The sequence below is a fragment of the Coloeus monedula genome (assembly GCF_965178545.1).
Source record: "Coloeus monedula genome assembly, chromosome: 3".
Taxonomy (NCBI): domain Eukaryota; kingdom Metazoa; phylum Chordata; class Aves; order Passeriformes; family Corvidae; genus Coloeus; species Coloeus monedula.
The window spans coordinates 69,571,565-69,643,653 of record NC_138783.1 but is presented as its reverse complement, the minus strand read 5'-3'; the positions used below and the strand labels follow the sequence as shown (position 1 = coordinate 69,643,653).

At 39.1% G+C, this 72,089-nt stretch overlaps 1 protein-coding gene across 2 annotated transcripts; it reads left to right on the top strand.

The window, feature by feature from the left end:
- The first annotated feature begins 36,321 nt into the window (after positions 1 to 36,321).
- EDNRB (endothelin receptor type B) lies at positions 36,322 to 54,068 on the top strand. 2 transcript variants are annotated; one of them, XM_082278424.1, is made up of 9 exons: positions 36,322 to 36,519; positions 36,767 to 37,240; positions 46,688 to 46,800; positions 46,967 to 47,171; positions 47,517 to 47,666; positions 48,569 to 48,702; positions 49,260 to 49,368; positions 50,878 to 51,023; positions 52,561 to 54,068. In XM_082278424.1, exons 2-8 carry the CDS (start codon positions 36,812 to 36,814, stop codon positions 51,007 to 51,009), a joined length of 1,272 nt encoding a protein of 423 aa, XP_082134550.1. In that variant the 5' UTR covers positions 36,322 to 36,519; positions 36,767 to 36,811; the 3' UTR covers positions 51,010 to 51,023; positions 52,561 to 54,068. The 2 variants fall into 2 exon arrangements, with proteins under 2 accessions (XP_082134550.1, XP_082134549.1); XM_082278423.1 differs by having other exon boundaries at positions 50,878 to 54,068.
- Positions 54,069 to 72,089: the final 18,021 nt, after the last annotated feature.

Sequence of the window (72,089 nt, the reverse complement as noted above, 5' to 3'; positions counted from 1 at the left end):
TCAGAAACAAGAAAACAAGTTTGCCAGAAATTTCTTCTTCTGATAGATAATAAATGTGTTGATCCTTGTTATTGCATTGTCTTTTTGCCTTATAAATGTATTAAGACATGAAGTCTAACAAGTTCTGCATAGCTTTATGAAAGCTGCTGAGAACACATGGCTTAACATTGCAAAAACATACAAAATTAAGAGCGTTAATAGCAGCATGCTTTATATTAAATCCAACACACAAGACATATTTCCCACTGAAATGTACTTTTGAAAAGGAAATTTCTTATGAAACTTGGCATAAACCAACATAAAAGTAGTAAGACTGAGAGATGTCCTTTATTGGGATAGCACAGAAATTCTATATACAAACAAATAAAATGGTAATTAGCAAGGAAAGAAAGTCAGACTTGCTGGGCTTCAGTCTAGTAACTGCTCCTCCAGGAGTGGACTCTGTAGAGATGGATTTGGAACGTATTCTAGCATTCCCTAAAGAGATCGAAATTCATGAGTTAGTTAAACAACCAAGCCAAAGCTGATCGTATAGCCTGTCAAAAACTTTGTCTGAGAAGATAGTAGTGTTCTGATAGTAGATCATTTTTAGAGGAAGCTTAGACTCCCCCAACCCTTAAACTGGAAAGAGGAGGCAAAATAAAAGCTCACATTGCCCCTGATAGTGGTGGCTATTTAGGTAGTATGGAATAAGGTCAGATTCGTACATATAGGCAGACCATATATCTTTGCATTCTAACCATGACAAGCCTGGCAGACTTAAGAGCTAAACCAAGACACACTAATAATAGAGGTTTCTGTGGAAGCTGTAATCAGAGGTTGAAAATCCAGAACTGAGACCTAAGCCAAGAAACATATGATCAGATCAGTGTTCTTAAGAGGATTTTGATGAAATATTATAAAGAGAGTGGTATAAGGAATATGAGAATTACTGTGCAGCAGTCCATACCAATTCTTTTAAATGGTTTTGACATTTGCTTACTCCTCAGTCTGTTGCAGGTTAAATTGCATGTGGAAGCCATCCTACTCAGTTTAATAATATTTAACAGAAATTGCAGGTGTATAGCTTCAGAGAATGATCCAGGTCACCTAACACACCGGTCCAAATTTCCTACAATAGTTATTGGAGATTTTAAAGTACATGTGAAGACCAGCACAAAGGAAAGCTCTTTTCCCAATAGAGGCATTTCTTTTGCCTGAACACAGGCACTTCCTCCATTGCCTCAATTTCAATTAAACCTCTGCTACTGTCAGAGAGCTGAAATATTCAATGTAAGAGCCTCATTCGCATAACAGCAGCCCATCAGAGGACTGTAATTTCTATTTTTTTGCAGTGTGATGAATATGTTTGGAACTGCACCTAGGGAGAGAAACATTGCCCATGTTGTAAGCCAGTGCCCAAAATACCAAGGAACAAAGAAACATCAATAAGGACACTCTCTCCTCTTAGCACTAGGCTCCCAAAAGACAACATATATTTACTGAAGTGACATAATCCTGCTTCAAGAAAGGGTCACCTGCTATACCTTACGGCCTGATAATCAGGACACGCTCCAGCATTTTGGAGATGAGGATTTAGTACCCCGCTCAGACTAAATCAAGTCAAATGTTATCTAATTCCTTTATTACTGTTCAGACTTCTTAATTATTACACACCATTTCTGAAAAACAGTGCTAGCATTTTAGAACATTTTTAGAGTTCAGTTGCCTGTATACCTAATCCTGGATCACAATCCATTTGTTGGCAGTGTTTAAAGGACATTCCTCAAGAACTTTTAAGCAGTCACCATTGACTTCCTTTAAGCACCCTAGAAATATTCCATCTTAGTAGGGAGGCACCTAATCAAAGTCGTCATATTAAGCATTAAGCAGTCTTTGAAAACTGTTGACTATAGCTGAAATGGAAATCAGGTGACTGTGTACTCCATCTCTACCTAAACCAACTAGATACCATCTACAGATGTTTTGCATTCAAGTGGCTTTCACAATTTGAAGGGTTAAGGGATTTTTTTCCCTGTGAAACATCTGGCCTTTGAATACATATTATTATTCCTGTTTGGAAATGAACTATTAAAATGAAAGATATATTTATCCACAGGAAAAATACATCCAAACTAGTAACAAAGAGTACACATCTGCTGCTGTCCCACAGTGTCTTGTTAGATAGCTGAATCTGTTTATGTAAGTGTCCTCTGTCACTCCTGGACCTTCCTGAGTAGAAGTCTATTAAACTTAAATTTTAATAGTTTCTTGAACATTTAAATTTTAAGTAAACGTTTAAATGTTGGTGGCTCATTGGGACCTGTCCTTTCATCTCAGACTTCTGTCATGTCTTGATAATTGACTCCACACTTGTTTATACAGGTTCTTCTTCCTGTGTTTTGACATTTTCTAACCCACTACTAAACCTGCAAGTAATTCAGGAAAACATATCAATTCTCCTGTCACTTTTTTTCTGTGCTGACGTTATTTTGGCATTTCCTTTTCCATAGTCTCTTGCCAGAGTGTTCAGTCAGTCTATGGCCTTTACTTGTACCCCCGACCACTGCACCTTCATTCAAGTGCTGACAAATCAAGGACAAACAAGGAAAAAATTTTTCAATTCAGATTTTTTCATTAGTATTGCCTTTGTAACAGCAAGGAGTTTGAGGGACATATTTCTATAGTTCACATTTTTATCAATTCCTTCAGCCACTAAATAATCTAAGTTCTTATCAGGTAACTTGGCAGAAGTACTATCTTGAAACACTTCCAGAATGAAAGGCAAAGTAAAAGATTGTGCAAGCTTAATTCATCACATAACAAAAAAATATAATCAATCATACTTCTGGACCACATTTCATCAGCTTCCTCAATTCTGAGGGAATGAGAGCTTTAGGGAAGTAAAAAATTCCAGTCATGCTAAACAAATATCTGAAAAAAAAGGAAAAAAAAAAATTTTAAGTTTTCTTAGAGAATTCACATACATCATTTTATGGCCTGTAAAGTGCTTCATACTTTGTACAATGTCTGGCAAAAAACTCAGAGCACCAGATTCTCTTACTAATAGGTATAGCAATGATGATAAAAACTCCTGAAGGAGAGTTTTATATTGTGCAAGCTCTAACCAAGAAGTGTCAGGACTGAAAAAACCATGGGCTGTGCCAGCCAGATGTCTGTGGAGATAATTAACTGCAGAGTCCACAGCTTTGGCTAGCCTGGGCACAATGTCATGCAAGACTGCTTCCAGGACTTAAGCTACCAGCTTTCTTTTGAACTAGGCTGTCAGGGAGAACTACAAACACATTCAGAACTAAAGCTGAAATCCCTGTGTGATCCCATGTGGTCTAGACATACCTCAAATGGTCAGCAGCACTGAAGTTTCCACTTATATTTATTTTTTTTAGCTTCAGGCATGTATAATTTTAAGTTTTCCATGTATTTCATAACAGGGCCTCTGCGATAGGAGAAGGGATAATGGTTTTAAACTGAAGGATGGTCAATTTAGATTAGATATAAGAAAGATGTTTTTTAACAGTTAAAAAAGAGAGTGATGAAACACTGGGACAAGTTGCCCAGAGAGGTGGTAGATTCCTCATCCCTGGAAACATTCAAGGTCAAGGTTGGACGGGGCAAGATGTGATTTCAAATTAGACACATATTTCATAGCCTGTCATAAAAACACTCACATATCTTTTAAAAGACTAAATCTGAGATTCCTACACCTGTTTTTCTCTTCTGCTAAGATACCTATTGGTTTTAAATTTTTTATTTCCTCCTTCCCTTTCCTACTAAGTGATTCAGTTTTTCCAGTGACATTCCTATCATTTTTCTGCTGAACTGCAGCTAAATACTCAGTAGTTTAAAACATAGGTATCTAAGTATATAGGTATTAGTAGTAATGCACTATGGTAATTGCACTTTTCACACTGAGGTCTTAAACTGAGTTTAGGAACACAGTGATATCTAGGCTGAATAAAGAACCAGCATTTGGTAAAGACTCTTCCCTTAATGAGTGTTTCAAAGTCTCCTAGCTCCCTTCAGGAGCCTTTGGGAATCTTCTCTACTAGATTCTAGATACAATCTAGATTTTTTACTAGATTTGCTAAAATCAGTCTCTGAAATACTTAGTACAGAATTCAGCATTTCATTATCATATAATATTGATTGCATAGTGTTGCAATACAATGTAATATAATTAAAATTAAATCATACAACATAATATAGCTTTTGCCTGAAAATTCTCTAATAGGTCAGAAGGTACTATATTGGTAATAATCAATGTCCTCTATTTCCTAGGTAAAAAGTATTCTAGCTGGTAGTTTCCAGTGCAGAATGTAAACTATCACTTCAAAGAATCAGAATGGTCAAGGTTAGAAAGGAACTCTGGTCCAAACCCCCATCACCTGCGCCAGCTGTATCCATCTGGATGGCAGCGACCAAGAGTTGTCCTTGCTGAAGAGTGTTTGCATGGAGCTGGTTCACCTTCACTTCCTAGGATTGGGCTGAGATCTTTGAGACATGAATCCATCCCAGTTAAAAGACCTGAGAGAACCACCTGCTTCATGATAACTTCCTTCAAGTCAATGCCTGGTGTGCGAAAACTACATAACTTCAGCCATGCTTGCATCAGTGAGATGACTACAAATATATATACAAATATATAAACATATGACCACATACAAATAAATGTATTTGAAGACTGTATGTGTGGTTTTAGATGAGTAACACATATTCAGCACTAATGATTGTTTCCTTCATGTTAACCATCAATGGTTTCCCTGAAAATGGGCCTAAAAAGATGATGAAATAAGAGGATGGTGGGAAAGGTCCATCTGTGCCTTACGCTACCTTCCTAACAGTATAATTTTTGTCTCTTTATACTTACAATCTTAAAATTCTGATTTTTTTTTCTTTCACTTTAGAAACCTAGCAAAGGATATTGAAAAAATTCCAAGACATCTCTAGCCTCTTCTCTGTCAAGTCATATGTCTCTAATGTTCCTCTTGGAATACAATATATATAAGCGTACTGGCTAGCAAAAACTTTAGCACTGAACCTGACACATCACAAATCAAAATGAGAAACTCTTTGCACGTTGAAACATTTGTGAGGACCAAAAAAAGCCAAAAGACTCTGCACGTCTTTGCATGATGTGCACCAGAAACATTATCCTTTCACAGACAATTTAAGCAATGAAGCCTTTAGTTGGGGGCTCAAGCTTCATTGGATGAAGGGAAATGTAAAGATAGATATAAATATCAAAGGAAGTTAGCAGTTCTTTTAAGTTTATACATTCATAAAGTATAAGAAATGATCCCCCAACTTTGAAGTGTGGACTAGGATACAGATAATTTAAAATAACTAAATAATAGTTCTGGCAGAAATGAGAACAAATAAATGGACTGTGATTTGTTGCTCTATTAATACAAGTATGAAATCAAAGCAGACTAAAAAAATGATTTTTCTTTTTTTCTGTTGCTACTTTATGAAGAGTAATAATTCAGTCATTCTGCTCAGACAAATGTTTTAAAGTACCCACAATGGAAAAGAGTGAGGATCTCACTAGATATTCAATATAGCATATCCCCAACACATATTATTCCTCCTTTGAAAAAATTGCTAATCAGAGATTAAGGAATTCCCTGTACTTCATGGAAAGCCAGTGACCAGAAGAGAAAAATAATGTGCTGCAGCTCTTGAATTAATGATTTTTGATGTCAAGTAAAAAAATTATTTTAATAGTTTAGTCATTCAGTAGTCTCTGTGCAGAATGCTAATAGAACTCTTAAATACACTTCAACTGGATTTCATAACAAATGAGGGGTTGTTTTGTCTGTGCATTTAGTCTGGGAAGGTGAGGGAATTACCTGGCTTCTCCTTTACTTAATTTGCTTATATTATTCCACAAGAATAGAAGAGTCTAGAGACATTTATGCCAACTCTGAATTCTAAAAGACATGTATAATGAAAAGATCAAATTATCTATGTCTTTGTCAATCTCTTAGAAAACACACAGTGCAATGAAGATAATTTTTATTCTTAACTCTAGAACTGGTACACATCTGGCCTGTGTCTGAACTAGAGAATTAAAAAAAAAAAAAAAAAAAATCATACTGTAGCCAATACTAACTCAGCTGCTCCAGCAGAGAGAAATTCTGGCAGCTTCTGTTGTTCCCACCAGCACATCTGCTAATCCTTCATTTTATGAAGAAATAAGAAGCCCAGTCAAGCTGAGCACCAAACAACTGCTGTAATCCGTATAAGACCAGAACGATCTTTGTAAAGAAAAATATTATTGCATAGAAATTGGATCTTTAACCCTTTTTTTTAATGAAACTGATAGAATGGTCTCTTTTTTTTTTTTTTTTTTATTAAGTACACTTGAACAGGATCCTTCTCAGCTTACTCTATCTAGGTGGACAGCAAGTGTTAGACATGAAGAAAGCTCCCTCTATCACCAGTAAACATCAAAAGGACAATTTTTGCAAGTAGTCTTGGACAAATCTTCTGCAAATAACTTTTCCACTGACTATAAAGAAGCCTAGATTCTCACTTCAGATTAGATGTCTAATTTCAGTGAGGTTTAAAGTAGGCAAGGTAAGTCAAATCACCTATATGTTTATAAGACCAATACACAACATACCTAATACATGTATTATATACTTACTGGTATATCTAGTCTTTGTACATGTCCATTTTTGTAAATACATGGGGGAACATGGGAAGATGAGTGTGCACATGTGAACTCAAATTACAGAATGTGTACATCCTAACTGCTTTACAGATTTCATATAGGTATACTGGAGAACATAAAAATATATTCCTGGGTGCTTCAATAGAAGCATGCTCTTAAAAAAACCCATCCTCTTATATAATGAATAATCCAAAGCTTTTAGGCAAGAGTTTGCCAGAGTATAACAAAGAATATTTCCTTTCTGATCTCTCAGTTGTATAGTTACACATGTACTTAGGAGTATTTAATAATTCGGCACTCAATGTTGACACCAGCCAGAGCATGAAATAGAAATAATGCCCCACAAGAGTAAGAAAAAATGTGAGATTTCAACCCAGAAGCAACGAAATAAAGTCTTATTTATGCCTGGTGCCCAGTGAAATAATCTATATTCCTAGAACAATTTTCTTCTTGCCTACACACGCTCCCTAATTGGTGTAATCTGTGTTCTCCAAACTCTTCTTGCTAAACTCAAATCCATAGACTCAATTTTCTTTGGAATCACTGACCAATTTTCAGAATATTTTCTATAGCAATATAAATGGAAGAAACTGCATAAAGAGGATGCAAGGAAAAAGTAAAATGAGGAGTCACTGCCACGATGCAATCAAATTTCCAGACATGTCATTAAAATGAGGAACTAATTACCAAATCCTGGAGTCAGATTTTACACTTGGATACATGTACATAACTCCCACGGGTTTCATTAGGACCTATTCTTATGTACCAGAGAACACAGTTTGGCATAAAATCTGTAATCATATCACATTAAAAAACTTGTTCTTCAGGTGCAGCCAGAAGTTCAACAAGTTAGTCATGCAAATCACACCATGTAAATATTTGGATTCATTACTTTTTATTTTATAAACCATTTCAGACTAAGCTCTGAGTCCTATTACACTACTTGTTTTATCAGGGACTGTTTCTAGCAAATTGCCAAGTCAAAACAGAACATGGAGCAGAACCACAGAAGAATCATGAGGCAAAATGCAGGAAATAATATGTACTGAGACGAGTCATTGAAAAGCAGCGTGACAAGACACTAAGAATTCTAATAATTAATTTCCTGTTCTGCTCCAGCAGCTAATAATAGAAAGAAGCTAAGAAGTGCTTAGCAATACTGTTACAAATACTCTATACAACACAGTATTTATTCTTTATCAAGAACACCTTGACTAACTCTCAGTAAAGATATACACAGAAGGTATAATTGATGCTGTATGGTGGGAGAAGATTTACAGCTGTTTGTGCAGCCCTTAGCATCATACAATTGGTATGAACATGTCTGTGGGTAGGACTGTGTTACATATTCAAGCATGCAAAATGAGGTGAATATCACATTGCACCTGTGAACTATGAATCTAATCTCACATTATAGACACAGTGTTCAATTTAATTGCCTAAACATAAAAGGGTGGTATCTTCTCTAACATCCAAGGGCAGCTAAGATCGCACATAGAGCTGAGAGATATGAGACAGGACTTACATGGCATTTAGACCCTTGAAGTAACAGCAAAAGGACAAGTAGAATATTCTAGACAAGGCCTTGGCCAATACACAGACATAATATACTTCCATGAACAGAAGCGTCAAGTGCTATTTAACATTCCAAGGATGCTAAAATATCTGTACACATCTGATGCATGTGGCTGGAGACTGATGGGAGATCTGTGATTTTCCACAAAAGCAGCTGGAGACCACATGGGAGACTTACCTTGGGCAGTCTGAAATGGCACCAAATACAGATATTTAAGCAACTGCATTGTGTCAGATGTAGTCTGGAGAGCTACTGGATGCATCCTTGAGTAGGCATCCTGATGGAAATTCATTTAGCTAAAGGTAGCTATGACATTTGAGACTCCTTCAGGTATTTTATAAACCTTCACAAGTCAGGCAAGGTATGTGAGGACATCTGAGAGACTTAATGCTCCTCTGAAGCAGCAGTTTGATACTTCTCTGAGTCTAAAATTACATTAGTCACCTATCAGCAAGTAACCACCTCTTATGTTAGATGCGCTGAAAGCCTCAATACTGCCTTTATGGATGTCACAGATTATTGTGGGAAGTTGCATTGTATGTGGATTTTTTTAATGTAGGCACATATATTTGAGCAACTGAACCTGGAGTTGAAATTAAACCAATTCACTAACTAATGTCAGAGTTTCCAGTGCATCTGAATTGTTGATAGAAGGCTGGACAGGAGTATCACCACTGCAATGCTATGAAACTTGGAAGGTAGGGAAATCAGCCCACTCTACTTTATAATCATGGAAAGTAGTACTGAAAAAAAGTAGCTTTAAAGGACACAGAAACACTCTTGAGCCCTTGTTGAATTAAGTACAAGTTGAAAAATGCAAATGTAAAAATTATTTTTATTTATGTCATATCATGAATAATCTTTATCCCTCATTCATTCTATCTAATATGTTCATTAGACTATGCAGCTTAAAGCAAAGAAATTTAAGAATGGGAAACTGAAATTTAATATTCTTAGGTAGGAACCTTAATATAGTGCAAAAGCATAGATTTGTTCTTATATTTCTGCCCTGAAAACCAGACAAATCCTTACATGACAGACAAATAAATGTTTGGTCTATTGCAAATAACTAGTTTACATAATTTTGTATACTGTTGTATACTCACGTAACACAGCCAAAACCTTGAAAGATTCAGCTATCTTACCTCTGTGCTTCTGCTAAATAAACATAAATGGCTTAATTAACATTCAGGCCTTTAAGCAAGATGATTTTAATTTGGAATCATTTTTCACCTGAAACACATCTAACATTATTACTCTTTATTATTTTTTATTTTTTTTCTTTTTCACTTTTACAAGCTTTAGATTGAATACCATAGAATCAATCACCAGAAGGGCAGATTATGCACTCTCTTGTCCCAGAATGCTTCCAAAAAAGAACTAGGAAAGGCAATGCATTTACATTAATGATAAATTTATACAGCTGAGAAGTGAATCAAACTCAGTGTATGTAAAATGAGTAGGACACAGATCTAAGAAGCCTACACTTCCAAAAGAACCACCTTGAGTCTGTCAAGACATGTGACAGTCAGAATAAAAGGATCATGGTGAAAATGATTCCAAAGTGATTTTGAGTCCTATGTACATTTAAATAAGTGGAGCTCTGTTAAAGGTTCCAGCCAAATCCAGTGCTCAGCCACACAGAGGAGCAGATGTTTATGTGTCAACCATGCAGAGAACCAGATGTTTTCATGTAAACCTGGAAAAGGACTTAGGTTAATAAGAGCATGATGAATGGGGCTACTTAGGGTGTAATAATTTTGCTGCATGGGACAAGAGTATACAGCCAGCAGCAATCAGTGTGAAATTAGTGGTTATGCAAAAGAGTAAATAAGAATAATTCACTGTATTTTATTGAGTTCACCATCAGAAGATCCTGAGAATTGCTATCTTTTGCCATTCTTTCCTCACAATGCAACTCCTGAATCGCAGCCTGCCACAACACCATTAGGTAACAAGGAACTGAGGGTGCATTTTACACGTCCTGGAGTGCACAAGTGTCTGTCAAGGACTTCTGAGCTGCGGGGATTCCTGGGGAATATGTGAGGACCTCTGACACATGGGAAGTCAAGCATGGCACCTCCACACAGGGAGCAACACCTGAAGACAACTATCTCCTAAACTGCAACTATGTCTTACACTGAGATGCTTGCTTAGTTCACACTAAACAGAAGCACAAAGTTAGCCTTGTGGCCAAGATCCAGGGGTTCTTGAGAAGTTATGTTCTTGGCAATGTAAACCACACTTGCATCATATTTGAGACTGTGGTAGCTATGTCATGGAAATAGAGACTGCAAAACACGGAAGTGTGCTCTGAAACAGAAATCCAAATGGAGAAGTTACAAATGTAAACTAAAATACAAAATGGTCGGGGAAAAAAAAAACAAAAACAAAACATAGAGATTTTTCTTTGCCTCCATTCAAGATTCTTGTCTCTAGCAGGTGAAGGGCCCACTAGAAAAAAACAGTCTGACTCATCAGATGCCCTTTGAGAAACAGCCAGAAAAAATACAGATGGGTGATAATGTAGAGTTAATGTATCCACAGATAAAATTCAGCCCAAACACAATTTGGAAAGGAAGAAAACTGAAATATGAATATGATTTCTTAGTCAGGCTGACTTAATCATCCATGCCTTAATCATCCAACCCACAAAACATAGTAACTTCCTGTAGAAGCCTTTACAGAGAATAAGTTTTTTAAAATTTCCTGAGGTACTTTTTTCAGTGGATAATATGAAATACAAATGTTCTGAACCAATGCATCTCACAGGTATCATGACGATCCTCCGATCAGGATTAATGATTCAGCATTAAAGTGATTCTGAGGTAGGCAGAAATTCTGTAACTATTTTGCATGATGTCAATCTGCCCTGGAAGATTTTTTTTTATAATTTCTGTCTTCCTGTATGTAGTTACAGATGTGAAAAGAGCCAATCTGTGTGATGATGAGGGAGGGCAGTGGCAGTTCTTCTAGACAATCTCTCCTTCTCTCAGAACACTGCAGAGATTCATATTGCAGAGCCATGATAAACTGTGGGAATACAATGAAAAACTGGCAGTCTCCTACAGTTGCTTCAGAACTCAGAGCAACTATACAGCTAAGTGACCTCTGCTTCTGCTAGGTCACCAAGAGGTAAATAACAAGAGAAAGGCAGTAAATGAAGCATTATTGTGCAGACTCTGCCTGTACTGTATCAGTTCTGTAGAAAAATAAAGGTTTCCTGTGTTCTCTTCCTCCATGGTCTCAATTGCATGATTAAGCGCAGCGCTACGCTATGCGTGGTGTGAGTTAATTTGCCCCAGGCTGAGTACTGGGAGATTCAGGGAAACAAAAAAGCTCCCAGAATGATGTGGTTTACTCATTGAGAGCTTGGGTAAACTTCTTTATCTCTATGGCCTGGAACATATGGGCTGAGCAAGCCTCAAGCCTGTGCCTTGAACTGAGAAGCAGGAAGAGGGAAGCCTGGTCCTGCAGATTACCTATCCCTTTTCAAGCCACTTGTGCCTCCCCTATCCTTCTCCCCACACTTTACTCAGGCCATAATTTGCAGCACCATCTCTCAGTGGCTGCATTTACAGAACCTGGTCTTGCTCACAAAGAGCTAGTTGTATGCCTTGTGGTGATATTCTCAAGGAAATGCTTAACCCTTCTCTAGCAAAAAGAAGGCTTAGAAAATTGTACTGTTTTGGTAAACTTAAAATAAAGCAGCCATATGAAACACAGAAATAAAAAAATAAAAATTTTGGTTTATGCCTGTGATTTCTAGTCATTCTCACGGATCCTAATTTACAGTTTTTAAATGTTTGATACGCAGCATACGATGTTAAAGTCATTTTTGTTCCAGCAGAAAGGTGGTTGAATTGTCAATCAAAATATGCAGCAGGGTCAATGTCTCTGCTGACTTGAAACCAGAGTTGAGCACGATCCTAGAAGCCTTTGTTCTTTCCAGTAATCCTTGCACACATGAATAGCCCCAGTGAAGCAGTCAGGATTGCCCACTTCAGATGAGACAGGTATAACTGGCCCATTATCTTCCACATTCTGAATCTCACATTAAAAACTTGTTTATGCATGGCTTGGCCACATTCACTGTTGAAATTCTTAATTTAAAGTAATGGATCTTCTGGGTATTTGGGTCAGAATTGCACATTATATTGAAGCTGAAATCTTCTCCAGCCGGGTTTTGACATGCAGAGATTAACTCCTTTCATCATCCACTTAGCCCTTCTTCCTGCAAGGATCCAGACTGCAATTTATCTTTTACTTCTCTACTACTAATGAAATATCATATGTTTAATGGGAAAAAAGCAATACATGATTTCCCAGACTCAGGACCATATTTGAAATAGCCGTAGCTTTGAGCTGCAACCCTGCTTTGTTTGCAACCCTTGCTAATATGCAGCATATTGGAACATGTTTCTCATAAAAGCTGCACTTACAGGCAGAATTATGTTATTGGCCACCAATATCATCTTTAGCAGCTACTTTCAGTCAGTTGTCTACTAGATATTATGGACACAGTGACAAAGTTGATATGGTGACAAATCAGGGAACAGGAAAGGCAAGACTGATGCATAAATGGTTGAAACTGTAAAGATACATGTGTTTACAAGATTAAAGAGGGAGAAAGATGAAGAAAGAGACCACAATAGATAGGGTATCTGGAAAATATGTAGAATATCTGTTAAATATCTGAGTCTGAAAAAACTTTTCACAACAAGCTTATCTGACATAAGGAGAATTAAGAATGAATTTCATTACATCTGGCTTTCAACAAAGTATCTGTAACCACATCAACCCTGGCCTGGGTGGCCAGGCTGCTTTGGTGGTCACTTATTTTCCCATCAGAGACATTCAAGTTTATCTCAGATTAAAGTTCTACCATAATGAAATTATATGATCTGCAGCAGCAATCTATTCTCATTCAGACTACTGATATATCACCCTGAGCATTCTGACAAGACAGAGGAGGTCTTGAAAAACAGGCCAAAAAATGCTGTGGATGTTTATGTACATCATACCATTCAACTATTTCACAATGCTGAGATATTTCTATTTATATTTTCATCAGAGATAAGAGGTATTTATATTTTCCTCCAAGAACTGTTGATTAAATAATACTTGTCAACTAAACTTTAAATTTGCACTGTTTTCTAGGAACAATATTATAATTACCTTTTTAAATGTTGAATTAGACTTTCTTGTAAGATGCCAGAAAAACCACAATCTGACAACTGAAGCTTTTCTAAGGATAGTTGTAATCTAACTAGAGTCTCAGGGTCTAAAGTTGATTTGATTTTAGTTACTAGTGGAGACAGCCACCAGAAAAATACAACTTTTCTGCATTTCATCTGGAGATACTGGCTCATATTCAAGCCCTCACTTGAACAACTTGTTTGGGGGAAGAGCTGGGCATGCCATCCAGCCAGGAATTATGTGACTAGCACCAATGTCAGAAATATATCCTTGTGTCTGCCAGCATACAGACACAGAAGGAGCTGAGCCTGTAGTCGCATCCTCTTCTTCTTGCTTTGATTGCAGCTCTCACACAGCATCAGTCTCATGCAGGTATCATTCATGCTTACACCTTTCCTGAGTACATATGGCTCTCTTACGTGGCAAGTTCAGTTTGGCCCCACACTTAGTCTTTCTTTACAGTCCCCTCTACTTTGAGAAATATTTCAATGTAATACATTCCCAGCTGGTAGATTCACTCCATCCAGCTGCCAGAAGAATAGCTCTCCATATCTCAACAGAGTCCTACAACTTGGTTGTTTCACAGGGGACTATACAAGCATCACACAAAAGCCATATTTCAGAGTATAAAGTTCTTAATATATAAATCTATGGTTCTCAATTAGCAGTGACACTGTCTCAAGGAAAATACTCCAAATGCAGGGAAGAAAAACCTTTATGAGGGAAATCTGACTGCATTTCTTAGACCATGCACACCCAAGTCATTGCCCTGGCAAAACAAACAAGGTCTTCATTTTCTAAATAATGGGTGCACGCATTTATCGCTGTGTCAGAGATGCCAAGGCCAACTGAACGTCTAAGGCATTCCTCAGCTGAGATGACAAAGGCCCTCCACTGCGCAATTCACGCTGCTGGGGCTCAGTGAAACCTTTTATGTCACATGTCAGACAGACATACTCAAATGTATTTGCTCTGCATGACGTTGGTGACATTCCTTCTTGATAACAATGGACTTTCTCATTTAGGCTGGATCAGTTAGAGTTATGTGAACAGGAAGGATATGAAGCCCATACCATATGCAGTTTACTATGTGATATACACACACAATCTTTGCTTAAAAGTGTTTTCAAACATTTCTTGTATCAGGGTGTTCATTGCCATTTTAGTCTCAAAGGGACATTTCTGCTGTCTTAATAACCGCCAGTAATTAGCAGGTGAAGACAATTTAATCAATACTAAAATACCATGAATATATGAGGGCATTTATGATTTTATTTCATATCACCAGGAATTCTGTTCTAAGCAAGAACAAACACCCTTTCCCTTTATCTCCAGCCCATCACTAAGGAAGAGAGCACTCCCTCTGGTATGCTGTAATAGCCCCATGCCATGTCAGATATGCAAAGCAATCATAAATCCACTTTAGCTTGTTAGTTTACTGCTGTTTTCTATCACCAGACAAGCACAAAGCAACTGGAATGTGTCAGTGAATCTGGCCCTAAATCACACTTCTTTTTTTCTTTTTCAAGTGGTATTTTTAAACTGTGCCAAGTAATAACATTCCAAGACACCCAGGGAAGAGAGTTACAGAACATTCACTGACTTTATAGCATGTAGATGGAATGATTCTCCTGATTCAAGCAGCCAGTTCTCCAGGCTGCTTGGCACAGTTTGAGCAAAGCAATATAAGCCCAGCTCAGCTGAGTAGTTAAATGGAGTTTACTAGAGTAGTATGTACAAGTATAATGTTCCTGGAAGAAATGTACAGGAATTCAATCATTCAGGTTTTTTTGCTTTGTTTTGTAAATATATTTTGGATCATTTAGAAATTGTAGTGGAAGAAAATTTTCTAAAAGTTTTTCTAGGAGGAATAGGTTTCTTCCCTTTCTTACTTTCCTTTTATTTTGAAGAAAGTAAATGAAGCATTTACTGCTGCTTTATCAAGAGGAAAACCAGAAGTAAGTAAGAAACAGTCAGGAAGATAAAATTTCACTATTAACCCAAAGTTATAAGTCAGATCTGAAGCAGGGTTTACAGGATACAAAAAATCCACATAGAAGATGTAAAAGCTGATGAACGTAAGAGACTTTCTTTCTTTAGCAAGACATGGAAACACATAAAAGTCTCTTTAACCTCACATTCCTGACTATGTCTGGTTCCATAGTCAGACTAAATGAAATAGTAATTGCTCATCCATTACATTTGACAAGGATGCTGCTGTTACTCAAAAAAAAAAAAAAAAAAAAAAAAAAATTGCTTCTTTTGTGTACCATTCTATTCCAAAGAAAACTTTGAGAGTACACAAATGGCTCCTGAGACATTATGATGGTATGAGTGCTCCTGTGACCAGGGAATGACTTATAAACACATGACTCTTAAAACTATGGCCCTTATATTGTTTTGCTTAATGTGAAGGGAAAGAGCAAGAATCTAATTCTGTTTTTCCTAAATCATGCATAACAGCTTTAGTTGCTTTAAATAAATAAGTGGATCAAATTACCTACACATATATAAAAAAAAATTCTCAAGAAATCAAATGCAACATGCCAACATATAGTCAGCAGCAAGTCAAGTAATCTAGGGCACAAGAGAGACTATTTATACTGGGAGACAGCTACTATATTTGTCACTTAACTCTCCAGCCCAGCAGGACTTCAAATAGAACCAGCAATTGAAGCTAGTTAGGCAATCAAAGGTAATGTAGAGGCAAATGAGGCCATAAAGGGGCCCTGCTCATAAAAACTTTTGAGAATTACAGATTTCTTTTGTGTATATTCTGTTCTTCTTCCACAGAAAATTTATTTCATAGGTATTTTACAGTGATAACTTAGCACCATACGCTTTCTCAGAGTAGTCTGAAAGAGAGGGAACTAGAGATTGGTATAATGCAATGGCCTGATTTCACAAAGCTCTGAGGATATGGTCAGCTTTTTCCCTGTAAGCCTGCATGTTTTCCTGATTGTTATGAAGCTAATTAAGTGCTGTCAAGAATTTCAGCCCTTGGTGTTATAACCGTGGCTGTGTTTAATATAAGCATCTTAAAAGCAGCATGGGAACATGCTTTGCTTTCAGAGTATCCCATGTTCATATGCCTGCCACGTGGGTGAAGAGCCCACCTATGCGTGCCCTGGCCCTGAGCATGCTACCACACAGCAAATGATGATGCCCGGAGGCTAAACCTATACTAGATCATAAAACAGCTGGGACTGGTGCTCAAGTCAGGTGGCACAATTGCCTTTGTGTGTGAAGCTCTTCTGAGGGTTTATTGCAGGAGAAGTTGTAATGTGTGATGTGTAAAATCCAGCCACTGGAGGTGTCTTGTTTGCAAGTTAGAAAATAAAACGCCTACTGAGAAAAGGAGGAAGGAAGTCCTAGAAATCATACATGACGCAGTATCTCAGTTCCCATTCAGTACAACAATTATTTGCATTCTCAGACAACTTTCTGATTAAATGTACATTACCATATTTCACCTGTAACAGTGGTGTTGGCATTTGGGAAGCAGCCATAGGATAACATGTTCACAGTACTATTGAGGTGGAAAGGGACCTTGGCAGGTCTCTAGTCCAAGCTGCTGCTCAGTGCAGGGCTAGTTCTCAAGTCAGATCAGATTGCTCAGGGCTGGGGGTTTGACAACCTGACAGAGACAGCACAGCCTCTCTGGGCAACCTGCTACACTGCTTGACAATCTCAAGGTATCTGGGTGGTGGTTTATTTTTGCTTTGTACCACTTTGTAGTTCTTCTGTTCCAACGCACCACTGTAGTTTCTTGTTCACCTGCCATGCATCTCCTTAAAGAACCAGTCTCTGTCTCCTGATGAGTGCCCTGTACAAGGGCACTGCTGTTAGATCCCCCTACAACTATCCCCTATCGAGGCTGAACAAGCCCACATCCCTCAGGCTTTTCCCAAAGTGCAAGTGTGCTGGTCCTCCTGAGCATTCTGGTGGCCTTCCACTGGGCGATTCTCAAGGTCTGAACATTTAACATCTTCTGGACTTGTGGCTGAGGACAGAATTTGGGTGGGAACCCTCCTTTTAAGGGTTATTTGATTCAGTACACATTCGTAATGCAGTTCCTCCAAGAGTTCTCACTTAAACCTGGCATCGCAAACACTGCAGAGCTTTCAGATGTTCCTCTTTGGACTCTCACTTCACAAATGAACATGTCTCTATGATAATCATATGTAAAACTATACTCCATATTATGTTCCTTCACTCCCCTGGGGCTTTCACCCTTCTCTGCCTCTCTCCCTTTTTTCTCTTTCTCATTCCTTCCTCCTCTACACGTCACATCTTCCTTAATATGGAAAAAATCCCATTCCAGCTACCTCACAAGTCTGTAAAGCTGCAAAACACACAAAAGGAAAAACAACTTAGGTCCAGCTTTGTTTTCTCTGATGGGTCTAGTCTTGTTTGGAATAATAATATTAATAATAGTTACAGTAGTGTATAATTGCAATAATAGTAATAATAATAGTGTAGTGCATCTTAAAGCAAGACTTGCCAAACTGTGAGACAATTTGAAATGAAAAATACAAAACAAAACAGAAAAAAAACCCCAAACCCAAGCAATCACAGTCAGTTCTGACAGGTACAAAACTTCTTTTCTGTGACCATTTTCAAGCTGTTATCCCAGCATTTAGTTAGCATTTAAAAGGAATAATTACCCTAAGCTGACAGGCTAAAAAAAATTCTAATATATCTGAAATCTTCTGAACTATAATAATGAACTTAAAAACCTATTTAAACCAGAAATATGACATTTCTTTTGAAAAGCGCTGGTTAAAAAAGTTCAGTGTTTGGCAACTGGTTGCCCTCTGCTTTGGAAGGGAGTTATAATTTCCTCACAAAAACTTCCCAGCTTTAGGCAGGGAAAACACATTTTGGAATTGGCATGCCAGTTTTGTATTTCAGTCATTGTTAAAATGGGCTGTAAGCTAGGCAGCAAAGCAGAGAATGAATCAAGGCACCTACTGTGTCATTGTGCCAGCATGAACTCAGAGTGCTGCTCTTCCAAGATTAAATCTTTCCTTCTGCTACTTGTACTCCTATGAAAAAAAGTGATCTGTAAAAAAGATGCTTCTACTCTGTGCAGACAAATATTCAGGCCAAAAAGGAAAAGCATGCTGAGGAGAATGATGGTCTAGTTAAATAGTCAGAAGCAGTGTCAGAAGAAGAGGCTAAATTTCCCATTCCTGTTTCCAGTTTACTCAGTGACTGCATGAATTGATCACAGCAAAATTCTGGCAGATGGTACCAAAGCCCATTGAGTTGTTGTGTAAAAAGTATAATTACAAAGCCCTGGGCTGTCATTTAAAAAAAAAGTGTCAGCCAAACCTGTCTGTGTGTATTGTACATGCCCAGAATACACTAGATCTATTGGGCCTATCAGGGAACACAGGCAAAGGAATATTCACTATCCAGATTGCAACTCAGTTAGGATCAGACACTCAGCTCTGCTCAGAACTGAGTAAACCTGGGTGTAGTTGGAATCATGAAAGTCAGAGTGAATTTTCTATGGCATTTGATTTTTTCAAGTTGTGTGGTGTGTACTTTTATTTGTGTGCATTTCATTTCAGCTTAAACTCTCCATTACCTACAGAGTTCCTGAGTTTTGATCTAGTTCTCAATGTACCTACATCACCTTTTTTCCTCTTTTTCCTTGCTTCCTCTTTTTCCTTCCTTCTCTTTATGTCAGGTACCTACAAAAATAAGGATAGAACTGGTCACACAGCCCTAGGAAACCAGCTTCTGTGTGACCCAGCTTTCCAAAGTTAGGAGTTCTTTCAAAGTAGTAATTTCAAAGGAGCAAGACAAATGCTGATGAACTGACCTTGTTTAAATATCTTGGACAAAACAGAATTGCTCATGCTGCATGCCAAAACCCATGCCAAAAATGGCTCTGTCTTAGCTTTGAGAAGTCTTTTCTTTGGAAATCTTTATCTAATGCAGCATATTTCTCAAAAGACTTCTGATTTCAACTGCAGTTTTCTAATGAAAATCACTTTACTGAGAAATGCATAACTGCTTCCACCCACTAGCAGGACATGAGCTTTTTTTAAGTTAGATTATGACATACGAGCTGGCTACACCTTCTTGAGAAACATAGCAGACAGTTTCACCAAGCCCCAAATTTGTCTGTTTTGCACTGGCTTATGAGCAGTCAATAGCCAGTAAACCCTGCTCTTTCAGTGCAATAACAAAAGCAATGTGCATGGCAGGCCAAAGCACAAAAACCTCAGGCAGTTTGCCTCAGGATTGTCTTGGCAAGTTCCTATCAATTCTTCTTTAAAGTCTTGAAGGAAAGTTGGATAAAAACATCATTGTTTTGTTATCCAGCCATGACATGGTCTTGACTCTTATCAGACAATCAATCCCTTACAGAAGCTTCTTCTTGTCTTAGTGGTCCCTTGAAAGTGAGACTAGTATGGGCAGAAAAAACAAGGAAGGATTATACTTAAGCATCTTAAAAGGAATGATGTCAAGAGGGACAAATCAAAACAACACAAATTAAGAATGATTTACTATTTTTTCTCTCCTGGAACAAGTTACAGCTTGTCACAAAGATGGTTCCAAATACTCATGTGGTCTGGTTTTGGATTATCTCTACCTTTGGAGTTTGTTTATTCAAAACAATAAGTGATATATAATTAAAAACACAAGGGTATTCAGTATTTCACACTGATCAGGGACATTTTGGATCAGATTACTAGCTGCTCATTTGTTCTTTTGCTTGTCTCGTTTTTGGCTAAGACAGCACCACTTGTTTATATGCCTTGATATGGGCTCATCAGTAATATAATGACCTAGCCCTGCCTTAGGGCTGGCCTTAGTCAAGGGAAATTCAGACCAGAATCCACTAGAGTATTTGTTTAACCATCCTACTAGGTCAGGAACAGTGATCACCATATTGGCAGATCAAGTCTGCCTGTATGATACTTTGATGGGGAAAAAAAACTTGTATGGAACCTCTAAAGTTAATGTATATTGCACTTCTAGAACAAGCAACTATTCAGGATTTATTATCGGAAGATAATGGAAGCACTTTTTCTCCCCTCTTATTGAAGAGAGAGAAAAATATTTTTGAGGTTTCACCTGGGTAAAGATAAATTGTCTAAGACCCTGGGTGTCTCACAAAGAACCCAGGTCACTTTTAAAGGCTAGAGTATGGAGCACAGGGCATCACCAGCGTTTTACATAGAACACATTCTAACATGCCCTTCTTGCTTTGGAAATTGTCAATATCTAATTATTTTGGGCTCATAATTCTTATGTCATTTTCTACATTTCAGTCCCAGCCAGGAGAAAAAAAAAAGGCTTAGTACAATAAGAAAGCACAACTGAATCAAATATATTTAGAAATTCAGAAGTGGAAACAGAAAGAAACCACTGACACATAGTGTATTGCATAACAAACTAATCAAATGTTACACTTAAAAGATCATCAGTAATGTGGTGGATAATCAAATCCCCTAGACAACTATTGTTCAATTTTAGCATGATCTGAACAGTAAAAAGGTAAGGGAACACTGGCATTATTGGTAGTGGAAGAAAAGGTTTCCATGAAAATGTATCAAGCAAAAAGCAATGTGATCTCAGCAGGTTAAAAAACTCTATGACTTTTCCTCTGATGGCAAATTGATTATTGCTGCACAGACCCTGCACCATGCGGCAAAAGGTGCCTACTAAGGTTTTATACCTGCAGTGACAGCATAAATGTATTTTACTGGGATCTGTATAATTCCCATCTATTCCGCTCTGTCAACACATCTGCATAAATTGAAACTAAACTTAATTCTAATTCAGATAGTAATTTCCTACTAACTGCCTAAAAAAGCCTTTTATTTTCTAGTCTCTGTGAAGGGTAGAAATCTTATTCTCAGCCTTATCCCCAGCACACAGGAAAACTGCACAACCAGATGAAATGAGATTGCATCATGTCACTTAGGCTTGTCCTTAACTACCTCCAAACACTGCAAGTGTGCAATCCAGATCATTCCCTGTATCTTTGCCTGTTCCATCTGAGTATCAGGACACACATTTTGCTGTAAGGGTGGCTGAGCCTTGGCCCAGGTTGCTCGGGGAGATTGTGGAATCTCTAACCCTGGAGATATTTAAGTCACCTGGACATGGTCCTGGACAACCAGCTGTACATGGACCTGTTTAGCAAGGGAGTGGACCAGATGATCTCCAGAGGTCCTTTCCAATTTCATCTTTTCTGTCATTCTGTGGTAGTGTAATCTTCAATGCCATAAAAAATTCTTTCAAAGGAAAGAAGGTAAGACTTTCAAAGGAAAGATGATATGGAATCGGCTATGAAAAAAAAAAATGGACAGAATAGGGAATTCACCTAAATTAAAATAGTTAGTAAGACAAGATATCTCAGACTACATCTTATCATAGCTCTTCATCCTATCCTGTTTACCACCCATTTTGTTACATAACCCTGCTAAAATTCAGCTGTACGTTTGCTTTTTCTGATAGCTGAGAGTGAGTCAAGACACAGCCAGACTGATTGGACTTCTGCATGATAATCCAGAACAAAACTCACATCAAACATAGAATATTTGCCCCATTTATGTTACACTTCTGTCTTTGTGATTTGGTCCCTATTAAACAGCCTGGAAGCTTTACCAAATCCACTAAGAGCATTCCCCCAAATATCTCTGGCGTGTGGCCACACCAGGTCTCTGTAGCAGTGAGACTTACCTACCATCAAATGCAGCAGCTGTTTCAGAATCCCTCTTCTCCTTAATAACTTCATTCTCTGGTAAAGCCAAATTCTATTTCCTTCAGGGTTCATTATTACCTCATGAAGAAAAGAAAAGTCCAAATAATTCTTCACTTTGTAGCATATAGTCTTCCCTTTTGCCCCACAGCTCTTAAGAAGCTCTTTTATTAAGGTTGGTTTTTGACTCCTTTTCAGACAGGATCTTCCTGTTTTCAGTCCTGGATATCTGTAGGGATGTCTGAAGTCTCTATCTGCATGATCTAAAATACCTTAAACACTTTTTACAACTTCCTAGTTACTTTTTAAATACTCATCCTCTGATACCATTCATAGAAATTTTCCAGGCCTTCATTCATGTATCAGTTCAGGAGACAGCCATATTTCATAATATTGGCATAAGTTCATCTCAGAGGAGCTCACAGGAGTCCTTTGAGATGAAACCTGAAGATTTGCTTTATTTTAAGCAGTCTTGGAAGTGAAACACCTTGCTTGATCTGCAAAACACCTTGAAAGCAAAACCCTGTTCTGTTACTTTTCCAAATAACAGTTTACTTGATTAGCAGCTGAATCACACAACTTCCTATTAATTGACTTCAGGTTACTTTAGTTGGATATTTAAAAACACCTTAAAAAGATTTGTGAAGTTTCTGTCAGATTGCATTCCCTTTAGACTTGGTAACTGGCTAAGTACTTAATGAAGTGTTTTCATACAGAAAATCATGGGCAAATTTTGGAAAGCTTGGATAAACAAACAGATGTCCAAATATTTAAATGTTGTTTGAACTTAATAAGTTGTATTTCATGACAACCTCATGGCATGAGTTTCTCTCAAATACTTCCTAACTGTGACTGTGCCAAAAATTCGTGAATGTTGTAATTTCTTAAAATATACTGACAGATGCATATCTAATTCTTCAGCAAGTTATGCCCTGTAGCCTTTTAAAAAAATGATAAATAGATTTAATTGGTTTGATTTTTGAAAAGGCACTATGAACTATGATTCAAGCTGTGCTTCTTATAATCTCACTTCTTTTTTACAAAAGAAGTTCTTTCATAAAATATCAGGAATTATACTAAACAACTGGCAGTTATGTTAAAGCAAGTAAAATCCTATGATGGCTTCTTGAAGTCCCTAACACCTTTGCAACTTTAGAGTATTTATCAGCACAGAAGTAATGGTTAAAGTTAGATCAGCGTTTGTGAGATGAAAAGGAATGCCCAGAATCTTACACCTTCAAAATTTATCCAATTAATCTAGCTCACCTAATCAAAGTGTTTTAAGGCATAAATTATTATGACAAGATTCTTTTAATAGATCAGAAACAGCCAATAAAAATGGTTTTTTCCTCCTCACACGTGTAGAAATAAATCATCTGTATAAAATAGAAATTGCCTGTCGTGCTTTTTATGAAAATAACAGTAGCAGCTCAGACAATGTAGCCAAGGGTGGGACTACCAACGGTTATAAATAAAACATTAACAACGTCATTGTATTTCCCTTGACTTCCACACTTGTATCTCTGGGGAAATAAAGGCCCTGTTACTTACTAACTTGAATTCCTGTCATTGTACTTTGGGAATCAGTTGCTTGAGATGAAAATCTACAACATATGCCTAAGGTCATCATATCTGGGGACATTCACAAGCACTGATGTATAGTTTAAAAAATTATTTTCTTTTTCTTTTTTTTTCTTTAGAAAAGCACAGAGTTATAGAGACTTGAATAAATCAATATAAACAACAAACTATGTGATGGCAGAAATTGCAGTGGAAAAGTGAAACATGTTCCACTTTAATTTCTTTTATTAAAAAATAACCACAACGTACTGTTATAGCATTTTTTTAAAGTTTTCAGCCAGTCCAAAATGGTGGTGTGTCAAACTTTGCAAAAACACCTATTCATCATTTCCTTCCTAATATCTTCCCCTCCTTTCTGCCACGACTCTGTTAAAGTGAGCTAATGACAGCAAAGCCTTAAGTGAAGTGCTTTTTTCCTATCCTAGCAAATGCCAGTAGGTAATTTTCTCTCAGCTTTTTCTAAAAAGGGGAGGGGAGGGGAAGGGAAAGGGAAAGGGAAAGGGAAAGGGAAAGGGAAAGGAAAAGGAAAAGGAAAAGGAAAAGGAAAAGGAAAAGGAAAAGGAAAAGGAAAAGGAAAAGGAAAAGGAAAAGGAAAAGGAAAAGGAAAAGGAAAAGGGAAAGGAAAAGGAAAAGGGAAAGGGAAAAGAAATATTTGTCTCAGACAAATTCTACCCATTTAACTTCACTGGTGCAGCCTATGTAGGTGGCTATTTCTAGTTAAACCACATCAAGGGCTACTCTAACAAAAATATTGGCAGACGCAGAAGAATGTATAAGCTTAGATTTTCATAATTCTTAGTTTTCTAGCAACATATGATGAAAGAGACATCTAAATCAAATGCATTATTGCTCTAAGTTTCCTTTCTTGCCAACAGGAGATACAGGTCCTTCAGGTTTCATATGGTCCAAATCACAGTCTGCATATGTCGATCTTTTCCCATTGAATATATGGGTTCAAGGAAAAATAAACTCGAAACAAAAAATGACTCATTTAACTTCATACATTAGTTGGAACTGAACCAGTTCAAATTTTGACACTGATATTTATCAAACAACTTGTACGAGAATGTGACGTTCTCAGGTCAAAACTTGTATTCAAGTGCTATTTGAGCATAGTCAATAAAGCCTAGGCCATCAAATTCAGTCAACTTACTCTTTGCACAGAAATTTTCTTTAGATTTTCAGATAGTCCCAATAGATTTAATCATTTTGATGATTCATACAAAAAATTTCCATTTATCAGAAAATATTGGTTTTTATTTTAAAGCACAAAAAAGTTAGGGTGTCAAAGTCTCTTCAGTAATGCAGAGTACCCTCTGTCCTTTGCTCATGGCATATTTATTACACCTGGATTTTGTCCAGAAAAATAACTGACTGATGTGAATTTATTTATTTTGGTATCACTGTTTTTAACTTTAAGATAATTGAATTCACCAAATATATTTATTATGAATGACTCTCTCTGTTTCTCCAGAAGACCAATGGGAGTGCTATTACTGATTTCCCAAAGTGAAGGATTATGTTCAAAACATCTGAATCAATGTCAAGGAAAAGTTTGTTTTGGTCTGAGCTTATGGCCAATTCCCTAAGCCAAAAATAGAGATAAAGGAAATGTTTCATCCTGATCATTAATATTGACCCATTTGAATCAAAATATGTGTTACACTAACTGGGATTTTAGAAATGGAAATGGTATGGAACATTCACCCAGCCATTGTCTAGAAAAAGTGATCCAAATTTGCTGGTGGTTTAAGTGGTGAATAATGTTACACATGGAGAAATAATTGGTTAGGAAACAGATGTTAAGATGAGGAATAAATGATAAAAGAGACAATATGACATCATTTGTCCTTGAGTGTATCTAAAGTTTATGTGACAAGACACAGACAAATTTAAGGATTCCCAATAAACTCAATAAACAGATGTAGGAATAAGCTTTTATTTTTAACCTATTTAACCTATCCTAAACCTTATTTGAGCTAAAACTCAGACACTAAGTTTCACCTCATCTAGTTTTAAACAGCTAAAATATTGAAAATTAAATCTGAGTTAGTCACTATACTCTCACCAGACCCAAAGGAGAGAGAATAATAGATTACCCAGAAGACAAATCTTCTGAGCAATCTTATACCCTAATGTCCAGATGCAATTAATCACCTTCAGAGACAACTGATTTTATTCATGCAAAGAAATCTTATAAAAGCTGCTTCAGGTTCAGCATCTATCTTGCAGATATCTAGCTTGGAAACTACTTTAATGCAGAGTACAGCCTCCAGCACACTTTTTGTGGGTAAAAAGGGAGATCAGGAAAAACAGAGCTTCATTTATCCAGAAAACATGTGCCATAGTCTAGTCATTGATGAAGGTCTTATTTGCCTCCTACTCTATGAGAATTAACACAGTGCTCTTCAGACATACTATGGCCAACCTGCAGAGACTCATTAGGCTACTTAGGTCTCACCTAGCTTTAGAAGGGGAAGGCTTCTTTTTCCCTGTTCCACAGCTGCAATTCCCTTTTTCAGACTGAAATGCTCCATTCTTTTGCCAGATGACAGTTTTCCATCAGCTGCTCATCTGCTGTGCTATCTGAATTACAAGTGGTTCCAGCTCTGACTCTCTGGGAGCTTTGCTTACATTTGGGGTAGTGACTCACTAACTGTGCGTCATTCCTTGCTGGCAAAAGGTAATTCCAAGATCCACTGTAACTCTGTCTTCAAGGCTTCCCTGGAACTTGCAGGACATGTCTGTATCGGTAAATAGAATTAACCAGGAACCCAGGGTTCAGTGGCATGCTGTAACTTACTTGCACACATCTAAACCCTCTTCCCTACAACCCATCCCATCCTATATGCACCAAAAAAAAGTGCCCAGATTCTTTACTGGAACAGTCTCTATCATGCATTATCCCATCCAGAGCACACCCAGGCATTATCTAGGCCAGCTCTAGCTGGCACAGTCACACTGCTCTGTGGGGTTCCTCTCAAGAGTGGTGAATTTAACCCATCCATCCATCAGCTAATTAGAATTATATGGAATTACACTTTCCCATTTCCTAAAACTTGCTCTTGCACAATAACATTTAGGTCCATAACTGTTCTTGGTGTTCAATGGGCTGGCATGCTCACAAAACAAGTCACCTGCCAAGGGGGAGGCAGTAAGTGGGACATGAAGCCCTCAGAAATGATGGTTGATGAACATTCTTAGGAACATATTATCAGTATCTGAGAGAATGGCTTGAAGTTATGTCAGGGGAAGTTCAGGTTGGGTATTAGAAAAAATTTCTCCACCCAGAGGGTGTTTGGGCACTGGAAGAGGCTCTCCAGGGAAGCTGTCACACACACCAAGCCTGTCTGAGCTCAAGAAGCATCTGGACAACGCTCTCAGGCACATGGTGTGACTCTTGGGGATGGTCCTGTGCAGGACCAGGAGTTGGACTCCATGATCCCTGTGGGTCCCTTCCAACTCAGCATATTCTGTGATTCTGTGATCACTTAGGTGCTGATATGTGGTAGGAACCACTGATTACACGTTTACAGCTAACATGAAAAATTAGGGAAGGAATCTGATTCTCTAGCTGTTCCCTTCCCTTTTATTCCAGATGCAAGAAATATATATACCAGTTTCATGTTTCACCTATTGAGCCTGCTGGGGTTTAAAATATTAAAAGGGGCAAAGGGGTTGCTTAAAATAGCAGCTGCAAAAAGAATGATGAGAAAGGGAGTGGAGCATGGCTTTTATTAATAGTGAGGGTAAGCATGGAGATACCTTGGCAGGCTCATTATTGGTCTGAAGCATAACAGTGTTAACTAACCCCAACTGCCTCATGCCATCAATAAGCAGCAGTAAATCTGCCTATCTGTATTATCAGTCCATTAAAAGGGTTCAAATTCAGAAGGAATTAATTTTAACATTTTCACTATTGTACTGACAAGATACTTTTGGCAAATTGGATGTTACTACAAAAGCTGTTATACAACGGAGAAAATTACAGTTGCATTCCTAAATGTTATGGCACCTTATCTTTGCCCTAGTTCTCATGGCTTTTTGCTCTTTGCATCTGGACTTCTGGCATAACATAAGTTATGAAAGAAATGCTTTCAGTCAAGTGATTCAAAGGAATGTTTGCATCAATCTAAATGCACAGGAACCATATCTGAGGGATGTAACTTGTATTTAACCAGGAAGTTCACAATAAAGTGTCTTGTTTGCAAGAGCATTCTGTGTTTAAAAATAGATGAAGCAATGATTCTCATTCACGTCATTAGAGTAGGTAGGCAAGGAATCTGTATGAGAACATGGGCTAATGGGTTATCATTCTTTTATATTTAACCTAAAAATACAACTTTCGTACTTTATTTTTAACATAATAGGAGCTAGCTCATTCTGCTAACTATGAACAGAAATAGGGGAAATGGCTCAGATATACTGAAATCCTCTTTGACATTTTGCCCAAATTAGAATGACGGTTTTGGAATATGCGATATTTGCACTTACTTTTCTTCATTGTCATTTAATATTCTTCTTCAACCTCTAGCCAGAAAAAGAAGTGATGAAGAACCAAGTGCAAGATAGTTATTGCACAATTTCAGTCCTGACTAGATAGAAACCAAAAAAAAAAAAAAAGAAAGAAAAAAAAAAAAAAGAAATGGAGATAGACTGAGTTTCTAGCACATTAAAATTAATTCCAAAAAGTGCCCAGAGCTGCATTTGCTAACACAAACTGAATGCACAGTTCAGCTAACATGAGGTAATACAGTACTGTGAATTTCTGTTCAGTTACTTTGCACATTTTACCTGGTCCCATTCTGAAAGACAATTGCATACAAATGTCAGCCACACCAGAAAAGAGAAACACAGGGCATGGGAGTAAATCCCCAAATGATTTGATCTGTTGTGCAGATTAACGAGCGCAGGAAGACAAAGATGGGCTGGAGTTGGATTTGTAGGTCACCAGGAGACTGGCATGGTGGAGAATGAGAAATGAACAGTACAAACCTGGAATGGTGAGAATGACACAGAAGAATCTTGGAAACCACAACATCTACTTGTCATTTTCAAGATGCTGAATATTTATTTAATTTAAGGACATTATCATTTTCTGCAGGTGAAAAATCCTGGGGAATTTATTCCCTGCTTACAAAGAGCCTTTAGCAAGATAGAGTCATGCGGACTGCAGGTAAGGTTGGAATAGGCTTTCTAAGAACTCCTCATCTGTTAGAATAGTCTCTCTGAAATCTGAAGTTGAAATTTCAGCACAGAATCGAACACACTTTATTCTGCCCGCCTACTACAGAATCATAACCCTTATTCAGTTACAGTAAAAAGACTAAAAATACATCTGTAGGAAAGTACTGGCATTATGAAGGAGACGAGGTATCAGCTTCTGCAAACAGTAAGGGAGCAAGATCACATTCCCAGAGGTAAAAAATGAAACAGTAGAAGAAATGTCAACAGATTTCACCTATGAAGGTACAGGAGATGATAGCAGCAATGTTTGAATATCAGTTTTGTCAAAACAGATATCTGAGTCATGCTGTTTTGCTGAGAATCTGTGAATACAAAGGTCTCTCAGGGTATTACATTCATGTCATATTCAGAAGCTTTGAAGCAGGAGAGTTGGAGAGGAAACCAGAGGATTGCCTTGAGAAGAAATGGTATTCTGTGGCTGTGTCTTCCAGTAAAGTTCAAGTTCTTCTATGGGAAGATTTCAATAGATGTGCTCAAGGCTTCAGAAAGTATATCAGCTATAACAGGAAAAGATATGCCAGCAGCAGGATTTCAACGACAGGGTGATAAAAAAAAATTTTTTTAAAAGAAAGAAACCAAAAAACAATAACAAAAAGATCAGGGAAAAGTGAAGTAGCTGTAGAGAAGAGTAAACAATGGAATAGAGATAGAGCAGGAGCTTGAAGACTACATTTGTACCTCATGATAACTAGGGGGAAATGAAGTGTGCACTGAAATTGTGCCATGGTATTTTACTTGAAAAAAATGAGTGGCAGTAGCAGAAAGTGTCCAGCTTAAAAAAATTATGGAAAGAGTTTAAGGAGTTAATTTCTGACTGATATTGAGGAGAATATGATTTCACTGGCCTGGAAGGTTAAGAGAAAGAGAAACAGGTATGCTTCTCTAGCAAAACAGAGAAAGAAGGGTCATGAAGGGGAGGTTGCAACAAAATGGTACCTAAAGGTCAAGGATGGGAGAGAGCTAAAAACAGGTTAGGGATAACTTTTCCCTGGAGAAATCAAAATGTATTTTTGAGCAGGAAGTAGCTTTGAAACAAGAATACTCCATTTCCTGGTGATAAAAAATAGATTGCTGTTAGGAGCAAAGAAGTCCATTTCAGAGAATGGTGCGTTATCTAAGAGCAAATATGTGACTGGGCTACTAGAGCATCTACAGAACCTTGCTGTAGATCTGTGGACTCAGAAACAAGTGAGGTAATGTTCTGTTAATGGCTGCAAGTGGATCGAGTGTACCAAATTCATGTTTGTGCCAGCTGGGTACCAGAGCTCCAGGCTCCTCAGTCTAAAAGAGGCACAGAGTGGCTGGAGAGACAGCAGCAAAGAGACACAAAAAATTTGACCTCCACAAGTCCTTTCCAACCTCAACCCTTATGTGACTCTGATGATAGTATCTGTGGCTACCAAACCTACTCAACCAAAGGACCAAAGACAGCAGGAGAAAACATCACACAAAATCAAACCAAAATGGAATTCTAGAAAAACAAAACAATTGCAGTGTATTTGGGAGAAAAAAGGACAGCAAACTAAGAAAAGAGTCCATCGTGCAGCACAGAGTGGTCTGTCTTTTATGGGGGACTTTGAGATTGCTGGTCAATACCTGTAGGGGTTATGTTAAAGGATTATTTTAATAGTGACCACGCACCTAAACAAAGGGACCCACTTAGGCTTTTAAGCCCAGATTCCTCAGTCTGTTGAAATATTGTAATGGAGAAAGGTTTTTGAACCCAGGAACATCAATAAAAAAGTCAGATGTTGAGGCTTCTTCCAGAAGCCACCTTCTATAAATAAAACAGGATCTGGAGACAGAATTCCTGTTTTGCCTTTGTTGACAGCATACAATCTTCTAGCACTAAATACAGATGTGCGTAAAAACTGATATTAACAGTTTGAGCCTTTACCATGTAAAAGGAGAAGATATTACTCCATTACAACATTTTTAAATGGTAGAGGCATTTTGTTGCAAAATGCACAAGGTAACAATAACACACGCCTGTTTTCAACATATTAGGGGCTGTGTTTGTTAATGCCCTGAGAAGACATGCATCTATAGCAACTACAGAATGTCTACATAGAATACAAATCCTTCAGCAATACTTTGAAAAATGTACTTAAACTAGCCACCTCATCAGGTGGCTGCACTGATTCGAAAGAGCGTGGCTTCAATTTATTAGATCTTGGCCTCTCAAATACCTCCTCCCAAAAATGTGGTGTCCAGTGGAAGCAGTAGTGTTAGGAACTTCCTGAAAGTTAATAGCCAGCTTCAGTCTTTGCTGGCCTGCAGAAGACAGTGCTCTGATTTTCTCTGAATTGAGAGCTGATGAGCTACAAAGATATTTCCATGGCTAACATCCAAAATTGAGAAAATGGCCAAGAACTGTTTTCATTCTCAATCCAACATTTGTCTGAAATAAAAGTGAAGAGCTTCTTCAAAGGTCTGATCAGTAAGGACCTACTTACACAGGTGAGATATTTTATATCTTATTAGAGAAAATCTTAGAGCCCAAGGCCATCACATAAATTGTAGAGAGACTTTTCAAGATCTCTGAGCATTTGAGTACCTTCCAGTCAATCACATAAACAGTACTCCTACCTCTTGGGTATATGGCATCTAAACACTATCTCTTGCTTATTCCCCTGAGTCTTTGCAGTTTGGTGAAAGTTGCAGAATCATGGAACCACTTAGGTTGGAAAAGACCCTTAAGATCATTAAGTCTCCTCAAGGGAACAACTCTCGCCTTAGAAATGGAAGTGTCTCCCTCTCCAATGCAGGCAGAGGATACCAGGGACTATTTTAGTTGTTAGGAAGTGCAGCCACGTTACTGCCCAGGAGGAACCCCAGTGCCTTGTGGCAAGAACCAACTTTCTTCACCACTTAGGCCTGGCGCCACAGTACCAGATTTGATTTTGTAGCTAGGTGGAACCATCCTGTGTGGAGCCAAACACGAAGCAAACAAGAAGCCTGTGGACAGCCAGCTCGCTGGCACATGAATTCTCCCTTTTACTTCACAGCATGGATATCCTTATTCTGGCGATTCTTAACTGAATGATTTTATTAGTGTGCATCTTATCAGTACATTTTAAAGCCAGAATGTTGTGGCAGATTTGCTCTAGCCAGATGAATGCAGTGTTTGTATTAAATGGCCACTCTTGCAGAAAAGCATGGATGAGTGAATCACTGCACCTCTCGTTGACGTCAGACATTTTGTCTGGAAATTATTTTAATCCAGATTTATAAAGCTCGCCCGGGTGATCTCTGTGTAACAACAAAAACAATGTATGGTCAGTTATCACCTCTCTTGAATAAATGCATACATTGTATATCACAGCAGCTGAAACATGTACTTTTTTTAATAACAACTGATCTTATTTAGGCTTCCTGGGAGATTCTGATCCAAACTCGTATTACAGCTGGTATTTAAAAGTAAATTTGCTCACTTTTTTTCTATTGAAGTACCATGGGGAAAAAAAAAACAAAACAACCAAACAGTTTTAATCGTTTCCACAAAATTCAGAAACGCTATTCTTTCAAACCTGCAGCTACTTCCCCAAACCCATTTCAGTAACTTTTCCCTTAATAGACAGTGATTCAGTATATTCTACACCTCAATTTAATTACATGCTGCTATATCAGTTTCAGAACTGTAATTTACCTTGTGATTTCCTTTGCTGCTGCTGAATAGGAAGGATGAAGGGAATAAATTTTACTAAGTGGCATATGGGTTTTAATCTTAGAGCTAGATGGGAAAAAAAATCAGTTATCAAGTCTGATGCAAAGCCTTGAACTTAATTCCATATAAAAATCCTCAAACTCTTATTAAAAAAAGACTATAAGAGACAGACAAATGTTTTCTTCTTAGTACAAATTTGATTGTCTTTCATTGGTTTGCATCTTGCAATCATATACAATGTAATCTACATTAAAACAGGTATGTGCATCCAAACTTCATGTTTAATTTGTGCTATCTACTGGTAGAGTTTTATGATAACTTTTTATGCTAAAATAAATTTTGTTTCATTGTTTCTAGAATTAGGTATAATGTCAATACTCTGCAGTTGATCACCAACACTATTATTTACAGAAGTTGCTTAGCTTTGTAGAAAAGGAGACAAAGCATAGCTACACATACTAAAAAGAATTCCATATTTTTGCATGTTTAGACTAAGAAAAAAAATGAGACAGATAACGTCACTCTTCTTTGTCATCTGTCCAGTATATGAACATATGCAGTTACAAAACTGCAATATCCTAATATCTGAGTTTCTCAAATTGATTCTTTCAAAATTGCCATTGGTAATGTTTCTATGGTAGCTTCTGTAACACAGAAGACTATTTTCTGACTTTAATTCAACTCATGCATCTAATAAGTGGCTCACACTGAGACAGCTATTCTTTCTATTCATCCCAGACTTGCCCCAGTTAGTGGGCAAATTTCCACCAGACTCAGTGAAAAGAAAAGCAGGCCTGATGGAGCAGACTTCTAAGGCTGCTTTAGTTGCTGAACAACATAAACAGAAAATTAATGGAATTTGCAAAAGTACCTGCACACTCATAACAAAATTCTCATTGATTCAATAAGTATTACATGAATTAAAATATACTATCCTGCAGTGTTTCTCATGAGCTTGTTAATTAAAGGACTTTTTGATGCCATAATTGTGACCACTTCTCATGATTTATATTACATATAACATAATAATATTTAAAGTCTTTCTGTTGTTAAAAATCATCCTGGTGATGATTACAAGTTATCCAATCTTTTTACTTTGTATATAACATTCCAAATTAGAAAAAAAGAAAAGTCAGAACATTATCAGTCATGGATGGCAATGTTGCATCTGACATAATTAAAAGAGTGACTGGCTACAAGTCATATAATCATTAATAGCTGGTGGGATGAAATGGAGTGGAAGTGCAGAATACAATAAAATGAGTAACAGACACTTTAGAGGACCTTTTAGACTGGGGTCCAGCTTTCCCTGCTTTGTACAAAAGTGAACTTTCCAAAGGACAAGGAGTATTTCTGCTTCCCAGAAAGGGGGGGGGGGAAAAAAGCAGCAGCTTGCATAATCTTATATAATGTATTTATAATGTATTCCATACAGTTCAGTAAGGAATTTCTTTCATAGCTTAATTAGCAGAGGCCACTTACAGGGCACACGTTAATTATATTTACAGATGTTTTTGTCTTGTTGCAGTCTAGATCAACCTTTTTAGTTGATCTTCATTCAAATTACAGTTAATTTGCTGAGATATCTGATATAGCTTTGGTATTTAATACAGTATTATCTTAATCCTCACCTAAATATATGTGAAACTGTGTTTTCCTTTAATTTTCATTAATTAAAGCAGACTTATACCACAGCATATGCTGGGTTTAATTCCTCAAATATCTGATAAAATACTAGAAACAAAAAAAGGGTGATAAATTTAGCTAGCTGCAGCCAGAAGCAGCTTAGATGCTTTGTCATGTAAACTCATTTTGTGCAATATTAAAGAGTAATGTGCTTCAGGTATCAGCATCTGCCCAAAGTTCCGTATATACTAAGTTTGTATGTACTAACATTAAGCATTTCAGAAACTAAATTGCTGTTCCTAAAACTTCTGGAGCTGAAGTAAGTGGCAGCAATGGAGCTGCCACCAGTAGCAAACATGTCTTATGAAGTTGTGATAATAAAAATGTTAGCAAACATATCTCAGTGTAGTTGCAATGTATTTCTTGATCGCCAGGATCAGCATAGAAGCCTTTGAGACTTAGCTGGAACCTTGCAAGTACAAAAGCATTTTGAGATTAAAGTTAATGTTGTGTTAATTGGCAAGAGTTTCTAAATCAATATTGCATTTAGCTAAACAGTGTTCACTCAGATTGCTGAATTGGAAATTGAGAAAATGCAAATGTGAAAACTGAAAAGACTGTTTAAATCCCCAGGGCTCAGAATATAATATTGAATTCAATGTCCATACTTTTATCTTTGGGAGAGGAATCAGCCATGGTGTTTAAAACTGAATCACACTGCAAAACACAGTCTTGAAAAGCCTGAACTTGGAAAGATCATTATTGCAGCTGGAGTGCAATCAGCCTCCAGGTACCCTTGTACAGTTTAGAAGTTACTGTAATGGCTTTATCCCGCAAGTACTGTAATTTAAAATGGGAAGAAAAATCACTGTGACATAAATTAGGAAAATTATCAAGAATGATTAAATGGAAAGGTGTTTAATATAGCAGTCTTTTAAACAAAGATGGAGATGTGCTAAGGAAGCTAAATGAGGACAAGAAAAGGCTGTCTGCTACAGTAGCACAAGGATATGTTAGCAGGAGATGCTGGAAAGATGCGATAAAACAGATCACCAATTTTTGAAAAAAAGCATATGGTTTTCAGTGTTTTCCCAAATTGGTATGTCAATAATGTAGGTGAGCAGGTTGCTTCTGTAACAAAGCATGTATATATCCAAGATTTAGCATCCAGCACGATTTAAGGGAAAAAACGTCAGGGACATGGACAGAGATGCTGAAAAGCAGCTTTAAATTCAACTCTTTAGTTAGACATGCAATTGTCTCCAAACTGCAGAGGTTGTTCTTAGTCTCCACAAAATCCTTTACAAATCACTTTCCTCCTTTCCTTACGCTTCACTGAAGGGTGCAACGACTGAAACGAGTTCACTGAGATCAGGCGCCTTGCTAAGGCTGCCCAAAGCGGCAACCAACCAGGTAACCGAACGGCAACTTCAGAGCAGTCAAAATACTATTTCTGATGTAGGAAAGGTTTTGTGAAGCGCTTTAAAACGTGGCACTAAACTCGTAGACGTTGCACAGGCAGTTTCTCCAGCGTGTGAGCCCCTCGGGCTGTGCAAGAGGGTCTCTGCAGGGGGGAGTACCCCGTACTCAGCTACTGGGAGTGAACCTCGGGCAGGATAGCGGGGAAGTGCCCCTCTCCCTCCCAGTTGTCCTCCAGCAATGCCCATACGTCTTGTAACAACCCTCCTGAAAAATTGTTTCAAATCCCGCAAAGGTGCTTCTTTAGGCTGCCAAGTCAGCCTGGTACAAGACAAGGGGAAGGTCGCAGGGCACACAGCCTGGTCAGTACTGTGCGCATACTGTGCACATACGGTGCGCCCTTCGGCCGGGCGGGACTCCTGACAGGGGTGATGGGAGGCTCCGGGAGGCTCCGGGAGGCCGGCGGGCGGGGGGGCTGGGCCGGGCTGCGCTGGGGGAGGAGGACGCGGGTGGGGTCTGGCTGTGACTGATGGGCCAGATGCGGTTGAATGTTTTAGAAAAGGGGGGGCCTGCGCCGCCGGCGCGACTTTAGCCACGGGGTCTGGTGCGCGGCTGACGGACACCGGGCTCTGCCGCAAGCGCCCGTCCCTCGAGCGGAGCGCCCATCGCTGGCGAGCGGCGGCAGCCGGGCCCGGGCGGGGACGCGCAGCCGGGACGCGGAGCGCGGCGACAGCCGGCGGAGCGCGTTTGCCTTGCCTGGCCGGCGGGCGGGGAGGATCGGCTCGGCTCCGCTCGGCGAGGTGAGGGGCAGACGAGCGGGGCACAGAGCGGGGCCACACCGAGCAGGTCCGGCCGGAGTGGGCTGCTGGCCCCGGCCGCCGCCGCACAGGTTTTCGGCCCGGCGCTGCTCTGCCGGCTGAGCCGCCCGCGGAGCCTGCCCAGCGCCCGGGGGCAGGCAGCGCCCCGGCCCCGTCCCTGGCCCCGGGGCGGCGAGCGGCGGGGCACGGTGTCCCCGCAGCTGACGCCCTGTCCCCTCTCTCCGCGCAGGTCGGCGCTGACGGCGGCGGGGGCAATCTGCCGTGCCGCACAACCATGCCCGCCCTCCTCGTCCTCCTGCTGCTCCTCAGCTGCCGCGCCGCCGCCGAGGACGACGGCTCCCTGCTCCGGCCGGGCCCGGGCAGGCAGAGCGCGGCCGCCGCGCCCCCGACGGCCGCAACCCCCGAGCACAACGCGTCCCGCCCGGCCGCGCTGCCCAAGGGCGCGGGGGCGGCTGGCGGGCGGCCGCGCCCGGCTTCGCCCCCCATGTGCACGGGGCAGACGGAGATCAAGGAGACTTTTAAGTACATCAACACGGTCGTGTCCTGCCTGGTCTTCGTCCTGGGCATCATCGGCAACTCCACGCTGCTGCGGATCATCTACAAGAACAAGTGCATGAGGAACGGCCCCAACATTCTCATCGCCAGCTTGGCTTTGGGCGACCTGCTCCACATCATCATTGATATCCCCATCAATGTCTACAAGGTGAGGAGGGGCCGGGGATGGATTCGGTAGCGGGCGCGGGGCGGTCACCCCTCGGTGCTCCTTTCCAGCCCCCGCAGATACCCGTCCCCGCCGAGGGGAGATGCGTCCCTGCCTGGTTGGGAGACACCCGTGGACTTCACCTCACGCCAAAACCCTGCCGGAGGGTGGTATTTTGGTCAGATGTGGTCGCAGATGGCACCCTCTCTGTCTTCAGTCCCATCCCTCTCAGCGTTCCAGGCTGGGAATGAGGCAGAGTGGCCAAGCTCTGATAATCACCTGGAAACAGGTGCTGTCACAGGGATAAAGGAAGTAAATGCAATAGATAAATGTTCAGTGGGTTAGTCGAGGAATAGAGGGAGGCACAGAAGACCCTCTCCTGTGGGTACCATTTGGTCCCTTGTGCTCAGCTGTGGCAATCTTGGTCATGATACTTCTTCACATGGGTCTGTAAAGTCCCTTTTGCCACGGGGGCTTTTCCAGGAGGTACCAAGATCGTTCAGCTGAACGGTTTAATACATCTCTTGGTTAGGAGGCACGATGCTTTCCCGAGCTGTGAACCCTTTCCCTCCCTTTGCCAGTGTTGCAGCAGGGGCACCCGAGAGGGAATGAGCCACACCTGCTCCTCTTGCAGCTTCAGTAGTCTGTGTTTTGACTTGATAAGCCTTGCCACGGCGGGAATACAACGGCTGTTTTTCTTTACCCAGCTTGTGCCATCCATTTGTCCTTAGGAATTAGTTGGGCAGTTGAATCCAGCCTCTAGTTGTAATCTCGCACTCTTTGGAGGTGTACTGGAAATAACAGAGCTCCTTCTGCTTTGAAAGTTTACAGTCTGGATCCCTGAGCACCCATGAGTGACTTCATAAAATGAATAGAAGAGTCTTTATCTATCACCTTCACTTTGTTTGCATGATTGTAAACTAGGGGTTGTTACTTGTACTTTTAGAAAGATACGTTGACGGGACAGATTTTGAGTCCATAATAATTACTCCCAGAAGCTGCTGACATGAGAGAATCTTCTCTCTTTATCCTTTTAAAGTATTTAGGTATTACAAAGCAGGGAATGTCATCATTGTGTTAAATTCCAGTTAATTTGGATTACATAAGAGTTCTTAGATTTGAAGTTTCAGTGATTTTTATACTATACACTCTCTTAATACTTGAGAGAGGAGTGTGCTCTTTTGAATGAAGGTGGAATTCAGAAAACAACAGCTTTTAAAATGTGTTTCTGTAAAAAAATGTATTGAGCAAAAAGATTTTTTTCTTCTGTTCTCAGAAAAATCAAAAAGACAAAATCAGTAACAGCTGCTCATCAGAAGAGTTTGCAATGTCTGTGATACTATTTCAAAATTAATGTTAAGATCCAGTAATATACCTCAGTTCTTATCTTGATTGAATGTCACCAAGTATATTATGAGTAGGCTGGAGCAGGAGGAATAAAGGGTCAGATTGCTAACCAATAAATATTACACCAGCTGCAAGTATGGGATTTTTATTGTGCTATTGATAATGCTAGGAGTTGTGCAATAGCTCCCAGGTGCTAAATCTCCCACACTGCCACTCATCTTTTTGAAGAGCTCATAATCATTTTATATTATCCCATATAATAATGAGTGAAATATTTGCTATTTTAAGACACAACTTTTGAATAAATGCAAGTTAAAAAAAAAAACAAACAAAAAACAAACAAAACCCCACCTATTAGATATTGTGTTTATTTAATCAAAATTTTGTGGGCAGTTTGAGTTGATGATAATTTTTTATCAACTCTACAACCCATTTCATTCCAGAGCAACACAGAGAATACATACAACGTGATAAAAAACTGGCTTCCATTACTCAGCAGTAGAAGAAGCAAAGGCTTCCTCAGTAAATCAAGTATACTTAGCAATTGTAACTTGCAGTTTGAAACAATTTAAAACAGGATGAAAGAGATCCAGATTCAGAATTTGCTACCAGATCCTCAGTAAGGCAGCTGCATGAAAAAGAGTGTGAGAGAATTTCTCATGTTAATAAAATGCCAGCAGTTCTTTCCACAACACTTGCCCTAGAAAGTGTGAAAGTGTCTGTGAATGCTTTCCAGACGGATCTGTAGGAGACAATTCAAAAGCTGCACTAGAAGAAGCTTTTTATTAGGTATTAAAAGGGATGACTGCAAAAGATGTCCCCTGTGACTATTTAAGTGAATACATAAGTAGCTGAAAAAGTGCACAAATGAAAATTTACATCTTCTAAATCAAGGGCATGGAAAGAAAAACATATCTAGACAGGGAGGCAAATGCAGTCCAATGCATAAGATGCTAATTAGTCCATTGCACTTCCTAAATTGGGTTATCATGCCATACGTTCAGTAGAAAATGGCAAGTATCAGAATCTGTCACACAGTCAGGAAACTGAGTATGAAATGAGGGCTTGAGGGGCGTTCAGTTCCAGCATGTAGAACCTGGCAGACCTTTTTCGCATTCTGAGTCCTGGTGAATGGTCTGGCTTTGCCTGGATCTCTGGGCTGCAGAATGGGAGAGGAAAGTGTGACACAATCATTCTGCAGTATGTAATGTTTTGGCAGTGTAGATACTTTGCAAAATTGCTACTAATTGGATGTGCAGGTGATCCTATGCTGCTCCACTAAACTGACTAAGTAAGCACGTCTTTGTTAATTTGAGGCCAGAAACATCAATTAAGGAGCAGAAGGATAGAGTAGGTGCTCAGTGAGCTTTTTATGTCCTTGTCTGCACTTAAATTTTGGAAGACAAGACAGTGGCAGCTTGTACACCTGACAATACAGGTCTGCAGTTTCTGGACAGCTTATGCTGACTTTCCCAAGTAAATAAAGTTGTTAAGTCCTGTTGTGCAAGACACCAAAACATCAGGACTGGAAATTCCAAGCTTGCACTAGCTTTGCTTCTCATAGACTTAAAAAGCCTTAATCAAATCACACAGTAATATGCTTTCTCTTCTGATACACAAACAACATCTCTCTCTTATTTTGTGATATTTATTCCTGTATATTAAATCCAATTTATTGTCATGTCCCAGTGGATTTTTAACAAGGGGAGCAATCTAGGCTGTGCACATTATTGTGTGGCATTCTGAAATCGAACTACCAACAAATGTCTGAGGAAGAATGTCTACCTGGCAATATTGTCATAGGTTCCTTTTTCTCAGAGCACAGTGGAAGTGCAGAGAAAAAAATTTCCAGGGAAAGAAAAAAATCAGGTCTTTATCCAAGCCAGTAATCAAGGGCCAGAGTCAGCTTTTCAGGCACTGATTTATTTTCAGGAATGTAATTTAGGGATGACATAAAAATTAAGCTTAACATAATATGGCATTATCAAGCACTGGAAATACAAGAAAGACCAGATTAGGGACTCTATATACCATGCAGACACAAACTGGCTCCTGTTTCAATCCAGCTATTCTCTGAAAAAGGCTCTGGAAAAGATTTCCATGGAAATTTATTTGTGACTTACTACGCAAGTACTTGTAGGCCATGCATTGTGATAAAGCCAGCCTCTTCTTAACTTTCTAAATCAAGGTGCTTGTCTTTAGAAAGGAGTCTCATTATTCCATGTTAGAACTCTTGTCACTGGTTCTTCTGATGTTAAATAATAGACGTTTTATTGGGAGAAATGCATTATTGCCTTTCTTTCAACATCTGAACCACTTACTGGAGATCTCGCAAAGTTCATCTCAGAATTTCTTACACAAAGTTTATTATCCCTGACCATATTAAGCTAGAAGTCTGTCTTGCCTAAGAACACTTTATGATGAACAAGTGCAGTGTATAGGCACTTAAGAAAGATCTGAATCGTCCAGTGGAGGAGCCTGTCTGGATTCTGCGGGCAATGGCGAGGAGGGGTAATTTTGTTCTGTATTTAGATGGGAACAGTCTACTCTAAAGTCAAGTATATGGAATAGTGGAAATGTCTGAATGCTGTTAAAAGTACATATACATAGTTTTCATGGTGGATCTCCAAACTGAAGTAAGTTAGATGATGCTAGTATAGATTTGTAAATTTGAAGTAGGTTTTTTCAGTAGGTATACATTTGTTGTGTATACATTCACTTAAAAGATGCACGTGACAAATTTCAAAGCAAGTTTTCACCTGTTTTGGCTTTTTCTTCTACCCTGTGTTTATGCATCCCAATCTGACAGCAGCATGGCTTTCCAAGTGGTTACTTTTGATGCAGTCCTTTCAATGGGGTTGTGAAACTGCAGAATTTTTTTACTTTGACAGCACATTACGAGCTTTCTGTCATTTTCAAGATGACTGTATAAAATTACTTTATCTTAATTTTTTTTTAATTAAGTTTCTAAGCAGTAGTTATAATAAAGACACAAGTAAAGAAAGTAATTGAATGGCGCATATTAAGATTTTACTCTGCTTATTGGATAGATCAGTAAAGCATCTCTAGCTGAGCTTGAAAGCAGGAAATATATTTTCTTGTCTAGAGGGGAGATCCTCACCCTGACACAATTATTGCTAAATATTAATAAGTTTGTAATGTTGTCTGACTTATCCCTGACCATAACCTAAATTTCCTGGGCAAATTTTCTGTTTTGAAAAATGCTTGCTCCTATAAAATATCTGCATGACCTCCCCATGTCAAAAAAATAAATCAGGTGAAAATCTACCAGTCATTTCAGAGATAAACTGAAAGACTGTTGCTTGTGAATTAGGTGTAGAGTTGCATGTCTGGTTTCTCTTGTGCCTGCTGTTTATAAGGATGAAAATCAAGTCCAGTGTCCTGTGAACGAGACTTGCTGTGAACGCACAGCTTAGCGGAAGCACAAATTCCTGCTCTGCGTTTCCCATGTGCATTCACTGCTCGGGACTGGAACACTGACAGGAATATTCACATGCTTTGCTGCTTCTTCCTGCCCAACTGCAGCCCATCAGCAGCAGTGGGCTGGAGCCAGGTATCAGCCTTCTGGCTGGGGACCACAGCAGCTGAGCCCTAGAGCAGTGTGCTGTGCTTGTTCCAGCAGCAGATTGAGAACATCTTCCAGTTCTTGCACAACTAAGAGGAAGCAGAGGGGGAATTGTCATTCACAGGTGTGTCTGTGTGAGTCACAGCATCTCTTGGGGCTACTTTCATAGCTCTGCAGCTTGCACATCAGTTTAGGATCAGATCTGTCTGGTCTGAGAAAGGGTTGGCTAGGAGAGTATCAGATGTATTGGCTCTTTCAAGTATGATTTCACTTCATTCTGCAGTGTCTTCCCTTTCTGTTTGTTCTGTTTCATCTTAAACACTTAAACTCTGCTGCTCAGCAATTAGAACTTCGCCTGTGTAAAAAAAGTGACTAGAAAACATTGGAAAGGTCACTCGGAATACAGCCAGTGGTAGACTACTCTTGGCATCTTACTTACGAAAACACATCATTTTTCTCTTTGCTGCCACTTGGCAGTATCTCCTCTCATGGCTCCAGGTCATTTGTTATTTGTAAAATTATGATCTTTTTTACAGCTACCCTATTATGAATCATAAGAGAATCATTTCACTCGTACAAAATTGCAATAGGCTACATCTGTACTTCACTAAGAATTATCATTGCTCCTGTCCACAAAGGTGATACTCCAAATACTTTACATTAGATCTTCACTGTACTTTAAGGCCTTATTTGAAGGGGATGGCAATACAGAGAACAAACAGAAACATCAAGGAAACATAGTTCAGCAATCAAAACATTCTTTTTTTTCCTTAATGTTTTCAAGCTTTTGGTGTAAAGCATATCATTAACCACTTGCAGTACCATGATAGGGAGACTTGTGACTCATGCATTAAAATGCTCAAATTTCACAATACATCAGCTGCAAGACATAAAGCACATGTTCTTGCAATCCAGTGCAGACAGCTGCATGTCCATTCTGCCCCGATATAAGCTCGCTGAATGAATGTTTTTATGTTTTGATAAACTGAAGCTAATGCACCCTTTCTCTCAGTAGTCTGCATTCAGTCATGTGCCGTGCCTCTATAATCCCAAACTGGAGCTGGCTCAAATCCAGTCAGCTTGGAGCACAGGTGTGACCATCTGCACCTGAGAGATAAGTATTAGTTCAGCAAAATCTACAACATGTGGCTGAACCGCTGTGATTTTAGGGAAGAGAGACAGGGAGTGTCTTGTACTCACACCAGCTAGATGTAAATAAAAGTTTTCAACAGAATCTGCCAATAGAGACTTGACCAAAGTTCTGCATTTCTGTTACAAAGAAAAGAATATTTTACTTCAAAGTGCTTTTTTAACGAGCTCTGTTTGGTCTAATATACACACATGTACAATGTACAGTAGGCACCATAAATAAGTATACAATGTACTTGCTACCCAGTCCTTGATTTCTATAGCAAATAGATGTGAAAGGCTGGAGATTCACTGCCTGATTGATATAAATTAAATTAGTCCAGGTGTCATTGAGTTCTGTAGAGTGTACAGATAGAACACATGTAATTATTCACATTACAGTTTTCATAGTAGATTGTTACTGTCACCCTCTTACAGCAATTCTGAAGTGTCAGGGAGAGGCTTTACTGAAAATACTTTAATTACAGATTATGTTATTTTCCCACATCACATAAGCAAAAGACACTGTATAGTTATTACAACCTCATCCCTACTCCCTCTGCTTTATTACTTTCTATAAAATTCTTGAGAAGCATAAATCCTTAGAATTTTTTTCTCTGCTTCATTTCTGCAGAGGCATTATATTTATTGTCTTAGTTGAGAAGATCATTGAAGAAATAGAAACCTGGGCAATGTTGCAGTTTGTCTACTGCTGTTCTTTTAAAGATTCCATTACAGCACATGGCTAAAGCAGGTATTTGGAGATATACTGGTATCTGAAAATACTGGTGGGCACTTCATAGGATTTCCAAAAGTCCATGGTCATGAAATGTTCTTAACATCCTTTGTGTTTAGATAAAATTATACTTAAATTATATCAGAACTCTTCAAAAAACTCTCATGGACCACGTAAGTGTTTACCCTTAGATGGACATGTATGTTTGCATAAGGATTTTGCTGAACCAAACCAATGTGAGCAGGAAACTGTGGCTGCCTTCAATTATGGAATCATGGAATCATTTAGGTTGACAAAGATCTCTGACATCATCAAGTCCAACCATCAACCTTGCACCACTGTGTTCATCCCTAAACCATGTCCCCAAGAGCCACATGTACATCTTTTTTTAACACTTCCCTGAGTAGCCCTTTCAGTGAAATTTTTTATACCCAATGTAAGCCTTCCCTAGTACAACTTGAGGCATTACCTCTTCTCCTGTTGCTTCTTACTTGGAGAAGAGGCCAAGCCCCACTTTATTACAGCCTCCTTTCAGGCAGTTGTAAAGAACAACACATCTCTTTTTCTCCAGACTAAACAGTCCCAGCTCCCTCAGTTGCTCCTCATGCAACTTATTCTCCAGACCCTTCACCAGCTTCGTTGCCCTTCTCTGAACAGACTGCAGCACCTTGGTGTCTTTGTTGTAGTGAGGGGCCCAGAACTGGACACAGCACTTGAGGTGTGGCCTCACCAGTGCCAAGTACAGGAGGACAAGCACTGCCCTGGCCCTTCTGACACAGGCCAGGATGCCGTTGGCCTTCTTGGCCAGCTGGGCACACTGATGGCTCATGTTCAGCCAGGTATTGACTAGCACCCCCAGGTCGTTTTCTGACAGATCTTTCCAGCCACTTCCCAGCCACTTGTCCTGCCTATAGTGCTGCATGGGGCTGTTGTGACCCAAGTCTTGTTGAACCTCACACCCTTGGCCCATCAATCCAGCCTGTCCAGAACCCTTCTTAGAGGCGTTGTAGCCTTACTGGTTCCTAGAAACATCCACACAGTATGATGAGCTATTTCTTCTGTTCTTACAACCCTGTTAAATGAGTTGTTTGAAGAGACCTGAGCCAAGGGAAAGATTTTCCAGACTCTTTTGGGTCGTCCTCATTCTTCCTTTTCCATTTTGTAGCTCTCTGTCTGCAACAGATTCCAAAGAGCTCATTTGAAGAAGGTTATGAAAAACAGAGATGGACTTAGATCATCTAACTAATTACAGAAACTCCAAAAGTTTACTCTTCTATACAACAATTGCATCTATTTCTTGGCACAGCCCTTGTTGTGGAGAATGTTATTTTAATGAAAACTGGAAGATTTGGCTGCTGCTGTGGTGTATTTGACCACTAAAGAACCTCACAGCAGATTTCAAAGGTTAAATGTTGATAAACTGAGGCTACAGATGTTTGTCTATTCATAGAATCAGTGAGGAAGGTGCTTTCTGTGTCCAGTAAATCTTTTCCCCTAAATCAGATAAAATGTGCAGCTGGGGATGTGACAAGATTTCCATTAAAGTGTATGATTCAAACTGTAAGCGAGCCAACCTGAAATTCATTCTGCTGCTTTATCTCTTCCTGAGCACTTACAGGTATGCTGAATGTGCAGATAGTCCTTTTGGTATTTTTATACAGAATATTGGAAAACTGGTCAATAAAGACCTTTAGTGAAGGATTCATCTGATCTGTCTTTACTTGCTGCAAAACATTTAGATCAAACTATCTGTCTGTGCTCCCTGAGTGTCCAGTGGGTCCTTTCATTTGTTTTCAGATGGTCAACTAGAAACTGTGAGGGATACATTTCTCTCCGGTGTTGCCTGACTTCTCAGCTGATGGAGCCTAGACACTAAACTTCAAATAAACCTCACCCCAGATACACACCTACTGGCTTTGTCCCTGTTCTGAACAGCCTCAAGTAATTTTCTGTATTTCTGGTCAAGGATGCGTTGTTTGGAACATGTAAGAAAAGCAACTCAAGGCAGATAAAGACAATTCAAAGAAGAGAAAGATCATCACCTGTTCTGTCATTTTTTACCATAAACACTAAGGTGATGAAGTTAGAAGCAAAAGGAGTGGAGTGTGCAGAGCTTAAGGAGGCAGGACTAAGACTTAATTGATACCCTTGTCCCACCAGGGAGTGACTACAAAGCTGCTGTCTAGCTTTTAGGACACACATCTCAGGGACTCCCTCATGAAAAGGTTCTTCTTGACTAAGTTTTGCATAGAATCATAAAATGGTTTGACTTGAACTCTAGAGATTGTCTAGGTTCAACCCCCATGACATGGGCAGGGACACCTTTCAGTGGACCAGGTTGCTCAATGCCCTGTCCAGCCTGGCCTGGAACACCTACAGAGATGGGGCATTCACAACATCTCAGATTAAAGCCATTCCCCCTTTGTTCTATCACTAAATGCCCTTGTAAAAAGTCTCTCTCCAGCCTTCTTTCATGCCCCTTTTAGGTACTGAAAAGTTGCTACAAAGTCTGGAGCCTTCTCTTCTCCAGTCTGAAAAAACCCCATTCACCCTGTCTTCATAGGACAAGACCTGGTGGAAAACAGTCAAGACAGAACTCCATGTTTCAGCATTGGGAATTATTTTTTTTTTAATAATTGTTTTCTTTTCACAGCTACTTGCAGAGGACTGGCCCTTTGGTGTCGAAATGTGCAAATTAGTGCCCTTCATTCAAAAGGCGTCGGTGGGCATCACAGTGCTGAGTTTGTGTGCCCTCAGTATAGATAGGTGAGACCCATTTTTCATTGAAGTCTCTAATTTCTTTTCTGTATGGGCATTGGCTCAAATTCACCTTTCCACTCAGCTGATACAATGAAAAGAAAGGAATTTAAGCCAGTTAAACCAGGTGGGTTTTCTCATATTTTTAATTTGTAAATATGTGCTGCTGCTCCAGGTACCGAGCAGTCGCTTCTTGGAGTCGCATTAAAGGAATTGGAGTGCCAAAGTGGACTGCTGTGGAAATTGTCCTGATCTGGGTCATATCAGTGATACTGGCTGTTCCAGAAGCTATTGCATTTGACATGATTACGATGGAGTACAGGGGAAGGTATCTTAGAATCTGCTTGCTTCACCCCATGCAGAAAACATCCTTTATGATGGTAAGTCACTAACGTTTATAAAATCTCTTGGAAGAGTTCCTTGGACCTTTGCAGTGTTGTGTGGATTGTAATGTGCACAGGTGTATGTGACTTGTAGGTGAATATAATGTTCAAATGAATTACTGACATTTCTGAAGCATATTGGTTCAAATAAGAGCATTCAGAAATCCTTGACTTTTTGTGGGCTTTGAACATCTTGCTGTCTTGTCCTTTTTTCTCATCTGTCACGTACACCTTACAGAGATGCTTTTCAGGACAGACTGACCAATCAGTTACAGCACACTTAGCAAAATGCTCAGCATTTTAACTCCTAACTATGTTTTTGCTTTGCTTTTTTCTTTACAGTTTTACAAGCAAGCTAAAGACTGGTGGCTGTTCAGCTTTTACTTCTGTTTGCCGCTGGCTATCACAGCATTTTTCTATACTCTCATGACTTGCGAGATGTTACGAAAGAAAAGTGGGATGCAGATTGCTTTAAATGACCACTTAAAACAGGTAAAAAATTATCCCTGTCCACTCTCTAACTGTAGACAGGATAACTAATAACTTTATTGATTTTCCAGCCACATCATTCTGTTCTTGTATGACTCTGGATTAAAAGCAAAGAGAGCTTTCCTAGCAGTGGTGCTGCTGAACTCATATACATATGTATGTATCAGAAACCTGAGGTTTTAACTGACAATCACAAAATTGTTTCTTTTTGTTTGGTTTTAATTTTTTCACGTTTTATAGGGTTTATTTCTTCTTTACAATGAGAGTTGGCTGGTTTGTAATGCAAACTGAAGTCATGCTCTAGTCTAGAAGGTGATGCTACAAAACTGTTCATTATTTTGAAGCAAGTTCTTGCTGAACCCTAGTGAGGTTAGCAGTATATGTTAGCAGAACAAAACATATTCTAGCATACATTCCAAGTTACTAGTGCACCAGACACAAACATCAGACATCACTAGAATTAAACTGTGTTTGTTCTATAATGTATATTTGTGCTCCTTTCCTCTTACCTGTTTAGAGCTGTAATTAGAATCTCTTGGGGCATTTAAAATAAGACCTGAGATCAAAGCACAAGGAAATGCATTTGAAAAATAATTTAAAGTGATAGGGGAGACAATTACATTCTTAATTTTAATTTAAATTATTGCTTAAATTAATGTTTTTCATATTATCACTCATACTTCTTGAAATGAGTTATATTGAATCAGTGCAAGACATATAAAACAATAGAAAAGATTAAGTGCATATTCCGAGAAAATAAGCTATTTGATGTTTTCCTAAGTCCTATTTTGATAAGCTTTTTTATTGTGTTTATTGAACATTCGGATATTAGAAGACAGCAACAATCCAGAGAGAGAGAGAAAAGGGAAAACTATAACACTCTTCTGTCCAATTTTCTTTCTCAGAGACGTGAGGTGGCCAAAACTGTGTTCTGTCTGGTACTTGTTTTTGCCTTGTGTTGGCTCCCACTTCACTTAAGCAGAATCTTGAAACTCACTATTTATGATCAGAAGGACCCCAACAGATGTGAACTTTTAAGGTGAGAATACAAAAATAAAATGCCTGTACATTGTGGTCATTCTCCATAAGCATTTCCTATTGAGCTAGCTTACTCTGTGCATCTAGAGTTGTCCCTGCTTCTTCATCTGGGACCCTCCAGTTTCACTCCAATAGCAGACACAGAAAATTGTGAGGAATTCCCTCTCTTTTCCCCACCGTCCTTTAGATACTTTTTGGGACTGTCCTGTCATGTGGTGCTATGAGAATAGAAGGGGAATTTCTGTCCCTATTTTCCCTTTCAACAGAACAGCTAGGATTCAATTAGTGCAAAAACAACCTTGTGAACATCTTCTTCCAAAAGTTAAGATGGTTGAGTCTTCTGAAATTACTTTCACAAGAATGGTGTTCTGCTTCAGACTTTATTGTTGAGTATAACTGTTACCTCCATGAGTTAGTCCTGTTGGTTTAAGCCCCATTACCATTACATTTAATAGCTAGTCTTGTTTGAGTGAAGCTGAGTCCAATTTTCATAGTTGTAAACCTCTACTAAGCCTTTTCAAAGCAAATGAGAAGTGTCTCACTTTAATTCCCATGCAGCTTTTTTCTTGTGATGGACTACATCGGTATTAATATGGCTTCACTGAATTCCTGCATCAATCCAATAGCTCTGTATTTGGTGAGCAAAAGATTCCAAAACTGCTTTAAGGTAAGTGGCTGCTGGCAGCTTCTCCTTTGGTTAAGAGATTACGTCAGCAGTAAAATTAATTCCTTAACATGCACAAAGTGTTTTAAACGGTCATTAAATTTTACTTTAAATTTTAATTGGGCTACGGTAAATTTTCTCTCCCTCTCCTGCTGAAGCTCCATTGGAAGAAATTAAGGTTTGATGGGAACAAAAAGAGAAAGCAAAAGAGCAGAATGTACAATAAACCCTCTGGGGACCATGCTAATCAGTGCTACATCACTTCCTGACTGAAGCTGGCACCCAGCTACTTCCAGAGCACTGACGAAGCAGACTCGCCTGTGCTGCAGAGATTCACGTAGCCATATCCTCTGCATCCTGACAGGGAGGGTGCTGACCCTGGGCTCCCTCATCCTGACTGAGCACTTCAATCAGTCATGTAAGGCAGAGGGTGTAAATCTGTACTTGTCTCTTTCCAGCGCCAATGTTTTATGAGACAGACCTGGTCATAGTTCTGGCTTGGTCTGAGTGAGTAGAGCTGGGCACTAATTCTCCACACAGGATTTCAGGCTCTGGATTGCATAGGGTTTGCAGCCCACCAGTCCTTCAGCCTTCATGTCTACTTGGAAAATACCACGATTTGGGCATTTTTTGTGAACCCTTACCATCTTCAGACACTGTATCGGAGTCCTTACATTGCCAATGGCAAATTCTTAGATTTTTCTTTTCTTGCCAAGCATTTAACCACTGGCCACAGCTAGGGTTATTGTCTGGCTGTTTAAATTCCTTACTAGCAAGAGGAAAACATCTTTCAGTCAGAAGCCAGTCAGCTCTACATGTAGTAGTGTTAATGTATTTCCCACATAATTGTGACAGCACAGCTTGCAGAGGTGTTGGTCTTGTCTTCCCTGTCTATGCTGCTGGCTCCCTGAAAGAGTCACTGGAGCCGAGAGCACATAAGAGATCTCCAGCACCCTGAGCTTGGAAGTAAGTGAGTATGAGGAAGGGACTTCAAGCACCCAAAGGCCAGAGAGGAGCATGAGAAGAAGGTCTGCAGTACAGCTAGTAAATGTATGAGTTGTATGTAAGTTTTCACCTTCTTCTACTGACTTCTCTTTTTTCCACCTCAGAACAATGAGCTAAATAGCAGCATCTTTCTTAGAAAGCACAGATGTGAATACATTTTTTCCCCAAGAAAGATAATCAGAGAAAGGACAACAAGGAGTCATACTTTTATTTTCAGATGCATTTAGAATTGCAGACCAGATTTGAAGTGGTATGTGTGTGGCTGTTACTATATATAACTACTCAGTAGAACTCTTACTGTACTCCAGCAGTAAGGTTGCTAATGGGGCCATTTGAGCAACTCAGAGTTGAACCCCATTTCTTTGCTTTACGCTGTAGTCCCAAAACAGCAGCTTGCACATTTGCCATTTCCTACTGTACCCCTGAGGAAGGGCAGCTTTTCAGTGCATTTTGCCACATGTGCAAAAACAAAGTCATGTGAAGTGTTTATTTCTTTTATTTTAACAGTCGTGCTTGTGCTGCTGGTGCCAATCCAAAGATCTGTTGTCCCTGGAGGAAAGGCAGTCCTGTTTAAAGTTCAAAGCTAATGATCACGGATATGATAATTTCCGCTCCAGTAACAAGTACAGCTCTTCGTAAAACAAGCATAAAAGGTATATTCTCTTACATTAATGCTGGTGCCTTTTTAAGTAAAAGTGGCAATTACTTTTAACAAGATGGTAACATCCAGAAAGATCTAGTTTTGTATTTGCACAAAAAAAAGAACATTAAAGAAAATTGCCCTAAAACTGTGTCATGTTGAAAATCACGGACATTTATGAAATCATCATTTATGGAACATGAAGAAAGGCATAGAAAGAACAAGTCATTGTTAGCACTTGAATACTTCTGAATCAGCACTTCCAAATGATCCCCACTTCCTGTACATTAAGCGATCGTTTGTATTCTCTGTAACAGTTGTAGGAACTGAAGTCACAGTAATTATTAAGCAGCATAATATAAAGTTAATTGGATCAAAGCCATTATTATATGTAACTCAATGTATTATCTTTTCTAAAGCAAATTAACCACCATCACTATTGTGAGGTTTTTTTAAATAAAACATGAAATACTTTGTAATAGAAATCTAAATGTTAAAAAGTAGAATTTTTATCAGGTATATTATAGAGGTAGCTACTGAAAATATTAAAGGATGCAGTAAAGTCAAAAGTGCATTTTACTTTGATGACTGTTTTTACCTATTATTGCTAGAAGGAACCTCCCTAGGGCTCTATAAATTCCTTTCTGTAGCCACTGTGCATCTTCAGTGCATTTGGCAGCACTTTGGGTGTGAGTATTTGTGTTTACTGATAGCAAAGGAGAGAAACACACACCAAAAGCAAAAAATTAATACTACTAGAAACATACAGACAACAGCCGTTATTCCAGCTCTTTTTAGCTGTAAACAAATGGATTGTATCTTGTGTAAATGTGGGCATTCCAGATCTTTGATGGTTCTTTACTGGAGATACTTTTGTGACAATTTCCAACTGTTTTTGCAATCCAAATACCATCTTAGGGCAAAATTTTTTAGAAATAGCAGGTGGGGAAAAATGTAACCAAGGTTAAAAGAGAGAATTTGAACTTTCTATCTTCATTTAGATTTAAATCTTCATAAAGAAAATAATTCATGAACTGTACTTCTAGAGAACAGTACTATGTAGCTTACTCATCTTCATACTATTTTAAAATATATTCTACTTCTGTAGTTCAATATTTATGGGCATAAGAAGATGTGTGATTAGTTTCTGCTTCTGTAAATAGTGTAGTGAAATGTAATTAATTGTAAAGTATTAAGATATGGGCAGGACCCTGTAAGAACAGAAAAAGATAAAGATGCCTGTAGTAAACATGATGTGTGTTGCCAGGAGCAATGCATATTTTGTATATACAAGACAGGTTATTCTTTGACTTTTCATTTCCTATTAATTTGTTACAGATCTCCCCAAAGACTTATTAACATATTTCATGCACTAAGGCATGAGTTTTTCAAGAAAAATTGTCATATATGCAAACATGCTTTTATAAAAGACATGTTTTCAATAGGCTTGGTATTTTATTATAATAAAATTATTTATCAAAACTCAGGAATTTTTTTATTTTAAATTTCCAGATCTCACATGTAAGGATTTTTACCTTTTTATTTTCCAGTCTTGATTAACTTCCAATATTTTACAAAAGTGCCTTAAATGTGCTCAGGATGAAAACAGCTTCCATTAAAATGTTCAGCTGGTGTTACCTTAGATGGGTTTCTGACTTTAGGTAGCTACAGCTACCTTGCAGACAGCTAAAAACTGGGTGGTGAACGCCATTCCTGGTGTTGCCCCCATCAAAAGCTGGTAAGTGAATGCTTGTATAATCAAGCTGAGAAGGACCTCTGCACATGCATTTGAGCATGAGCACGTGTGTGTTTGTGTGTGAGTGTGTGTGCAAGCGTGTGTGTTGTCTACCATAAGGTTGCTGTTACTGTCTTGCTGCAGCACATCCACTCAGCTGCTATAATGCTGAACTTTTATAAATATAAATCTATTTTAAGTTTCCTTCTTTACATTTTTACCTTAATTTTCATGGTAACTTTCTCACAGTAAGCCATGAATATCACTTCCTGTCAGCCTACCTGCATCTATTTCTGTGAAATGCATTTCATCTGTTAAGGATGAATAATCAGTGAAATCCTAGATTTGATACTGATCAGTGTTATTTTCCTCAAGTTATATCATTACAATATTGTACATGTATATTATTATTTTTATTTAAAATATAGCTGTTGTATTGGCGACTGTGTAACATACTTTTCATTTTTTCCTGGACTAATTCTTTGTTAAGTCCTGCTAAGTCAGATATTCAGGTTTTCAAATAAAGACCATATATACTGTCCCATTTTTGGGCTCATATATAAATATTAGTACACTCTGTCATTTTTTCAGTATTATTCAAAGCACTGTTTTTATTGAAGCTTTCATTTCCTGTAATAAAAAATTTCAAAACTTCTGTTCTTATACAGAATATATATTAAATCCCTTAATATTCCACACAGGTGTTTTCTGAAATCCTCAGTACAGGTCTTTTCCTCCACTCACTGAAATCAGTAAACATTTAACCATTCAATTCAGTTCAAGCAGAATTAGGGCCTAACATAGTTCTTTAAAAAATCTGATATTTGCTACTTTGAACAACAACCAAAAAAGCTACATACATTTTTTTTTCAGGAGTTGATTAGAAAACATAGGAAAAGAGGGTAAAATCAGCTTGTGGGGAAAAACATCCAGTCTAAGGCTCTCTAATCCTCAGATGGGGTCACAGGTCACAGAACAATTGCACAGAGACACAGGCATCTTTATAGGAGTGCTTGCCCAGAGTGGTGTGACAGTAAGAGTTATCTGTCCCAGTGGTCTGAAGAGTTCACACAGAATGGCTCAAGGTGAAAAAAACAACTCATAAGAGACTACATCACAACTCTGTGTTTTGGCCTTCAGACAGCAGTTAGATTTTAGTTCCCCAGCTGCTCTGAATTCAGCCTAAACTGAACTGAAACACTGGTACTACACCTCAGAGAATCAAATGCAAAAGTTGTTGGTTGTGGAGTGTCTGCTGTGAGCTGTGACATTTTAGTGTCCCAAACAGCTCTTGATCGAGACACAGCTGGCTTAGCAAGAGAATGTTGTATGTACTGAAATAATGTTTAAAGGAATTTTTTTAATTGTTCTGTATAGCTGTGTAAAATAATTCTATATTTCATTTTCTGTGATCACTTAAAATAGCAACTTCTGTAGTTCAAGCAGAGTAAACATTCTAAATTACCAATAAAATATTTGTAATTTTGATTCGTTTCAAAAAGATGTCTGACCTTTTTTCTCCTAGGGGGTCCCATTTAATTGTTAAACAGTGACATTGATGTAAAAAGAAGCAAGCAATCCTAATCTAAATATCAAAGCTTTTGAGTGGGATGGTTTTATATAGCTGTTTGAAAATTGGAGAGAGTTCAGACTTGCATATGCATTGCAAAATTGTCTGATGTTTATTGGAACAATCATTCCTATCTTTGCTCTGCTTGTTTTTGCTCAGAATGTCAGTCGCAATCTCTTCTCTACACACCCTTATATAGTCAAAAATTCTCTTGTGTTTGGGACATCACAAATAAAAGGCAAGAAGCTTTTAGTTCATTAATTTAGAAGTGTATGCACTCAGTGCTGGAATATGTCACATGAAAACCATCATCCCTTTGTGTCCTGACAGTGTAATTTTGTGCATATTTTAATTTACCTTTCTTAAAGCAGTGGAAAACTGTATTGGGCTAAATATGCCTCAGCTGGTCAAATATATGACTTTATTTGCTTGTGGTACATGTACATCCCAAAGTGTGTTTGATGCTACTGCTGGTTTTGTTCCAAATACTTAAGTTTCCTTCTGTTTACTTGGTGGCCTGTTGCATCCACATAGATTTGTCTTTTTTCATGGTCCCAGGACCTTTAGCACGTAGTTTCAAGTTTCCTGTGCCTGGAAGAGAAGCACCTGTAGCAATGAGATCCCTTGTAAGTAGATGTTCTACTCAGTATCTCTCATGGCCTCTTCACTTCCTTTCCCTTTATCCCTATGGTCCAAGGTCTTCACCAACCACTCGTTATGAGGAAACACTTTTTGCATATTTCTTTTAAGATCCTACAGCCTTCTACAGGTATGCCAGAGCTGCAGCTTGTTGTCAGTTTTCTAAACATGCTGGAGCTTTCCCAACATCGTGCATGTACATATATCTTGCATTCTTCAAACACTGACTTACTCTGACCACTCTTGAGCAGGGCAGATTTGGCACTCTGGTGTTGGTGGGGCAGGATGGTCCAACTGGTAACCTGTGGCTGGGTCTGGTCCACAGAGTGGTTCACATTTTATTGCACTCTCCTGCAGCCTGCTGCTCTGACCACCACAGTCTTGTACTCTGCTCAAAAAGGCAATGGAGTTCTCCATGTACATGCTGTGCTCTTGGGTTCAAGTTTCTAAGCGAAGTTGCTGAACACTTCAGAAGACCAAGGCAGACAAAAGGACTTAAAAGTGCAGTCATTAAATAAAACCATGACATCTCTTTGGTCTTGTCAGTCTTCCTACATACTGTCATTTAGCTGTGTAGGAGGTCCCAAAGCTCAGTGTCACCAGTGAAAAGGCACCACACCCCCCCACACCCCTTTTTCTTACTATCAGTAAGAAAGATTTACTGTAATGTAAAGTAAAACCTTCAGAAATTACTATTTTACCTTAGTGATCAGTATCCTAAACCTTCATTAAATCATTGTGACAATCCAAGGATGTCCTGATTGTGGGAGGAAGTATCTGAAAGGAGTTTTAAAGTACAAGGTGGCAAGTAGCCAGACACATCAGTATCTATATGATACTCATCAGTAGATATCTTCAGTGTTGCTATAAAACTTTGCATCCTCTGTAGCCACCCTAGAGGCTTTGGAAAAAAGTGGGAGTCAAATCCTGAAACCCAGTAAAACCTGAAAGGACACACTGATAAGGAGTTAGGGTAACCAGACCTCCATCACAAACCACATCCTCCAGAAGCTGCTTCAATTTGTTTTGCTCTTGGGCGAGTGGGATGAGGGGAAGCATTTGCTGCCTTTTAAAATTTTCATGATATTCATTTCCCAAAGTTTGTGTGGATTACCCTGAAGAGGGTACAAGCTGGATTACCCTGAAGAAACAGATCAATGGTGAAACTAAGGGAGTCAGATGATGGCTCTCCTTTGAAGCTATCAGGAAAAAGAATAATGACAAATCCCAAAGAAGCTCACATCTTCCCCAGATAAATGGGTTTAATGCATGCAGCCTTTGCAGGAGCAGGAGAGAAACATGCCAAGTTAACAAAACCAAAACTGGTGGATTTGATAAGTTTTACTTGGAGCTGCAAGTGAAATGGTAGATGTAAAGGAAACTGGTTTTTTGATTTTGTTTTTTGGTTGGTTGGTTGTTTTTTAATTAAACTAAACTGGAACAAGCATCATAATTGCTAATGGGTGTTCACAGGACCAGACTGGATCTTGCCAAATATGCAGGAAGCTTCTTCCTGGAATGCACCTACAGCAAGTAGCACGTCCTACAAATTTGGACCCACTGGTCTCAAGGAACTAGCATAGATATAGCATGAAAGGTTCACATCTGCTGTAGTCAAATACTGAACACATGCAGTAACCAGGTGCATACACTTTTGATATGTATTTATATGAGTACATAGATAAGAATACATATGTATTTACATATTTATACTTGTAAATATACAAATGAAATATATTTCATATTATGTAATATAATTTGTGTGGTATACAGAATGCTTTGCGTGAGTTTTATCTGAAAAAGTTTTCAATGAAATAAAGAATTTTTGAAGAACCATAACAGTCTGAACAAAATGTAGCCCACTGTCTTTAAAAAAAACACAAACACACCACTTTTAATGTGTCCTATCACTTTAATCTCATGTTTTGAATTTTAAGGGGGTTTTCATATATTTGGAGACAATTTTTCATTAGTTCATGCCATAATATGAGTAATGTAAACTGTGTGTGTCACTCATGCAAGCAATGAATGTCTGCCTAACCACTGGACTAGTCTATGGCATTTTTAAACTTTTATGTTCATTAGCATGAATAATAAAGACCACTGAGCACTGATGGAAATATTTTTATTGTTTTCTGACGTGGATATCAGTTTATAGTAATAAAAGTTTGAAATGCTGACAAATCATGTACTACTCACACTGAATGGCGAAACTGTGACATGTAATGAAACTATGAATAAACATTTATTACGTGGTATTCATAAATTCAAAGAGAATTGGTTAGGAATATTATAAAAATTTTGTCCTTTTAATAATTTATAATTTAAGTAATTCATAGCTGTATTGGGTTGACCCTGAGTTGATGGACAGTCTTTAAGACCAATTACGCTTCTCACAATTTACATATTTAAACTGCACAGAAAGGCGGGACTTCCCCTTTTGGTCGGAGCTCGCTTGCTGGGAGGTGGGGGCAGCTCGGAGCCTCCCGGCCCCACCGGGCCGGGGCCACTGCCCCTTTCCCCCTTTCCCAACGCTGTGGCACGGACCCTGGGTGGCTGGGGGGGACTGTCCCAGAGCCACAGGCAGCTAAAACCAGCCATGGACTGCTCACAGCTAAAACCAGCCATGGACTGCTCACAGCTAAACCCATCCAGCGCGGCTTCTGGGGACCGGCGGGTCCCTCTCCTCTCCATGCGGAGCCGGCGGAGTCAACGGGAGCCGGCAGAACCTCCTGTCTGCAGCCAGCACACTTCGTGCTGAACTGAAGAAGACACCACGCAGCCAGCAGCACAAAGGGAGCGAGGCTTTCCCCACCGTAAAGGCCGAACAAGAACACCCTTCAGCATGGCGGCGTCAGAGTCAGAGAGAAAGAGAAGTGAGTCCCGTGGGACGGAGCTGGAAATGGCGACGGGAGAAAAGAGGGCGGTGCCGCGATTCTGGCGCGCAGCTTAAAAGAAACCTTCTTGCATGCCGTGGTAAGAAACTGTAATACCACAAACTGTTTGTCTCTTTAATCCATTTGAAGAACATGGGGGGATGGAGTATCTTCGTGTGCCTGTGAAGATTGTGAAGAGTGCCGATGCCAGGCTATATAGTAGTAAGAGGCTGTTAGAGACTTGTGGCGAAGAAGAGCCTTTGTGTGCAGGCCAAAAGAACTTATCCTTAAAAAGATGAATAACCCCATGTGATGGCCCATGTTTTGCAGTGTGAAGGAACTGTGAGATTTTTCATGGGAGAGATGTTCTACACACAGCAGATTGTTTGTTTCCGGGCGGATCTGCTGTTGGTGGCAGTTTGGGAACCACGTGCAACTGAAGGAAAAACCCTTTTTTCCCTTAAGCATAAGAGAGAGACTTTTCAAGAACTGGAACACTGACTAACATCCCATGTTCTGTTATCCCTTGTGTGAGCTAGGTAAAAGGAGAGAAGTGCTGGGGGGGGGGGGGGGGGGGATTTGCTTTAATTTTGTTTTGTTGTTGTCTCTTTACTTTTAATTCTATTAGTAATAAAACTCTTTCATTGTACTGCAACTGTTTAAGGTTTGTGCCTGCTTTGCTTTTCTCCTAATTCTTATCTCACAGAAGGAAAATAAGTAAGTAATGAATATTTTGAACCAAAACCACTACATTTAATTGGTGTTTCTGCCTGGTTTCGAACTCAACCTGCTACAATAGCAGTGAATGGTGTAACTTCTATGGCCATTTAATGACAACAGAAAAGATACTTTTCAAAAATTTCAGAACTTAATATTTTTATAGGAGATGGAAGCAGATTGTGAAATGACCCATGACAATAATGCTCTGCTTCAAGGACCTCCACATAGGTTATGAAGACACTTCCTGTCAAACTAAATACTAAAATTCTCTTGTTAAATTTGTTTGCCCAAATTTGATGTTAAAGAACAAATAGCCAGAGAATATGGCAAGCTTCTTTATATTTACAACTCATTATTTAGTATTTTGGAAGTACTGGATCTTTATAAAAGCATTCATACTGAAGTTGAGATACATCACTTACAAATGTCTTCAGAGGAAGAACAATATGTCACAAATAGGTGAGGCCATTTAATATTTGTTTACATATGCACTCAGTTTATGCAAGAATTCAACAACTTATTTTTAGTTGACCGAAAAAGAATAAATTTATATTCTAATAATATGCAAGTCAAATGCCTTTAAATTACTCTATAAATATATCTATGCATATATGCATTTTTACTTTTGTGTCTGTACAAAAATAGACATATATTACATAAGTCAGGATATTGGCCACAATATAAAAGATGCTGAAAAAACTAGAGAAGGTATAGTTGGGAGTAAAAATACAAGAAGTATATAGCATGTGTGATCTGCTGTGACTTCTACTGTGCTTTTGCCTGAAGAGCTTACAGCTTTCAGCTAGAAGTAACCAAATTTTCCAACTCTTCAAGGCCTGACCATCCTTACTCCAGTCTTCCCAATGAGTTGCAAAACCTGCAGTAAAATGACATTTCATGTCACTCTTACAAAAGAACAGGAATGCCAGCCATGGTCTCCTGGCCAAATTCCAAATTAAATAATTACAATCTGTTTCCTCTGTTCCTCTCACTTCCCGCCAGTTGCAGCATGGGTTAGCAGAGCATCCTGCCCCACTCTTCACTTTCACACTCCGTATGGAGACATCTGCTCTGTCTTGTGCTGGAGGTGACTGCATTTACATGCTAGAAAGTAGGAGCCTCCCGAATCTGTTGTCAGTTTGTAGAATATTTGTGAGTGTTTCAGAATGAAAAGTGAAATTTAAATGTAAAATCAGTATCTTAAAGTTTCTTTAAGCATATGTCGACTCAAGTATAAGTGGATCTAAATCACCCCTTTTTTACTGACTTTGTTAAGTTTTATAAACATGTTTTAAAAGGCTTTTAAATCTTTGTGTATGATTTATTTGTATACTTGGAGAGATTTATTATGATCTGGAATTCATTAAATAGTGCTCAAATATTTGAATAGGCATTAAGGATGTCTACAAGGTTGAGCGTAGAAAGCCATGAGCTGCAGAGATCAATGTTCTCCAAGCTTGGGCTGAAGTAGTTGCGCTTCTTCCAGAGCAAAACAGACTAACTTCTATTTAACTCAAATCTTGGGTAGACTGAGCTAGCGTCAGTCTGCTGTCAGGTGAATCCTAAGCGAGGGTTAAATACTTAGAAAGGCGAGATTCAGTGTTTGAACCATTAGACTGTACAAGTAGAACAAGTTCATCATCATTTATTTCCTGTATTTAAAAAAAAAAAAAAAGAGTTGCTTGCTTATATTCAGAAATTTCATAGACTGGTTTGGGTTGGAAGGAAACAGCACTAGGCAGAAACACTTTCCACTTGACCAGGTTGCTGAAAGCCCCATCCAACCTGGCCTGGAACGCTTTGAGGGATGGGCCAGCCACAACTTCTCAGAGCAAACTGTTCCAGTGCCTCACCACCCTCACCATAAAGAATTTCTTCCTAATATCTGGTCTAAACCCATAGTTTCAGTTTAAAGCTGTACCCCCTGCTTCTATCACTACGTATCCTTGTAAACAGTCCCTTTCCAGTGCCTCTCCAATATACTTGTTTGAAAGAATCAACAAAGAACTGGCAATATTTGCTTTAAAGTATCTAATTACTTAAATGCACTTTTGGAGGATTTGACAGATAAAGAGAGGTTGAGAGAAATGGGACCCCATACCCTCGAGAAAAGAGGGCTCGGGAGGATATCATTAAAGTGTATAAACACCTGCTGGTATTCAGTGGATATTTTGGAAAGCTTCTCTTATAACACACCAAAACAGACTTGTGAGATAGCTGGACAGCTGAAATCAATGGATGTTTGCCAGACAAAGATGTGTTGAACCTTCTTAGAAAATTTAGTTTAGTTTAGTTTAGTTTGGTTTAGTTTAGTTTAGTTTAGTTTAGTGTGGGCAAATGCATATCAGGTATAGTGCTAATAATACCAGGCAAGTATGTTTACATTTTAGTTTAAATATTCAAAGCCTGCGTGTCTTCTTTCTGTAGACTATCTGGGGTTTGTCTACCCTTTTATATCCTTCAACAGGGATTAAGTTATGATGGTGCCTCTCACTGCATTATTATTTCATTGTATAGGAAATATAAAGCCCTGATCTCTCAAGCATTTCTTTTTCTGAATAGTTTTCCTATAACTTGATTAAATAAGATGAACCTAGTGCATCTTTTGGAGGGTGAGAAGCAAAGGCATGTCTTATTTGTAAGGCAACACTAGTGATAATGTATACACTCTCCTCCATTTTGTCCCATAAACAATTGTATGCATTTCAAGTGACGTTGAAGCAGTAATTCTGTTGTTCAGAAACCTTTGATTTTGTTGCACTTCTTGAAAAGCAAGAAGGAAGTTGTGGAACACACATCACATATATACAGATGTCAAGTACAGTTAATGAATATAAGGAGATGCATTCCTTAATAGCAATTAAACCGGAGGAGGGAACACACTGTCCACTCGATTAGTAATTGTCTCTTCAATGCTCCCTACTTGACAAGGCTTGTCAGTTCCTTTACCTCATTCATATCAATATACTTTTACATTACTCCTGAAAATATGCAGCACATTAAAGAACACCAGACTTCTATGTAAGACAGGATTATAGATTTTCAGCTGCAACTGCAGCGTAAGTACTTAAGATTGTGACATTTTGCTGTAATAGGCACCTGATAGATACTGACAAACTACTGCACAGTATTTGAAAGATATTAAAATCAAAGTTATCTCACACTGGAACTCTACAAAATATTTATCATACATATGAGTCTCCTTTCAGTGTGTCCCAGAATGAGATTTTTCTCTTTTTACAATCATAAAAACTTTAAATTATCTTTACACATTCATCTGATCTTTGCTTCTTGTAGCAACATATAGGACTCACCTTTACAAAGTTTCACACTGATGGTTACAAACCACCTTAGTGGTCTCTGATTCATCAAGACAGTTTTGAATTCCAGTACCATCTCCCAGTCTGCTCCCAGACTCTATTTCTTACTCAATTCTTTAAGTGTACACTGTGTATAAACAGCCCAAAAGTGCAGAACAGAACCACACGCACAAATGATTCTTGCAAAGTCTTACTTGAAATGATCTACCAGCTTGACAGAGGTAGCTCCTGCTTAAGAATGGTTTTAAAACAGTTTGAGTTCCAAACAACCTTAGCGTGATTACTTTTTAGATAAATATTCTTCAGGGTGTTCACGAGGACATTACATGAGAAAAGGTCAAGGAAAAGTTGAAGTCCAGCCTCTAAGCTAGCCCTTATTTCTATCTCATGTAAATCAAACACATCATTGCTCAAGCCACCATTGAATACACAGATCTCTTGAGCAGAGCCTTCTTTCTGTCCCTGTTCGTGCTGTATCCAGGTGATTCTGTGGTGCCTTCTGCTGAAGCTACCTTCCCACTCTGAGTTTGGGCAACATGGATTGTCACATAAAAGGAAGGAACGGAAACAATCCTGTGGCCACCATGACTATCCCAGCAAGACACTTCTTCTAAGGAGCTGTTTTCTGGGATATCCCTTCCTCTGAAGCAGAAGATAAGCAGAATTGGTGTCCTTGTCGTGGCTGCTACTTTGAGCACAGTCAGCTGGAGGTTCTGGGCCTGAAGAGATGGCTTCTTGTTTGTGTGCAAGGGAGAGGATCCTCAGTGCCGAACTGAATAGTATTCAAAGGATCTGTGGGAAGGGAAGGGAAGGGAAGGGAAGGGAAGGGAAGGGAAGGGAAGGGAAGGGAAGGGAAGGGAAGGGAAGGGAAGGGAAGGGAAGGGAAGGGAAGGGAAGGGAAGGGAAGGGAAGGGAAGGGAAGGGAAGGGAAGGGAAGGGAAGGGAAGGGAAGGGAAGGGAAGGGAAGGGAAGGGAAGGGAAGGGAAGGGAAGGGAAGGGAAGGGAAGGGAAGGGAAGGGAAGGGAAGGGAAGGGAAGGGAAGGGAAGGGAAGGGAAGGGAAGGGAAGGGAAGGGAAGGGAAGGGAAGGGAAGGGAAGGGAAGGGATCCATCCTCAACCTTCTCACCTATTTTTTGTGTAATTCCTATTTATTTTTCAGATTATTAAAGTGTTTCTGTGCTTGCATGTAGCGAGAATGCTATAATATTAATTGTGAGTTTTCATCATATATTTGTGTATTGACATTGTTGGTTTAGGGAAGCCTTTTTAGAAAGATGTTGTAAAGTTCCAAGTGACTACAAAATGTAGGAAACCCTTGTTAAAGGCAGAGTATATAATATACACCCCTAGCCCACACAGGTATCATGGAATCAGAGAATGTCTCTGGAAGATTCCAGGGATGAAACCCAGTAATACAAATAATTGCTTGTGTGTTGCAAATATTTATGTGGAGTAAATAAAGAGTAAGAGAGGTTCTGGTGCAATGACTTGCCTACTGACTGATACGATAAACAGTTACAAACAACTGTGAAAATGTCTCCATTAGATTTTTGTCATTTCACAGTTTTTCACAGAAGAGTTATTCATTTCCTCATCATCTATTTCCTCTTCTCAGTATGAATAATGTCACAATAAGTCCTCTGTTCAATGTTTCTCATTAAATGATGTAGGGACATCAGAGCCAAAAAACATCTAAGAAAACCAGGAATAATGTGTCATAATGTGGCTAATATGCAGAGGGAAGCAGACACCCTGTAATGTCTCAGCTATATCTGATGTCCGGATACATACAAGAGTTTAAAATACCACAATACAGGTTACAGTAATGACTTTACCTTCGTTAAAGAGAGAAGCGCTTTATTGTGACCATTTTTTTAGTACATGAAAACATACTTTCTTAGGGTCTATATTGAACTGTACATACATCAAACAGCTGCACAACTCTGGACTGCATAGAGCCAGCTCCACAAAGGGAAGCAGCATAGTCACATTACCACAGATGATTGACTGGCCCTTGTGCGTGACACGGTTAATTAGCCAGAGCTCATCACCAGAATAACACTGCTGTACTGCTTATCAGATCTAAGGTAGCATCATCCCTGGGTCATGCCATGCAGATAACCAGCTCTCTCAGAGCACATATGCATGCAGGCATAGAAAAAGAGCAGAAGGGCTCAAATAGACAGTCTGATCCCATCAGTGACAGAGTGCACAGGTCTCACAGGGTTATTTCTGCTTCACAATAAGTAAACTTGCCTTTAGAGACACACCCAATCTAGAGTAAAAAATTACCAGTGATACCACACTACTTCAGCGAGTGAATATAGCCATTAATTTAATGGATTGTTAAGAAAAAAGTGCCTTACTTTGTATTTGAGTTTTTAGCTTCACCTTTTTGACAGAGGAGATTGTCAGACCTCTGACTGCTGGACTGAACAGCTCTTTGCTATTTGTCCTGTTTTGTGTACTGTGACCAGTTATCCTTAAGTCATCATGTTGATAAGCTGAGATTACACTGCTGGAGACTTTCCAGGTCCTTAATATTCTCATGGCTTTTCGTTGACCCTTCTCCAAATTATTCACATCCATCATGAATTCTGAGCACTAGAACTGGACACTCTATTCCAGTAGCAATTGCTTCTCTGCCAAAAGTGGCAAGGCTGTAACCTTCCACTTCTTTCCAGCAGATACACCTACGGGTAGTATTTGCCTTTTTTTTCCCATGTGGTCTCAATAACATCCTCTTCAGAATCTCTATTTCACCGCAAAGTCCTTTCTCCTGTTTTTATGGCTTATGTTTCTATTCCTGTATGACAGATCTCCTATTTGGCTGTACAGAAATGTCTTTTTTTTTTCCTATTCTTGCTTACACAGTGTCCCTGGATACTCTTTTTTGCTGATCACTATCTTCTTAGAAATTTTTCACTCCTGTTATCTTGTGTCATCACCAAATTTTGTCAGACAGAATGCAATGTCTTTTTGGCCAGTTATTGGTAAAAATGCTCAATGACATAGAGCAAAAATTCTCCCCCTGGCACGTCATGGAAAACACAGTTAATCAAACAAGACACAGATACACTCTTATTTACAATTATATTTGGAGAGAAAGAGTTTTGCTTCATCATAATGTGTGCTACATTGACCTGTTTTTCTGCCGTGTATTAAAGAAAATCTCACACAGTACCCAGTCAAAACTCTACCAGAAGTTTCTCAGTTCTCCAACCAAACTTGGATCTTCACCCAAAATATTCGGTAACTTTGCCAAGATATATTTCTCTCAATTTTATTGACTGAAATTAATTATATTAATATATCTTAATATTTTTAATTTGTGTATGTATACTGATCCATTATTTGTCCTAGTACACTGCTCTGACTGCCAGACCTGCATTATTCAGCTCTGGGCTTTTATCCATTTTCTGTTCTAAAATAATGGCACAGTGTTAACTTCTCTGCAGTTCTCTGGAAATTCCAAGGCTTCTTGAAAAGCAACCAGAGGTTCTTTACACTAATCTCAACATTAATCTTGATAAGGGTTTGGTTGCAAGGTTACTGGAACTGCTAACTTAAAATCACATGATGTCTTGCACCTGCTAGCTATGCTTAGCACCACTGGAGGATATTAGATCAGCATCATCCAACAGGAAGACATAATTCTTTTTTCTCCCCAGTCCATATCAAGGAACTGAAGCACTTACGGAATGCTTCTGCCTTCTTTATGTCAGTCATTGCATTTCTGTTAGGGTCATCCTGCCTTTATTATTGTAAGTATTGGTTTTGTTTGGATCTACTCAGAAAATACTTTAACCCAGACGGTTACTCTTCCATTCTATAATCTTTTTCCATTAGTTTTTTTTATTTTCTGACTTCTATGCTGTTCAGTGACACCACTCATAAATATATCTCTGATACCACTCATAAATATGTCTTCTTTTTTATTATTTGTTCTGCTCTGCTTTCTTGTACATCAAAACTGCTTATTTTCTTAGATACAACACTGTTTTCTTTGGGATAGTGCAGCTTTTTCAACTTCTAGTTACACATTTCGAAGCAAGTCCTAGTTATTAATATTTCTTTTCATATTTTTTCTTCTAACTGGTGTGTGTATCACATTGAGTGATAAGAATCAGTACTGTGCATACAAATAAGAGATGCAGACTGAATAGCAAAGGCTGCTATGTTACAGTGGGGAAACGGCAACGTGTGTATCAGACAACGAGGCCCGGGGAAAAGAAATAGATATGGACCGATTCGTGGTAGATGTTTATTTCTCCAGCTGCATGGCCGGGATCTGCCCAGGAACTGTCCCAGTCACGGGACCCGAGGGTCCTTCTGCCCGCGCAGGGAACACAAACCAACCCATGGGAACGAGGCTGAGCAGGGGCAGGGAAACACCATGCCTCCCCCCCAGGGCCCATCTCCCAGGGCTACATGGCAGGGGAAGGGCCCCAACACTGCTGCTCTCAGACGAATCAGGCATCCTGCCGCTTCAGCTATCTGGCAATGGACCAGCACAGGTTTAAAGGGAGAAAACAATCTCAGAAAGATCTAGTTACCATTACCTTGTACAGAAAGCAGTGAAAGCATCCCCATCACCAGACAGCAGTACCACCCTAATGTCAGCAGGCAAAAGACATATAGGAAAGCTTTGCTATCACTGAAGAGTTAAACTCACATAGCACTCAACAGCTATATCTTCATAGCAGCATACCAAAGACCAGTGTCAGATATGAAAAAAAAAATCTATTTAAAGTTAGTTGCAGTCCTTGGTAGTCTTTTTAATAATATGTATTATTTGTGCACACTTAAAATGTGTTTTATATTTTTTTACATTTATTGCCTACTTTGAGGCAATGAGAGGAAGCAACAAAATAAAAAGAAAAATCCCTCATACAGTATTTGGTTTGCTTTTTCTCTGGCTGTGGTGAGTAGAAACTTTAGTGTGCGTCTTTGGACACAAATATGAAGGCTACAACTTACTCTGTTGTCTGATCCCAGGAAAGGGCAGAGTATCATTCCATTCTTTTTCTTGGCTCCACACATCTAGGCTGCCAGCACAAACACTTCCTGTAGCACCTCTGCAAACATGAATTCAACGGTTACAAATCCCAGTTGTTCTTTTGATGTGTGTGGTGGCTCTGGTGTGTGGCTGTGTGGTGTGTGGTGATGTGTGTGGCTCTGGTGTTCTTCCCGTTAGCCTTCCATGCCAACGTGCTTTCTCAGCATCAGCTTCATGGCAGAGCAGAGGCCAGGTGGAAATATACTCCCCTAACCTTAAACAGCAGCTTTTGTTAAACCTGAAATGTTTTACTTTAAAAAAACGATGTGCCTATACAGAAACTCTGAGATCCTTAGAACAGAATACCTCCAGTGTAAACTGTTACTGTCTACTACGATGATTTGGCAATCAGCTGATAAGAAAATGAAGAATAAACTGAAACATAGGCACTTACTCATCACTAAATAATAAATTTAGCAAACTAAAACCCTTCATATTTTCTCATAGATTAAATCCGTCAAATAATTTCATGTATTTAAAAAATAAAAAGCAATATGTTTTAGAAAAGTTATGTAATACATTTTCTTTTGTCTTTTTATAAGCCTCTTGTCTACATGCCAGTACTTCCAGTGATCCCTTCCACTTTTTTTCAGGATTTGTGGACACCCACTGCTTTCCTTTTGTCCACACACCCAGTCATTTTATTATAGAAGGCAATCAGACTCGGCTAGGCATGATTTACCCTTGATAAATCACATTCTTTTCCTCCACATACCTGGAAATGGTTTCCAGGAGGATTTGCTCTATAATTTCCCCACAGATTGAAGTGAGATTGACTGGTCTGTAGTCTCCCAGATCCTCTTCCTTGTGCTTTCTGGAGGTGTACATGGCATTTGTCTTTGTCACATCTCCAGGAACCTCCTGCACTCTCTACCACTTTTCAAAGACCATGCTGAAGAGCATCCCAATGCCACACAGCAGCTCCCTCAGCAATCTTTGATGCATTCTGTCCGTGGGGCTGGACAGAATGCATATGTCCGATTTGTTTAAGTGGTCTCTAATTCCAACACACCCTACTACAGGTAACATTTCTCTCACCCCAGACTCTGCCACAGAGATTTGGGAAGCTGGAAAGCAGACCTTGCCAGTAAGAACCAAGTCACTCAGACTTCACCATTAAGTCATCTGTCCTATTCAGCCGCAGATCAGTATTTTTGTTGGTTTTCCTTTTTCTCTCAATGTACTTATAGAAGTCCCTCTCATTGCCTTTCCTATCACTCATCAGTTTAAACTCCAGCCAGATTTGGGTTTTCATGACTTCACCCCTTCAAGCTCAAACTACAATTTCCATACTCCTTAGGTGATCCCCACTTCCATTTTCTGTGTATTTCCATTTTGTGTTTGAGCTCAGCCAGGAGTTCCCTGTTCAGCCAAGTTGGCTGCCTGCCACACCTGCTGTTTCCTGCACATCCGGATGGTTCTCTTGTGCTTTGAGGAGTTGTCCCTGGGGATCACTGCCCTGCCCTGCTCCTTTGAGTGAAGTCTTGCTGCGGAAGCCACTGCCAAAGGTTTCAGCATTTCTAAAATTCTGCAAGAAGAACAGTTTATATTAGGGTTTCCTAATCCACTTCAGACAAAGCAAACCAGGTAAACTGCTTAAACTAAAGAAATTAATCCGATCAATTTTTCCTGAAATTAGTTAAGAAGTACTCACAAATTGCTTTAGGGCTGGTTATAGGGCTGTAAATAACATTGAGGGGGTAACAAACAGCTGGAGGGAAACAGACCACTGAAACTTGGTGAATCTGTCTTCAAACCAGGCTCAAATGGGCAATACTTAGAGCAAAATTAGGAAAGGTTGATCTGGCACATATCAAAGTGAATGTTTTTCAAGTTATGTGGCAGAACCCCTATCTCCGGCACACAACTTTATATTCTTATATATATATATATATATGCAATTGTTGAAAAAATAATTTTAAATTCATGTTGATATTTTAAATACTTTATATACCTCTAGATATCTGGGGTATTTTGATACTTTCTCTCAATATCTTTTATTAACACTGTTTCATTGTCTCTTAAATACTTCAGTTCTTCACATGTGAGAATGAAAAGTTCTGGTAAGTTCTGATAATATTCCAAACATGGGTTTTCAGCCAAATGAGTGGCAAAAGTCAAGATCATCTCAGACAAGGGTATTATGTTGAAGTGGCAGCTTAATGATCTGGATTATGGGATAAATCCTTAACTTTCAGGGGGGAAAAAAAAGCAGAAGTACTTTTTAATTTTTTTTTAATGGATAAAGCCCTGAAAACCTCTGCAAAATATAAACTACTCTTGTAGTTACTAACTGCTCTTGAACTAGTTGTATCCCCTCCTTGCACTCCTACTGGATATCCGTACTCCTGGAGTGAAGAGTACAAGCACTCCAGCAGTGCTTTTGGTGATTTCTGGTTGTCCTCACCTTGCCAGCAGGCTTGGAAAGGTTGAAGAATAGTAGAGCTGGAAGAAACTCTCTGCAGTTACACATGGGTCTTGTCATTGTGCAAAATCACAGCTCCTAGCCTTTAATGTGCCATTGCCCTGTTGCTAAAAATGCTTCACTGAGTGGTGTGTCCTATTGATCACAGCTGCCAGTTTTGTGGTTGATAGCCACTTGGGGAACAATTTCTCCCATACTCTTAGCAGACATAATGTAGAGTCTTCACCAAACCCTTGCTGGTGCACCTCCATCATGGCTCTCAGTTTGTCAAGACCATGAAGGCTGGCACGGCAGGTAAAATTTGAGGGAGGTTTAATGACTGGTCCCCTGGTTGTGGGATACACCGGAGGCCACCTCAGCACATGGGTCCTGTGAGATACCTCCACCAAAGTACTAAGAGATGTACAGAGTCCATCTATCTGTTTCCAACTAAACAACCAAATTTTGTTAGTTGCAAATATAGGTTGAATTTTCATGTAATTTCAATCATTTTGCTGGCAAATAAGAAAAAAATTGGTGAAAATATTATTCAGTTCCAGCCTTGTATTTATTGCAACAGTTTTATAAAATTCAGTCACAAATAAATTATAAACATCAGTGTTTTGGAAAACAAAAAAGGCAACAATTTTCATCTTTATTTCAAATACACACACTTTTCTTCCCAGTTATTTTCTGGCTAAAAATTCTAATGTTCCCTCCACCGTTTTTTTTTTCATAATGATTTTGCCATTGTTAAGTCTCCTCCCCTTTACTGGAAATAACATTTCATTTTTCCCTCTCTTCAAACATCCTACTCTGCAGATGAGCAGGATACAGAAAAAGGCACACCTACTTACTGAATCTAAACATGCCTGAGTTATCATGACATCTTCAAAGTGCTCCTCTTCCTTCCACTCTTCCCCCCACCCTTGTTGCCACATACATACTACAATTGTTTTTGATGTCAATGTGTCTGGATTCCTGGTTCTAGTGACAACCATCATTTAGGATACTTAAAAGAAAAATTGAAAGAGGAAGAACAAGTCAGACTAGGCCTGTGTATTGTTGCAGGAAGTCTTCAGAACATAACTCATTTTAGACACAGGAAAAATTGGATTAAAATCAGGGGGTTTAATCCATTTGTTTTAAGAAGCTGTGAAAATATCTTACAAGACCAAAGACTAAGGGCCAAACCTAGATCCATGGTTTTGTATCCATAGCTTAACATGGTACATTGAGGTATGCTAGGAACCAGGAACCAAAGAGCAGATTAATGGTATCAGCCTTGCTAAGGCCTGAGTGGAGGCTTTCAGTTCCCTAAACACCAGTGACTGGAACAGCTGGAGATGTCCTGCCTGCTCTCCCCAGTGTCCTCTTGTGTGCCATAGCTGATGCACTCAGTATAATCCATGGTGAGACACCTCCCTGAGGACTCTGGGTCACCTCCCACAGATCCCCTCCCCAGCCACCCTCCCCCCTGTAGTTATTGACCCAACTAACAACTCTACATGGGCAGTGAAATTTTGGATACTGTCTCACATCTGCACCTGTGATGTCAACCTCCTATGACAGTCTGCATCTAAGCTACAGATGGCTACAATTTTGGCACAGCTGAGCAGCTCAGCATATATTTCATGTTTATACATAATTGGGATTTTAAATTATGCTTGTTTTCCAAGAAACCCAGTCTAGCAGGTACACTCTGTGCACACAAAACACACTTCTAAGGCATAAACTCCATGAAGAATACATCGATCATGACCACCTTCCTTCTAAAATTCAGAACTAGGGTATTTGCTATGCAAAAAAAAGGTATTTACTATTCAAAAAAAAAAAAAAAAAAAAGTTTACCTTTTCTTGCCTCCAAAATGTGTACCAGACATCAGGCTGCAGGCTGTTTATGTCAAGAAGCAAAGCTTATCCATCCCTGATGCTCATCTGTTCTACTATACATAAATCAAAAGTGAGGCCAAGATTGATTAGTCTGGAAAGGAGCAGAAAGCTGATTACTCCTCTCCAGCAATTAGGGCACTCACTCACAAATGTGGGCTTCTCATTCCTACTCCAATGTCTGCATTTGACATGAAATAGTGACCAGCTAGCATGAGCACTGAGTGCATTCATGATTTTCCTTACGAAATTATGCAAAGCCCTGAATGTAAAGAAAAAAACTCCAAATGAAATCTGTCTTTCTTCACCAGAAAGAATGCCTCACAAACACATTTCAAAATTCATCACAAAAAAGCTGGATTTGCTGTCTGAGACTAAATAGGATCTGTTCAATTCTCTATTTAGAACAAGGATGGTAAGGTCACTGCAAGTCAGCAGAAGTATTTAATTCACAAAAATTATTTTGGATTGCTATTTGTATTTCTTGTTATATATGAAAAGAGAAGAAACTCATTAAGCTGCAACTTGTGAGACAGGCTAGGAATTAGTTCTACATTCAGGTTTTTAGGGTGGCATAGTTAGCAAAGATACATCAAAGTTAACATTGGCAGAGATACAAACAAACCTAAAACTGAGGCTGGAAAAAACCTTTTACTTTTCTTAAAACAAACTGTAAATAAAACAGTCTACCTGAATGTCATGTGATAGATTGCTTTGCAAATCTGGGATTTCTGTCAATGTACTTATGTAATTTTTTTCTTCTGCATTTAGAATGTTTTCTAAAATGTGTCAAGGGGGAGGTTGTGTGTGTAATATTTTGGGCATCTACAGAAATGTTTAAATTCAGTTTAATTTCCAGTACCATGT

Bases quoted from the DNA above. Each gene is read 5' to 3' on its own strand.
- EDNRB (XM_082278424.1), top strand. From the start codon at position 36,812: ATGCCCGCCCTCCTCGTCCTCCTGCTGCTCCTCAGCTGCCGCGCCGCC. The intron at 47,172-47,516 runs GTAAGTCACTAA...TTTTCTTTACAG, and splicing joins AGAAAACATCCTTTATGATG to TTTTACAAGCAAGCTAAAGA. The intron at 47,667-48,568 runs GTAAAAAATTAT...TTTCTTTCTCAG, and splicing joins TAAATGACCACTTAAAACAG to AGACGTGAGGTGGCCAAAAC.